The sequence below is a fragment of the Solanum verrucosum genome, unplaced genomic scaffold, assembly GCF_900185275.1.
Source record: "Solanum verrucosum unplaced genomic scaffold, falcon-dt-bn FXZP01000163.1, whole genome shotgun sequence".
Lineage (NCBI taxonomy): Eukaryota > Viridiplantae > Streptophyta > Magnoliopsida > Solanales > Solanaceae > Solanum > Solanum verrucosum.
In genome coordinates, this window is record NW_026020379.1 from 3,199,829 (window position 1) to 3,271,917 (window position 72,089).

The 72,089-nt window shown below is 33.8% G+C and overlaps 3 protein-coding genes across 5 annotated transcripts; 2 read left to right on the plus strand and 1 right to left on the minus strand.

The window, feature by feature from the left end:
• Nucleotides 1-15,401: 15,401 nt before the first annotated feature.
• On the plus strand, nucleotides 15,402-20,140 carry LOC125839085 (two-component response regulator ARR2-like). The gene is made up of 5 exons (XM_049518068.1): nucleotides 15,402-15,513; nucleotides 17,099-17,248; nucleotides 17,599-18,045; nucleotides 18,246-18,322; nucleotides 19,247-20,140. Exons 1-5 carry the CDS (start codon nucleotides 15,402-15,404, stop codon nucleotides 20,138-20,140), a joined length of 1,680 nt encoding a protein of 559 aa, XP_049374025.1.
• A 12,816-nt stretch (nucleotides 20,141-32,956) lies between these two features.
• On the plus strand, nucleotides 32,957-45,523 carry LOC125838987 (protein disulfide-isomerase SCO2-like). Of its 2 annotated transcripts, none has more exons than XM_049517990.1 (3): nucleotides 32,957-33,377; nucleotides 34,370-34,496; nucleotides 45,419-45,523. In XM_049517990.1, the coding sequence occupies exons 1-3, from the start codon at nucleotides 32,982-32,984 to the stop codon at nucleotides 45,457-45,459; spliced, it is 564 nt and encodes a 187-aa protein (XP_049373947.1). In that variant the 5' UTR covers nucleotides 32,957-32,981; the 3' UTR covers nucleotides 45,460-45,523. The 2 variants fall into 2 exon arrangements, with proteins under 2 accessions (XP_049373947.1, XP_049373946.1); XM_049517989.1 differs by having other exon boundaries at nucleotides 45,301-45,430.
• Nucleotides 45,524-46,659: 1,136 nt separating this feature from the next.
• Nucleotides 46,660-59,344, minus strand: LOC125838969 (putative fucosyltransferase-like protein). Of its 2 annotated transcripts, none has more exons than XM_049517973.1 (7): nucleotides 58,862-59,344; nucleotides 57,429-57,589; nucleotides 56,038-56,279; nucleotides 49,889-49,993; nucleotides 49,267-49,423; nucleotides 48,615-48,842; nucleotides 46,660-47,166 (listed from the first exon to the last, which is right to left on the minus strand). In XM_049517973.1, exons 1-7 carry the CDS (start codon nucleotides 59,261-59,263, stop codon nucleotides 46,911-46,913), a joined length of 1,551 nt encoding a protein of 516 aa, XP_049373930.1. In that variant the 5' UTR covers nucleotides 59,264-59,344; the 3' UTR covers nucleotides 46,660-46,910. The 2 variants fall into 2 exon arrangements, with proteins under 2 accessions (XP_049373930.1, XP_049373931.1); XM_049517974.1 differs by having other exon boundaries at nucleotides 57,425-57,589; nucleotides 58,862-59,251.
• Nucleotides 59,345-72,089: the final 12,745 nt, after the last annotated feature.

The following is a 72,089-nucleotide window of genomic DNA, read 5'->3' on the forward strand; positions in this document are numbered from 1 at the left end:
GATTGCTAGTGAAATTGCAAATTTTTTGACATCTAGGTTCATGGTTGTGATTTTGTATATAGCTTATTTTATTTTGTAGTTTGTTATGATCCTGTCTCTCTTAGAAGTGGAATTGATCCATCTTAATTTGATACTTGTGTCATGTGTGGTGAGATTTTGTTTATTCCATGTTTTGCATCTTAGTCTAGAACTTGCCCTACATGTTATTGAAGCGAAATAAAAAGTGATGCTTTGTTTAGGAGATGATAATAGGCTTTCTTTGATTTGTCTGGTAAATTTTAGTCTTTTCAGATATTTTATCACTAGTTAGCCCTTTTGAGCCTGTAGCCTTTTGTTGGTAACAATATTTTGCCCTTGACTATTTTGTTGAATCCCTAGTTTTTGCACCTTGCTTCCTTGAGCATTATAGCATAGACTTATTCTAATTATCAATTCTGAGAAAAAGGGATGGTTGAGTGAAAAGGTAATCAATGATAGCTACAAAGTGCTTAAAAGACCTCTTTGAAAGAATGTGAAAAAAAAAGAATGTGACATAAAAAAAAAGTTACCTTGATGATGGCCCTGGTCCTTCCAAGGACATTGTGCACCTTAACGCATGTAAAATACGTAAGTTGAGGGTGGCTATTATGAATGAAAACTTAAAAGAAAAAAAATGATTGAAACATTCTTGAGATGATGAGAATTACTTGTGAAATAATTGTTGAAGAGAGGGCTGAAAATAAAGGGAAGAAAATACTGGGTGATGAAGTCTAAAATTGCAAAGTGCTTAAGGAAGTATAAGTCACTATTATATAGTTTTCCTACCCGTCCCGTAGCCTACATTACAACCCGCTAAAGTCCTATTCAAGCATGCTTAATTAGTGGAGATGTACATAATGGGCAAGCATATGGTATTTTGTGCATACATGTGAATTTTCTTTGTGAGTGTGAGAGTGTGAGAGTGTTCTTTGATGCTAAGTCCTTAATTTATATTCAATCTTTTGATTTGACTGTGTGGACTATTTCTTCTTGTGAGGGCACTTGTTTCATGAAAGATAGGTGATTTTATTAACTTTCTTTGATGAGAGTAGGTGAGCAAGCTTAAATTTGATGAGTTCAAAGTCATTCCTTGAGGTTAGGAGGTTAGAAGTTTGTTGTTTATTTGGATGTCTTGCATAATGATTGAGAAGTCTACTTGATGTTTTGAAATTGGTGTATGGCCTAATTGTTTATATTAACCAAAGTGATGACATAGCTAGAATGATTTTTTTGGGATGAGTTTTAATGTTTGCTCGAGGACGAATAAAGGTTTGTAGCCAAAAACACTTTGTAGCCTCCCTCTCATTAGATGTGGTGCGTACTACACACCCATGAAAAGAACTCTACCTACTGCGGCTTTACAGACATCCTAGGACACATAAACCTAGTGCTCTGATACCAAGTTTGTCACGCCTCGAGTTACCCCCGAGATGCGGACACAAGACCTAGGATCACAAGTGACCCCAAGCTAACCCTGCTGCCATGGCATGAACATACTAAGAATAATAATAACTGATGTGGAAGCTAATCATAAGTAAATCTGAAATGATGGAGAATACCCATATACTAAAACTGAATATATGAAATCTGAGAGTTTAATACAAGCGAAATATCAAACCCAAATACTAAGTTGAATCTAACTATGTCTGAAATAAGCATCTAAACTGACTAGAAGTACTGGGACATGCCCCAGCTATATCTAGCAAAAATTGAAAACTAAAGACTAAAATAGAGAAATAGCATGTCAACCGTCCTCGAAAAATGAGGACTCACCACTAATGTTGCTGAACTGAAGATCGGAAACCGATCTATGCGTGATCTGACTCTAAGGACCTGAACCTACATCGTGAGAAGATGTAGCGTAGAGTATGTGTCAGTACTTGAAAGGTACTGAGCATGTAGGATAGAGTAAAGCTGAAATAACATATAACTGAACAAAGCAATAAAGCAATGAAATAACCTAACCATGATAAGGATACTGAAAGTACTGTACACGACTAAACTGGATGCAATGACCAAGTTTATAATATGCTGAAACAGAAATCTGAACTAAAACTGATAACGTGGTCAATGCAATGGAGTTTGACTTAACTGTAGAAGCTACTAATAACCGACAATAAAACCACATGAACTAGATGTGGAGTCCGATGTATACACCTCATCGAGAGGACCCAATATACCCTACCAAAGGTATAGAGGGATTCTGGCGTGATCACTAAAATGATGCCCACAGAGGGGACTTACAACCTACGTGGCTCGTAGTTCTGGGACTATATGGGTGACTGACCCTAGTCCAACTCGGTATTAGGCTACTCCCAATAGATTAAATGATGAACACATTATGACTGAATTTCTATAATATACTGGATAGCTCAAACTGATATGCAAACTGAAAATGTGCAATAATATACTGATAATGAAACATTCAAAAATTGAGGCATATATATCTAAACTAATTGAAATATCTGGCCTAGCATGTGTAATTTAAGAACTAAAGAAATACATACCTAGGGTTATGAAATTCATGCAAGAAACGAAGTAATAACATGATAATCTGATTTGGAACATGTAAATAGCTAATTCATGATAATCTATTATAATTTTAAAAACCTGATGTCTAGTTATGATAAGGGAATCAAGAATCTGACTGAAATCTAGGGACCTAATGGGCGAAAGGAACCCACTAGTGAAACCCCACATTCCTAGTGATGAATTCCACAGAGAAATCTTTTTATTTCAGGGCTGGAACTGATGGAATCTTGTTGCGTTCTTGAACTAGGGTTCTTGACCTTTTTTCTCCTCTTACGCTCTAATTGTTTCTAAGTTTGATTAATGATTTGACTTAGGTAAGTTCTAGTTATGTTTCTAGGCAAAAACTTACTAAAACCTCATAATTTTGGGTCTAAACGACGTAGTAGTTTAGATGTCAAACGAATAAGGAAAAGACCAAAAGACCCCCGACTTAACTGCTGTTAGAGTGACTGATGGACGGGACTAACGGATTGTCGATTGACTGACGGTCTGTGCTGGTCAACCGTCGTTCGCGATTGAAGCTGGGATTTTTGGGGCAGCGATCCACGGACACGAACCACGGTCCGTGACCTGACCTATGGACCGTAGGTCCGACCGTGGCTCAACACTTGGCTGAAATTTTGGGCCGAGTTCTGGGGCAGGTTGCTGACACGAACCACGGACCTGCATGACGGACTGTGGGTCCTCCTACGATCCGTGGATGGTGTCCGTGGGTGCTACCTGCAACACCAAAAATCTGCAATCTGGTATTTTTTTCAGATACGGGGTGTTACATAATCTCAAAGTTGAGGATGAGGAAATGTTTTTAAACATATGAGCTGAGTTATATTTTTGGGAGGATTATTGAACACCGATATGGGGACGAGTTCAAACAACTCAAAGTCCTCATAAACCATATTGTAGCCAACATGGGTAGAAAGGGTCATACTTTTTAGATGATTCCTTATTGCTTTTTAAGCATAACTTAGTGGATCCACTTAGTTGGGGATGTATTATACCCCGAGAAGGTATAGGATAATTCTGGCAGCGTGGGAGAGACGTTGTATCATCACATAGCTCATAGTGATGGTTGTAGGTTAGGGAATTTCCCAAATAAGAGTTATTATTGTATTTTCAAATACATTGAGTTATTATCTACTATTCTAAATGTTTTATATAAACTGCATCTTTACTATTTTTTTTATATTGTATTGAGTTGAGTATTCATGAGTTGAGTAGAGTTGAGGTGAGTATGTTTCCTTTTTCCAAGTTCAAGCTTTTATGTTATGTTCAGTGTTCCCCTTACATGTTTGTACATTCAATGTACTGATGTTATTTGGCCTGCATCGTCTCATGATGCGGATACATGACATCAGGGTCATCAACAGGCGCTTCATTGAAACCACTTGCAGTTCGAGTTAGCTTTGGTGAGCCTCCTTGCTTCCGGAGGATTTCATTTTTGTTAGGATATCGTGGGTCTTTTCCCGACTTCCATCTTTTTTCATTTAGAGACTTCATAGATAGACAATAGTAGTTGAGAAGGCTGTTTCATTTTCAGTTGTTAATGTTCTAGACTTGACTTGCCTCTTTTGGACAGTTGAATGTTTCTTTAAAATATTCTGAGTTTATCTATTTGAGATATTGAGTTAAAGCTTTATGTCGAGTAAGTCTTCCGCTGAGAGTTGAGCCAGACCATGGGTTCACTTGGGGCCAGCAATGGTTTCGAGTGTCGGCAACGTCCAGGGTGTAGGCTCAAGGCGTGACAATAGATAGCTTAGGATAGGATCAGACCATTTGTGGTGTGACTCCTCACTGCCTCTAAAAAGTCCTATTCGATGGATTCATAGTTACTGTAGCATCCTATACCCTGGCAAGGTGTAGGATGACCCTTGCAACGTGGGTGAAATATTGTATCATTGCTAGGCTCATAGTATGGTGGTTGGTTAGAGAAACTCCTCTCAGAGTAAAGTTTTCTATTCTCATATTGTTTTTATTGCCTATCTGGTTGTAAAGTACAAATGGTTTACACTACTTGTTCATATATTGTTTCGCCATTAGTTTAGTTATTATTTTATTCAACCATATTACATACTCGTACATTTCATGTACTGATGTCATTCGATCTGCATCGTTTTATTATGTAGATACAGATGTTCAGGATCATCAAATGCATTTTGTTGAGATCACTTGCACTCGTAGACAGCCTTTGGCGAGGCCTCCTAGCTTTCAGAGGGTTGCAATCTTTAGTTTACCTTTAGTAGTTGTTTTAGGTTGTCGTGGGTCTTGTCCCGACGCCTTTATTAAAACACTAGAGGCTTCATAGATAGATTGTATTGAGAGTCTTTCAGAATTTCTATTAAGTTGTTTTGGTAAAACTATTACTGCTTTCATTTAGTATTTCCAGACCATTTAATTGAGTATTTTGACTTAATAATGTAATTCAGTTTTCAAGTCTATATCAATTTGAGTCAGTCTTCCGCTAAGTAATCAGTCAGACCAAAGGTTCACTTGGGGACCAACAATGGTTCTCGAGTGTTGTCCACGTCTAGGGGATAGGCTCAGGGAGTGACAATCCTGCCAGTACACTGTTGACTTTGTGTACTGATATTACACTTGATCTTTTTAGTGAGTATATGGCATATTCCAGCAGTTGCTATGCGAGATCAGTTGTGAGTCCCATGTTTTGCGAATCTAAAGGTGATGTGCTTCTTCCAGGCTGCCATGGATTCATCTGTTTTCTCTAGTCCATTATTCACACTTAGATTTCTTTTATTTTGGAGTTGTATTCCCGTAATCTAGACTATGTTAGAGGATTTGGTACACAACTTTTAGATTCTAGGGATTATTTTCGCATGTAATCTGTTAATAATATGGATATTTACTTTAATTAATAAGAGTGTTACCTTTAATGGCTTAGTTGATTTTTTTTGGGGTTAGCAATTAGTTCTCCCACAGGGGGTTTAGTGCGGGTGCTTCTCACGGTGGTTTAGGTTGTGACCAAAATTGAACTAGTTAAAATAGTTAATAATTCTCTTTAAAATCCTAATTTTCAATAGTAACTAGCAATTAGAATTTCATTAACAAGTTATAAAGATTTCTAACAATCGACCGCTGAAATCCTATTTAAGATTATGATTTGGGCGATATTTAACTATTTATACAAATACAATTTTAGTTTTTTTTTAGTGCTAATTTTTTTTTGAAAAGACAAAATTCAATAAGAGGTCTTTATCTCATAGTATTTAGAAAAAAAAATTAACAAGTTAACTAATTTATATAAATTAAATAGTATCTCTAAAAGGGAAAAGACAACAATAATTTCCAAGTTTTGGTTGTAGAGTGATCACAATTTAACATTATATAAATATATGTTTAACTATTTATCCAAAAATGTTTTTAGTATTTTAGTGCCAATTTTCTTTTTTGAAAAACAAAAATTCAAAGAGGAAAAGCATTTATCTCACCGTAAATAGAAAAACATTTAACAAGTTAACAATATATATAAATTGGATCGTATCTCTAAAAGGGAAAAAAAATCAATGACTTTAAAGTTTTGGTTGCAGAATTGTCCCAGTAAAATATTTTATAATCATATGTTTAAATATTTATCCCAAAATGATTTTAGGTTTTTAGTGCTAATTTTCTTTTTAAAAAATCAAAATTCAAAAGACGAAACACATTTATGTCACCGTTTTAGTAAAAAAAAATTAACAAGTTAACTAATTTATATTAATTGGATAGTATTTCTAAAACGGGAATAATATCAATAATTTTTATCTTTTGATTACAGAGTTGTCACTTTAATAAACATATAATTATAAAAGATGTGAAATCTACAAGTTTGAAGATGGACAGTGTACTAGCCTATAAATTCTTCATGCGGTTTCTATAGTTCAAATGCACAATCCAGTCTCATCTATTTATTCAGAACAAATTATATAGGTCAAGTTGACTTCTTTTTACATAAATAATTTACTTTGCTTGACCTCAAATATTAATATTTTTGACATTATATCCTTTTATATTTTGTTCTTAAGAATGTCAACTCATATGAAGGTACTCCATTGTCATTTTTGAGACAAAATTATGTGTGGTTATCAAGAACTATTGAATCGTGTTCAATCTCATCAAGTATACCAACCAAAGGAGATGTACACTATAGAAGGTTCAAACATACTTAGGACCCGTTTGACCATAGATTTCCCAAGTAAAATTTGAGGGAAAATTTGGCAATAATGTTTATCTATATAATTTGCCATTATTTGGCAAATAACCTAAATTCCCAAATACTAGAAAAAACTAGTATTTGGGCCAAATCTCATTATTTGGGAACTTTTAAAAATTCAAATTCTACACCAAACTTTTATCTTTTCCAAAAATACCCTTTATAGTATTTGTTTGTGTTGTATTACATAATTTTTTACGTGAACACCAAAGCAGTGGTGAACTATTTAGTGAATATGAAAGTGATGATATGGTTGTTGATGAAAATAACGAACAATCGTCTTAGGGTAATAAAGTCATGTGCTTCGTCTAATTCACGATGTATGAAATGATGCTTGTTGCACTCACTCCAAACTACCACATTGCTCCAATGTCATGGACTACTTGTTATTTGTTGCAACGAAGATCCAATTGACTTGTTGTGGAAGTCATGAATCTTGTTACGTCGACGTTTCTATCTTGCTATGTAATACAAATTATGGTTAATATTGACATTTTAAAAACGTATGGGTATATCATATTTCATGAAAAAGTAAAATACATTTCCCAAATATTATGGCCAAACACATGGTGAAATCACCAAAATTCACACCCAAATAATATTTGTCAAAAATATTTGGAAATCTATGGCCAAACGGTAGCTTAGTGTACCTTTATCAAAACCTTCAGAATCGGTCCAGCATGTAAGAACCATGAGAAACAAAAGAGTTGATTCACAATGAACACCACAATTTTTTCATCGTAGTTGAGTTAAAGATAATGATAGTGATACAAATTTGCATATATACCAACTTCCACCTTTGTCACTACCGTCACCACCATCCTCATCAAATAGGTGACGTTGTCCTCTTTTTAGATAAAATTTTATATTGTTTGAACTCAAATATTAACATTTTTCATGTTACTTCCTTTTTCATATTTTGTCAGCATGTCAGCTCATCTATCGTTGGTCCATTGTCCTTTATGTGACAAAAATGTCTTCAGCTATCAAGAATCCATAAACCATGTTCTATATCATCCAATCGACTATTAAATGGAGATAGACGTAGTAGAAGGTTCAAACAACCTAAGTGAACCGTTACCAAAACCTTCAGAATCGGTCAAATGTATAAAAACCATGAGAAACAAAAGATCTAATTCACAATCACCACCATCACCACCTTAGTTCATCCCCATTGGGTCATTGATAATGGTAGCATTGGAAATTTCTTTTACTTGCTTAAAACATCACCTTGAAGTCGTTCACATTAGTTATTTTATTTATTGCATAAGTTGTAGTAGTAATCAACAGCATTCAAGAGCTCTTTTAAAATTTACTTTTGTCGAATTGTGGAATTAAGTTATTGAATAAAAGTTGATCATAAGTCACTTGAGAACGAAAACTCATTTCTAAAGAAACTATATTACTTGCGCGACTGCGTACACTTGCGTGTGCAATTGGGAGAAACACAAGGTCAAGAATGGAGCAGAAGTCAATCATGCCTTCAACTCCTGAAAGCTCTTCTCATAGACTTGAAATTAAACCATTGGAACTTGCATTCTTCTGTGTCAATATGGTCAATGGGACAACAATAGATGAGAACCCCTCCACAAACCTTCTATAATTATTGGATAATACCAAAAAGCTCCTAATGTCATTCAGAGAAGTGGGCTTAGGCCAATTCTTCACTGCCTCAATCTTCTGAGAGTCAACCAGAATACCCTCATTGGGAACAATATGCCCAAGAAATGCAACTAGGTTAAACCAAAAGTCGCACTTAGAGAATTCAATGAACAATTGATTATCCTTGAGGATTTGAAGATTAATTCTAAGGTGACCAACATGCTCTTCCTTACTACGCGTGTAAATCAAGATATCATCAATGAAACGATAACAAACATGTCACGGTACTGTTTGAACACTATATTCATGAGTTCCATAAAAGCTGTATGAGCATTAGTTAGTCCAATTGACATTACGATAAATTCATAATGACCATATTGAGTTCAAAAAGTTGTCTTTCGAATGTCACACTCTCTGACCTTCAATATATGGTATTCGGATCTAAGACCAATCTTGGAGAAACATGTGGCACCCTAAAGTTGGTCTAACATGTCATCAATTCTAGGAAGAGAATACTTATTCCTAATTGTGACCTTGTTCAACTGGCGATAACTCAAACATACTATGCAAGAACCATCTTTCTTATGCACGAAAAGAACTAGAGCACCCAAGGTGAGACACCATGTCTGATAAAACCCTTTTCACAGAGATCTCTTAACTGCTCTTTTAATTCTTATAACTCTACTAAAGTCATTTTATATGGAAGAATTAGAGATGTGTTGAGTGTTTTGAAGAACATCAATTCGGAAGTTTGTTTCCCTATCAAGAGGAACTCTGGGGAGATCTTTAAGAAAGACCTTGTAGAAACTCATTATCAACAGAAACTTACTCAATGGATGGACATCAACATTGGAATCTTGACTCAGACTAGATGATATATGCAACCTTTGAAAACTATTGTTCTGGCTTTAAGGTACGAAATAAACTTACCTTAGACACTACTACACCCTATTTCCCATTCCAAGACTAGCTCAGTTGGAAATTGAAACTTTACAATTTTAGTTCGATAGGCAACTATAGCTTTACATGAATATAACTATTCCATACCCATAATGACATCAATCAATCATCTCCAACTCAACCAAATTGATCATGGTACCTCTATGACATACAGAGACTATGCAATTGCTATAGACTCGTCTAGCTTTAACAAACTCACCGACAAGAGTAGAAATAGTAAAGGGTTCATTAAGTTGTTTGAGACTTATTCTGAAAATCTCAGCAACATCAATCAATGATTAATATGCATAATATTCCACTTACAAGATGAATAGTAGAAACCTAAAATCTTGAATTATAACTCAAAATCAATAGCCAAGAATTAAAGTTATGTTTTCTCTCAAAGTTCAAGAATAAATCAAATGACTTCTTTTCTTTAAGTATTAACCAGAAAACAATAAAAAAAATGTAATAGAAAACCTAGGAAAAGTATGTACAGTCATTAAAAAGCTATCCTAAACAAACTATGAAAACACTCTTCGGCAACTTCCAAGGACACCATCTATGGATAGTAATTGTTTCATGGGTCATGGACTCCTCTCGTAGAAATAAGTAAAATCTTCAAGGGTGGGACTTTTATTCACAGACAAGATCTATGATCTATGGAAGCTTCTATGGATCGTGGTCCTCACTCGTAGATCAAGTCTCTTTTGCGCACCTATTGTATCTTACCTATGAGTTCCACTTGTAAATATCATGACTTTTTTGCATACTTTATGATTCTCATCTATAATCTCTATTGATTAAGTAACGTTTCAAAGACACTTCATCCAATTCTAAGCGTCAACGATTGTAAATCGGTATGAAACCCAACTAAATGAGTTGGGGTCGAATCCAACAGGGAGCGATACGTGTTTCAAATTCAATGGGAAGTATAAATGCGGTCAAATCACTCATAGGAATAAAAATTATCGAATAAAGACATCATTCAAATCAAGGGGTTACACGAATGTCAAATGGGGTTTTGGTTTTGATTAACAACTACAAACAATCACAAACAATGTGAAATAACAATAATGAGACGGGTTCTTGGGATGTGATCGATTATAGGCTAATAGAGACATATGGGTAATTGCAACTATTAGTAAATAGCTAGATATTAGTGGGTAGGCTAGACTATAAGGGAGGTAATTTTCTCTCGAACAATTACCCCAAATCAAGTGATTTCTCTTGAACATCAACAAACATGAAAATTAAGAGCAGCCCACACCTTAATCCATTCTCTCTCGAACTGAATGTGTGGGATTGGGTTTAGGATTCACTCTCTCGAGCTGAACCCAGGTCAACCCAATACCCACGAACCATCAATCAAAAACCTTAGTTCTAAAACCTCTCTCTCGAGCAAGCCAAGAACACAAACATAGAACTGCATTTGCAACAACAATTCTTAAGTTAAACAATAATTAATGATTGAAATCACTTTTAAATAGCATTTAAAGTAACAATTAGCAATATCCATAAGCTAAATCAACCCATAATGACATAATCACACCTCAAGAATTGGGGTTTTAGCTAGACATCATAAAAAGGTAAAAACAATTACCAAATTGATTATCCATCAGCTGGGTAAGAGTAATTTCGTCTTTACAAATATGCTCCAATTTGATGAATCTCAAAGACCCACTTCCAATTACTCAAATTTGAATTTCTTCAATCCCTCAAAGCTAAGGAAAACTAGAGAAAACTGTCTCCCGATGTTCAAAACTTAATAATAATTTGTTCTAAAGATTATTTGCTATTAAACTAAATGTTCAAAAATGTATTTATAGTCGCTGAAATTAAGCTAGGAAAGCTCCTTCGGCGAAGTAAGTCGGGCTCGCTGATCCACTTGGCGAGCCGCCCTTTGGTCTTTTCCACTGCCCTTTCACCTTGGCATTCAACATCCTCAAGGTTTGTAATTTTGGGCAATCTCTCTTGGCATCGCGGATTCACTTGATGATCCACCTACTGCTCATTTTCATCGCTGACTTGGTTCTTTCCTTCAGAGCTTGGCACACTGGAACTTTAGGCGGTCATCTGAGCCATTCGACGACACGCCAAGTGCTCTTGGCGATCCTCAGGCTCGCCCTGCTTCACTTGTTCAACTTGTTTTGTTCCTTTTTGCTTGTTAGTGTCCTTTCTTTGTTCTTCAATCCATATTCCTGAAAATCAAGGATTTAACATCAGTTATTGGCACAAAATAAACATTTGAGGATACTAAATCTATACAAACAAAGCCTTAAATGAGTCCAAATCCAGGACTCGTCATCTATCTACATATTTATAGTCATTAAAAATAAGCTACGAAAGCTCCTTCGGTGAAGTAAGTCGGGCTCGCCGATCCACTCGACAAGCCGCCCTTTGGTCTCTTCCACCGCACTTCCACCTTGGCTTTCAGCATCCTCAAGGTCTGTAATTTTGGGCAATCTCTCTTGGCATCGCGAATTCACTTGACGATCCATTGACTGCTCCTTTTCGTCACCGGCTTGGTTCTTTCCTTCAGAGCTTGGCACACTTGAACTTTAGGCGGTCATCTGAGCCACTCGGCGACACGCCGAGTGCTCTTGGCGATCCTCAGGCTCACGCTGCTTCACTTGTTCAGCCTGTTTTGTTCCTTTTTGCCTATTAATGTCCTTGCTTTGTTTGTCAATCCATATTCCTGAAAATCAAGGATTTAACATCAGTTATTGGCACAAAATAAGCATTTAAGGACACTAAATCTATACAAACGAATCCCTAAATGAGTCCAAATCCAGGACTCGTCATCTATCTATGACGCGTGAAAGTGTTTACGATTCTTAACTTCCACTCATGAGAATCATATTTTTTAATAGTCTATAATTCTCATCTATGAGGTCATCTACAACTCGTGGTTCAAACCATAACTCGTGGAATGTCTTCGTGAATTCCAAAAACTGACTAACATCATCTTATTTTTCGTACAAAGCTTTTGAATCCTATTTCCATGCAAAATATCTACAAACCACATCAAATCTACTAAAAACACAAAAGAACTTACACCAATTCTAAGCTTTAAGCATCAAAAGTGTCGTAAAATCGCAATACATCACTTCTATATCAAAATCTCCCATCTAAGTACCTGAGTTCATTCCAATTGATTTCCAATCATTCTAAAGGACAAATGACTTAATTTTTAAGCTCAAAAGGACATGTAAAACTACATAAATATGAAACAAATTTGGGAGGTGTTACAGAATGTTGGGATTGAGACTTTAATTTTTTTTATTATTTAATCACGTCTGTATATTATTTTGATTTTTATATTTGGGTGGATGGTTGGCTTCCCTATCGGTGGATTAGGATGTGTGTGATCAAAGACGTTTGGGATTTTGGGTCATACAAAAGTTATTTTTCCTTGTAACCGAAAATGTTTCCTTGGAAACTATGCTTAAGAATCTAAAACTAAAGATATTTTGTTTCAAGAAAACATCGCCCTTCATACTAAACTCATGAACGAAATAAACGACAAAAGTATACATTGTCTTGATTTAATAAAGAAAAAAAGTAATTAATAGGTCAAATAAAAAATTTAAGTAGGAAAAATAAATATATCTCGGTCCTTGAGTTATACATATATTCTAGTTTTTACCCCTATAAAGTTATGACTAGACATTATTAGCCTTCAATTAAATAAACGTGCAATTTTAATCTCTCAAACTAATAAAAGTCAAAATGTTGACGGAATTAAGAATAAATAAATAAAAAAGAGAAAAAATAAAATATGATCGAAGGATAAATTCTCAAAGAGATTTGTCTCAAAGTTCTTTCGATTTTCAACATAAAAATGACAAGTCATTTACCAATGTCCATCGTTATCTTTTTACTTCGAAGTCTTGATTTAATGTTTTCAATTATTTTTGTAACTGTAATATTTGCAATTCTTTTGGTTGAACTAATTCCTCTTGTGAGTTCTTAAATCTCTACATAATTAATAGAAAATTTAAAATTAAATATTGATAAAAATGATAAGAATACAACAAATCTTTTAACTGTTGATGATCATTAATCATGACATTTTTAAAAACTCCTCCTGATAAAAGCTTTTAACTAAATTGAAGCATAGATGAGTAAAAGTGTTAAGGGTTAAGTGTTTCTTAAGGTATTTTAGGGTTTAGGGCTTAGAGTTTTTGAGTGTGTTTTAGGTTTAGGGATTACGGAATTTTAGGATTTAGGGTTTAGAGCATAGGATTTTGTAGGGGTTTCTATGGTTTTTAGTGTTTTATTTTTGGGTTTATAGGATTTAGGGTTACTTAAGGTTTAGGGTTTAGGGTCTCTTACGATTTTAGGTACAGGATTTAGGGTTTTAGGTTAGGATTTAGGGTTTTAGGTTAGGTATTAGGGTTTAGGGCTTATGGTTTTTTTTCGATTTAGAGTTTTATCTAGGTTTTTAGGGTTTAGGGCTTTGTATTTTTTAGGTTAAGGTTTTTTAGGGTTTTATAGGTTTAGGGTTTAGGGTTTAGGGCTTAGAGTTTTTTTTTGTGTGTTTTTTAGGGTTTAGGGTTTAGGGCTTAGAGTTTTTTTTTGTGTTTTTTAGGGTTTAGCATATACGATTTAGGGCTTTATAGGGTTTAGAGCTTAGAGATTTTTAGATTTAGTGGTTTTTGGGTTTTTTTAGTGTTTTTAAGGGTTAAGTGTTTATCAGGGTCTTTTAGGGTTTAGGGCATATGATTTTTTTTGTGTTTTTTAGGTTTAGGGTTTACAGATTTTTAGGATTTTGGGTTTAGAGCTTGGGGTTTTGTAGGGGTTTTAAATGGTTTTAGGGTTTATTTTAGGGTTCATAGGTTATGGTTTCTTAAGGTTTAGGGTTTAGGGGGTTTTAGGTTTAGGATTTAGGGTATTAGTTTAGGGTTTAGGGTTTATGGCTTATGATTTTTTTTAGGTTAAGGGTTTTATCTAGGTTTTTAGGGTTAGGGCTTTGGGTATTTTGGGTTAAGGGTTTTTAGAGTTTTATAGGTTTAGGGTTTAGGGCTTAGGGTTTTTTTTTGTCTTTTTTTTGGTTTAGCATATACGATTTGGGGCTTTATTCGATTTACAGCTTAGTGTTTTTTGGGCTTAGAGGTTTTTGGATTTTTTAGGATTTTTAAGGGTTCAGTGCTTCTTAGGGTTTTTTTAAAAAAAAAGGTTTTTTAGGGTTAAGAGATGAGGGCTTAGGGTTTTTTGTATTTTTAGGTTTAGAGTTTACGGATTTTTAGGATTTAGGGTTTTTTTAATGGTTTTGTAGGGTTTTTTTAATGGTTTTATGGTTTATTTTAGGGTTTATAGGATATAGAGTTTTTTAAGGTTTAGGGTTTCTTAGGGTTTTAGGTTTAGGGTTTCTTAGGGTTTTATGTTATGGTTTATGGTTTAGGGCTTAGGGGTTTTTTAGGTTTAGGGTTTTAGGTTAAGGGTTTTATCTATGTTTTTAGGGTTTAGGGATTTGGATTTTTTAGATTAAAGTTTCTTAAGGTTTTATAGGTTTAAGGTTTAGGGCTTAGAGTTTTTATTTTTATTTTTAGGATTTAGCATATACAATTTAGGGCTTTATAGGGTTTAGAGCTTCAGGGGTTTTTGGGTTTCTTAGGGTTTTTAAGGGTTAGTGTTTCTTAGGCTTTTTAGGGTGTACGGTTTAGGGCTTAGGGTTTTTTGTGTTTTTTAGGTTTAGGATTTACGGATTTTTAAGGTTTAGAGCCTTGTGTTATTTAGGGTTTAGCATATATGATTTAGGGCTTTATAGTGTTTAGAGCTTAAAGTTTTTTAGAGCAAGAAGACAAGGTGTAAAAATATATGACTCCGTTAAATATTCAACTTTCATTAGTATGAGGACCAAAATCTAATGATTAAATTAATTAAAGATAAATTATGAAAAATAAATTATAGCAGAAATAAAGTGGACTAAACCTATAATATAAGGACTAAACAACTATTTAAACATACTCACTAACCATTGTAATTACTATATAATACCCCCAAAAAGGTTTAATGTGTCTCCAACAAATTCAAGCTTCAATATAAAAAATTAGTTTTTTTGTATCTCCTCTTCTTAAACTACTGAAGGAATAGAAATTCAATGGCTACTGGTTATTATGGTATTATAGATGAAGTTCGGGTGGTGCTAGTTGATCCCGAAACAGAGAATGTCACTGAAATGGTGGATTTGCTGAAGTCTTATGACTACAAAGGTGACATCTCTTAAAAATATATATTCAACTCAAAACCTTTGGTTCTTTGATATAAATAAATTTGGTTTGATTACCTTTTCAAAAGAGATTTAATTGATATGATGTTTGTTGTGATTGTAACATCAATTTCTTTTTAGATTTTATTTTTTGTCTAGTAAATCTTGAATTCATCTTTTCTTTATGTCATAACACCATTTCTATATTTGTTTATGTTGTTTTATTATTTAATAAATATTTTTATGTGTTTATAGAAGAACCAAATTAGATTGTTTAGTCTTGTTCTTGTTATAGGCATGTTATACACTCAATAAAAATGTATATGATTTTTCAAAGGGAGGGAGGGGGGGGGGGGGGGGGAGGGGGGAGTTGATAATCTTATGTTAATATTTGTCTCGCTCTAATATCATTAGATGTTCCGGAAGTGCCACAATTGTATGTTAAGTTTAATTATTTAATCAACTTATATATATGTTTTTTACACTTGATTTTTTTTGTAGAATAAGGGGAAATTTGTTCTTTTATAATTGGTCGTGTGGCATAAAATCGGAGAAGAAGATTAATTAAATTCATCAAAAATATTTTTTTGAAGATGTAGATATTTGAATTATATAAATCTATCTATCACTTTAAATTATATTATTTGTGTGGAGGAGGCGAAAAAAAAATTAGAGAAAAAAAGAGGGAAGAGAAAGAGCAAGATAAGAAGGGTTGGGGTGGATTTTAAATGGGACGGGCTAATGGGTATTAAATTGCGTGATTTTCCATGGTGGATATTGATGTGAACTGGTGACGTGACAAAAAAAAATTCACTTGGTGGCATTAGTTAAAGTTAGGGGTATTAATTGTGAGCCAACAAAAAAAAAAACAAATGGGTATTTTTGAGCCAAAACACAAACGAATAATATGTTTGTTCCATTTCAGCTAGTTAAGAGGTACTTTTGACCTTTTTCATTTTTAATTAAAAGTTTCCCTTTTAATTTAAAGGAGTGTTTTTTGTTCCTTCTAAGAAAGTTCTTCAATATACCCCTATTATTTTATGCTTTTGATAGCGCACCAATCTTAAATTTAAAAATATTTTTATTTTCCCCCTTAATTTCAAAGGAATAAATTTGAATCTACTTTAATGAATACTAGTCAAATATTATGCTTATTTTGGGTCAACTATAATGATCAATCAATTTATTCCTCTATTTAAATTCGTTTAGACAATGGGAAATTTTCATAATATTTTTAACAAAAACATATAAATGTTACAAATTAAGTGTCAAACTTGAAAGATAATGATGATAGCACCATTATTTTTCTTCGCCTACTCTACATAGATAGATTCAATTATTTATCAAAAATAATATTGTAAATAGTTCTTTTTAGGTAAACCTGTCTAAGATTGAGATCTAGTACAATATAAGTTGATTAATATGTGCAACTGCATAACTTAAAGAGTGCAATATAACTTGACAATTATGATGGAATTTGTATATGAGAAATGAACAAATCATCATGGTAATATATATATATATATATATATATATATATATATATATATATAATCTTCTTTTTTGACTTTTAAGATGCATTGATGCAGTTATTACGGTTTGTACATCTTCAGAAGCAATGGAAATGCTCTCCAAAGGAGAGAAAAAAGTTGATGTGATTATAATCAGTGTTCATTCACCGAATTTGGATTCTTTTAAACTTTTGGCTCAAGTTGTGACCTTGGATATAATTTCACTATGTAAGTATTTATTCTATTCTTTCACTTATATATGACATCTACTGTGAGAAAAGGCAGCTACGTTTATAAATACACTATAAAAAACCGGCTACAAAATTTGCTATTAATATGTAATTAAACTCTTTAGAGCTAAAAGAATTTGGTACAATTCACTGTTAAATATGAGTAGCAATGAATATTTTGTTGTTTAGTGATATTAGTTATTTGTTATTAATGCCTATTATATTTAGTAAATGATAAGTTATTATTTTGTAACATAACTTTTATAGTGAATATTCTTGAAATTAAATATTCACATAGTGTTTAATACAATTAAATTTTAATTGTCAACTCTTGAAATAATTATGCAGTTGTATGTGATGAATACAATGAACTCTTGGCAAAAAAGGCTTTGAAAGAAGGAGCATGCCTTTTTGTACAAAGGCCACTAAATGAGGAAATTATGAAATACTTGTGGCAATTTGTATTGAGGAGAAAAATAGAAAGAGAGAAAGCAAAAAAAGGATCAGAAGATAGAGACAAGATGATTGTTAAAGATGTTGATACAAATAATATGGATGGAGATAATGAAGTATTATCTAAAGAAACAAATGATGTGTCTAATACTGAGGAACATAGAAATAATATTGATGAAGTTGAAGACAATATCACATCAAATGGAAAATACAAGAGGAGGAGGAAGAACAATAGAAAAGATAGAAAAAAGGATAAGGTTATTAAGAAAAAGAACTGTGTAAAGTGGAATGCGGATCTTCATACAAAATTCATGGAAAGTTTGGAACAACTAGGTGAAGGAAGTAAGTTTACTTTACAATTTATCAAAATTTCTTCTCAATTTATTTATACATAGAGATATGAACAATGAGAATTCATACTTACAACTAACATCATCTTGTTTGAAGTAAAGGTGTAATGATTGTTGTATTTACATTACCATGTATTGATTTAGAAAAATTATAGTTATTAAACTAAATTTATTTTCTTATGATACATGTAGGATGTTACCCAACGGATATAGTGGAGGTTATGGATGTGTCTGGTCTTACAAGGATGCAGGTAGCGAGTCATTTACAGGTACCTACATCCTTAAAAAAATTAAGTGGTTAATCATGTACCTTTTGTGTGTGTTTGTCAAGTGAAAAGGCACTTGACAAAACAAAATATTTTTATAGTTATTTTCTCCTGCATGGTTAGTAAAAAATATTTTGTTTGTAAAGATTTTTAATCAAACTCTTGTGTGAGAAGTTATTTATTCGACAACTATATTAATAATAATTCTATATTAGAAAAACATAAAATAATTAGTTTTATATTTTTCCCAATAGGAACTATTCAAACACTATTATTAATCTTAAGAACTGAATATTTTTTTATGGGAAAATGCATAAGTACCCCCCAATCTATGCCGAAATCTCAGAGACACTTATACTATATTAAGGTCCTATTACCTCCCCCCCACTTCCCCCTCCTCCCCGAACTTATTTTATAAATAATTTTCTATCCCTTTTCGGCCTACGTGGCACTATCTTCAAGGCCCAGCGCATGTTGACCATTTTTTCAAATTATCTGATTGATAGTGTCACGTAGGCCGAAAAGGGGTAGAAAATTATTTATAAAATAAGTTTGGGGGGATAATAGGACCTTAGTATAGTATAAGTGTGTCTCTGGAATTTCGGGCATAGGTTGAGGGGGTACTTGTGCATTTTCCCTTTTTTTTTATCAAAATACTCACCAATTAAAGAAAATTAGCGATAGACCTTAATTACTTTTTTTAGTGATAATATTAATTATTGATTTCAAATTAAATTGTTTTTTAGTGACCATTCAATGAAAGAATGATATTATCAATCATTAATTCGTTATTATAAAATACTTTTATCGCTCACAATTACAAAACGCCAAAAACATTTCTCATTAAAATGACTTTCGTCATCATGAAAATTGAATATATTCATGGTCTAACTCTCCTTTCATTTTTTTTCTTCTAACACCACTCAGAAATGTCGTTTCAACAATTGGAAATCCCCAGAAGAGCACAAAAGTAACCGTCGTCTATCAGGCCAAGAATCTTTAAGTGAATCTCGACAAAAAAGTAGCAATAGAAAATATGGGACAATGCCCCGTCTTCAAAATAATATTCCTAATCAGATCCAAAGGGGACCAGAGTTTCCATTTTCAACTCTCAATACCAGCAACATTTTTGCCAGAGAGGTGAGTTCAATTCAAGAGAAACTCTATCCTCCACAATTTCAGGTTCAACCTCACTACCCCAACATTGACAATTCATTAAATAATCCATTTTTGTCTGTGCAAAATAATGTTGGCGGTGTGCTTCAACAACATCAGCATAGACCATTATTGGAAATGTTTGGTTCACTAAGGCTACAAGACCCAATTATAGGAAACATTACTCATAGGCCTGGCGCGGCATTTAATACTTGGAATCGTCATACTCAAAGTGAGTACAACTTGGACCTCAATGTAGCTCTTAAAACAACACATTCAGGTAGTAAAATAATGCATGATATAGGTGTTGAAAATATGACTATTAATGACTACAACTTGAATGTGAATGCAGGAAATACAAACACAGATTCAGGTAGCACAATGATGTTTGATACTGATGCTGAAAATGCGACTAGTGACGAACTTGGAACAATAAATGCTAATTTTCAGCAACATATTGCTGAACCAAATATGTCTTATCCGAGTAATATCGCAACAACATATAAGAGTGATATGGAAGGAAGTGATTCAAATGAGAAGGAAGATTGTGATGCATATTCTAATTTCAATAATATGAGTTATTTCTTCCAAAATCTTGGACCTCCAGGTGCTAACCTACCCAATTCATATGACAATGAGTTTGATCAAGTTTATTCTGATGATTAGGTTAGTGCTTCAATCTAGTTATTTGATGTTATATATATTTTTTGTTTGATTGTTGGTATTAACTAAAATCAATATAAATTTAAAGCAATTTTTTAGATTTGATATCCATATAGAATGTGGGATTAAATTCCATTTTATTGGTGTTTCATTGGGATTACAATCTCTTATATCTTTTTCTTTTTTTTAGTTAAATGACTCATTGGCAAATTGAATATGTTTTGAAGAAAAATTTTTCAATACTATGAAGTTAAGATTTGTGAAACAAATCAACTTTGACCTAAAAGTGAAGAAATCATTTTCTGCTTTTTAAAAAAAAAAACATTTTCCCTAAAATTATATTTTGATCATTTGACACCGAATTATTTTTTAAGAAATAGTTTTTGTCAAATATGTAATATCTTACGGTTTACCTTAAATCTACTTATGCAGGTATGTTTCCAAGAACAACAAATTGTTTTGATGATTTGTCAATATGATGATCCAATGTTATCGAGACTATAAGTGACAATTCTTATAAGGGCTCTTTGCTATTACAATTTCTTAAGTGAAAATTGCATTTTTTTATGGAGACTATTTTATTTCAAATTACTTGGGTTGTTGCAACTAATGGTATTTTATTTTTGTCTTTCCATTTGAAACTAATGATCATTATTAGATTACATGCTTTCGTTATTTTCTTATTTGGGATTATACTTTTGTTTAGTATCAAATTCACTTATTGTGGCCTTCCATAACCTTTTGGTTGATTAATTAAATGTTATATGTGAGATCAATTATTCATGGGATTAATCTGATCTCAATTTAGCATAATATTTGTGTACATTAACACTAATGAAATACATTTTTTATTGCACTTAATTGGATTTGAGATAATCTCTATGGAGATTTTCTTCAAATTTTAACTGATCAATCATTTACATCACTATGATCACATCACAAATTAAGTAATACATTGAACATTTTTCTGTACTAATGATTGCTCACAACTTAAATTTTATTATTTCAATATGAAGATCAACTTTGGCCTTGCAAATCTCTACATTCAATATTCGGAAAAGGATCAAAATTGCCCCTGAACTATGCGAAATAGACCCTTCATTACATTTTGGGACCAAAAATGCCCCTGTCGTTATCCTAAGAGACCACAAATACCCTCAAGAGTTAACACCCCAAATTTTTAGTGACATGGCAGGCCACGTGGGACTAACCCTTCCACCTAAGCGTTGCCAACTAGGATTCACTAGAAAAGAACCAAACCTTTAGCGGCGACAACAGCCGCCACAAAATCCCAAAATATTACTACTACAGGTTACGAGTGATTTTTAATGGCGACTAAGGCTGCAACAACCATTTGCTAGTAAAATCTATTTTTTAAACAAAATAATATGATAATTAATTTTCGGTTGCAACCTAATTTTCTAAAATAAATAACTTGGACTATTAACATTAAAAACATCCAATATTATTACGAAAATCATCAAAATTAATGGAGTACTACATAATGCATCATTGTACATTTTATACATTTACATATGATATAAAAATAAAACATATAGTGTCTTCAAACTCCTCCTTAATCGATATCATTTTTGGTTTTTCTTAAAATAATTAAAAAAAACACAAAATCAGAATTTAATGTTAAAAAACCTTTAGTGACGAATTTCTGGGTTTTTTGTGGCGACTATTGTCGCCGCTAAAGGTCTAATTCTTTTGTAGTGAATCCTAGTTAGCAACGCTTAGGTGGAAGGATTAGTCCCACGTGGCTTTCCATGTCACTAAAAATTTGGGGTGTTAACTCTTGAGGGTATTTGTGGTCCCTTAGGATAACGACAGAGGCATTTTTTATCCCAAAATATAACGAAGGGTATAAGTGGTCTATTTCGCATAATTCAGAGGCAATTTTGACCCTTTTCCGTTCAATATTTTATTTCACCCACACTCTAGCAATCTTGTTTAGGGCTCCCACATTTCTCACCTGATGATCAATTTTGTTTGCTTAATTGAGCATTCATTCTTCACTTGAGCATTTCTTATTTGAGCACAACAACAACTCAAATTAACTGCCTATATTTATAGGTGATGAGGGAAATATCTAGTCGGAGTATTATTAATCTCTTCTAAAGTATAACTAACTTCATTTTTTTAGAATTAAACCTCTAGTTATTTTTGGAGTTGTTCTTTTTATTCTTCTCACTCTAGAACTTTTATTCTTAACTCTTCTTTAAACTTACTAGAATTTCTTGCATATTATAGAATCTTTATTCTCGTGAAGATTAACTCGATGATGACATTTAAAATAAAAATATTGTCAATGTAATTAGATGTAACATTATCTAGTCAGTTTCACTTGTTGTAGCAAGTAATTGTAATGATCCTCGAGGTTATTTCCTTATTAATGCCTTCTTTTAATCATTTAGAGAATTCGTATAATGACCCCAAGTCATTTATAACTTGTTGTGACTGACAGTTTAGTCACCTAGTCATTTGTTTGGATTTTGTGCAAGTGTTTGTATCTTGGGAGCTTCTGAAACTTGAACAGTTGACTTCGGTCAAAGGTTTAGGAAGACGACCTCAGAATACAATTCTAATGGTTTCTCAGCTCTGGAATATCGAGTTTGGTCTAGAAGGATCTTTGATGTAGATCCCGAGGCTCTCGGGCTCATCCCGAGCCCTATAGTGGAATTTGCCTTAAATAAGAGTTAGGGTGTGGGACCTACTTTTAATCGAGACAACCTCAATTGGAAGTTTTGAAATCTTGATTGAGTCCTAAATGCTAAATTTTGTGGGGTAGCGTATCTTGTTTGTGTGCACAGGGTTTCGAATAAATTTAAGCACCTCGTCGAGAATTTCCAAGTTGGGCTAATCCAACTTATATGCATCAGTTGGTGTAGTCAACTTTAAGTGATCACATTCAGAGTCAGTAAGCCATGTTCGCAGAGTCCAAGAGAGTTGGTTTCCAGGTTTGTGAGGCCTGGGCCGCGTTCGCAAAGGATAGGCGAGTCGTCTTGTGTGATTGCAGGTAGGGCTATGCATTCAGGAAGGCCTAGGCTGCTAAGCCTCTGTATTTATATGACTTCCTCCACTTGTTGAAGATCAGGTTGGTTACCTTCCGCATTCGCGACACCCTTCTCCGTGATTTCGGAGATTAATTGCCTGGTGTTTTAGTAGAACGTGTTGTTCATTTTGTATTCCTAAGATACTTAGAAAAAAACTTTGAAGAACTTGGTAAGAAACAACAAAGTTTAAAGAGTATTTTCAAACTAGAAAATTAAAACTAGTAGAGAAAATAGAATCAGAAACAGATTAGAAACAATATAAAAATATTTTTCTCAGAGAAAGATAATCGAGTCCACTGAATGCACAATGTCCCCTTAAGGAAATTATTCCCCTCAAGTTCCCGAGGTTAATAGAATATATTTTCCCAGGATAGAACGACCCTACTCACCGGTGTATCGATACCTAAAATCACGGTGTCAGCGAACCACTTAGCGGCAGTAAAGTACACTTAGAATACTAGATTTAGTAGTAGTAGAAGAAGTCCAGAGTTATCCGTTTAACTAAAATTAGAGGAAATCCCTCAATTTATAGAAAACAAAGGGTAGTGTGAAAAGGTTATTATTGTCCCTTACCGGAAAGGTCACAAACCTTTGGAAAAGTCACAATCTTTCGGAAAGGTCACAACATTTCATAAAAGTCACAACTTTTTATAAAAGTCACAACTTTTCATAAAAGTCGCAACTCTTCATAAAAGTCGCAACTCTTCATAAAATTCACAACTCTTCATAAAAGTCGCAACTTTTCAAAAAAGTCACAACTTTTCATAAAAGTCGCAACTCTTCATTTTCCATTCACACCTTTAAAACCCAACAATCTCTCGCATGAATGGGGAATGACTCCAAGACAAAGAAACTTGGGATTTCTCGGTAGAGGGATGGGGCGGCGCGCCACCCAAAGCACAAGATTATTGCACAATAGTTTTGGGCATGAGCCCCATGCCAACAGTGTGCCATGGGTCACCTGGCCTATTTTCTTCCGTGTTTCATTCTGGACGTGTTTCTTTGAGTCGTGACTACGTATTCTTCTTTGTATTAGCTACTATAAACTTCATTCATCCTTCAGAGTTCCTACATGTTCAAATCATATGTCTTAATTTACAATCAGAAACTAAAGTGAGTCAAAGAGAAAAGTTCAAGAGCTTTTATTGAGTTGAGTCGTTCATGTCACTATTTTTCCGCATGAACCCTAGTATTTGAGTATTCATTGAGCTATTATTGAGAATCTTTTAAATCGGACAATTTTCTTAAATTGATTTTCTGAGAAAGTAAGGAGGAGTTTTGAGGATAGTTTAAAGAGATATTTTGAGTAAGGTTTAAGAGAACTATTGATTCCCAAATGTATTACTTTTACATTGAGAAAGAGGAACTTTGATTTCTAAATGAGTTTATGAAATCGAAGATACATCAGAGCATTACCTCTTTTAAGAGGTTATTTTGAGTAATTACCTCAACACAGAGAAAGAGTATGTTTTATGCATTTGAGCATGAGTATATTATTGGGAGTAGTATTGAGCATCGATATGAGGATGAGATCATATTCCTCAAAATCCTCATAAACCATGTATGCCAATTTGGGTAAAAGGCTCATACTTTTCAAATGAATACTTAGTACCTTCGGGAAAAGCTTAGTGGATCCACTTAGTTGGGGTATTCTATACCCCGGCAAGGTATAAGACAGTTTTGGCAGGGTGGACGAGATGTTATATCATCACGTAGCTCATAGTGATGGTTGTCGGTTAGAGAATCTCCCAAATAGAGTTAAACATGCATTTTTATTATATCACTTATTATATTGAGTTTCAGAGATGGGTAAGTGTTTCTGTAAAGTTTTAAATGATTTCATTTCTTTAATCCTTTACATTTAGTTGAGTTATGTTTTACCTATTGCAGTTTTATCAGTTAGTTATTCAATTATATTACAACTCACGTAGTCAATGTACTGATGTATTTCGACTTGCATATTTTATTGATGTATATACAGGTTCGTAAGATCCTCAATAAGAGTCCTTTGAGATCACTCCATCTGTTTGTCAGCTTTTAAGCAAGACCTCCTTGCTTCTGAAGGGACTCCAGTTTTATGAGTTGTTAGTAGTAGATCCCTTCGGGAGTCGTGGGTTTTGTCCCGACACTCATCTTTGTATAGTAGAGGCTTCATAGATAGACAATTTGGAGAGTCTTTGAGTTTTAGATGTTTTATTTAAAACTTATGTTTCATACTCAGTATATTCAGCATAGCTTTTGATATTTAGTAAATTGTTTTTTAAATGTTGCTTTCAGTTTGATGATTATGTATGCTTGAGTTAGTCTTTCGCTTGTAGTCAGCCAAGATGAAGGTTTGTTTAGGACTAACAATGGTTCACGAGTGTCAGCCACGTCCAGTGTGTAGGCTCGGGCCGTGACAAAGATAATCAGAAAAGATAAAATCTAGAAACAAACATAAGCCAAAGTGGATATAAAGGAAGGCACCCAAGTATACCGAAAGTAAATTTAAGTACATCTAAACCCAAACCTAACTGGACCTCATAAGACCAGCAGGTACACTTGTGTGCAAGTTACATAAAACCCCAATGGACCCCATAACCCCGACACATACACAGAATAACTAAGTTTATAAGACAGAAAAGTAATCAAATCCAAGAACCAGTCAACTCTCAGCCTAGCTACCAATAGTGACAATAAGCTCAACCAGTCAACTCCCACCCCAGCTAGCAAGAGTGACAATCAAACCAAATCGCCCAACCATTCACTCCCAGGAGAGTTAGCCGCCCAACTAGCAAGAGTTCTTCGGGGGCGTGTCAACTCCGTAGAGGATCTCACATATCTAAGTCACCCAGCCAGCTAGCCACTTCCGAAGGCGTTAGCCGCCCAACTAGCAAAAGTGCCCGAGGGCATATCCACTCTGAAAAGGATCTCAACTAGGGTCCAAGCCACCATGGATCAATGTCCCCTCCGACGATATCACAAAAAGGCTCAAAGCCAGGAGCACTCCAATACCAAGAAAGCACATAATCTCCGGCAGCGCATCGGAGCCGCAAAAATAAGGAGAGGAGATAGAAAGTCTAAAGAGCAGCACAAATGCCTAATATAAGGCTCATACTATCAGATCCTAGTCTAATATTCCGGTCTACAAGGACCTAGTCCATCCAAACGACGTTGTCACAAGGTGCAGGGGTCTAAGGCAACACTACTCTATCCTAGACTAAGGCCAAATCATTCTCCAAAACAAGTAATCAAATAAGTAAACCACATAGCATGCTATAGCACCCATACAACCCCTATCATCACGGTACTACCCGCGGAATAGTAGTAATTAACCCTAAACCATGGTCTCTAGAAAGAAAGGAAGGAATAACTAGGTACTCGTCCTCAATTCACACTCATAATCATGAATTTACACATTCATGCTCATTCTAATTAGAAAGAAAGCGATAGCCTACCTGTAGGTCGATCGTGCGCGCTCCAAATCACAAGGCTGGATATTTTACCTTGTGAACAACATTTGAATGCTACCATACTATCAAAAATAGGATCACAACGTCAATACGTCGGCTTAAACACCAAAAATCACCCAAAATAGAGACAAACCAATTTTTAGAGTCAAACGGAAATCATGGGATCCATGCCAGAAATTCCGAAATTGACTCCGTCAAAAGGTCCTAATCTATGCCTTGAACTTATGTCCCAAAATAGAACACAATTCAAGGCTCAAAAATCAGCTAACACTCAACACAACGAAAACTCAAATTAACAAGAAAGGGTAGCAACTAAAAACGAAAGTTCACCTCAAACAAAGGTCCATCAACGCAATCTGATCACTCTACCACGAAGTTTTAACGTTCACGGACCTAACAAGAAACGTCGCGAAAAGAAGGGACACGATCGTGACTCATTAAGAGTCTGAACATCACGATCGCAGAGACCATGCCTCACGATCGCGATGACGAGGGAAGGCCAACCCCTTATCGCGATTGCGGAAATGGGCCACACGGTCACAAAACACTTAGGCATAGACCTTCACAAATGCGACCAAGGGGCACACAATTGCGAAGAGCAACCTGGTCTGCACCAGCTGATGTATACAACTGGTTTGGCCAAGTTCCAAAACTCATCTGGGTGCTCCGAATTCATTCAGAACCCTATGCACGTAAATGAGATATGCACCTCTACCAAAATTGATATTCCGGACTAAATGGAACCATCAAAATTCCCATCCAAGGTCATTTCGATAAAAATTGGGTATCACAATCAATTTCTATTTTAAGCCCAATTCGACAAAATGCCTTAGAATTAGCTCGGAAGCCTCGGGACCTAAATGAAGGGTCGCTCTAGACCGAAATCAACATTCTAAAGCTAATCGAGCTGATAGAATTCTCATTCGAGTTCGTTTACTCAGAATGTTGACTAAAGTCAAACTTAGGCTTCAATATGAAAGTTAAAACACCTAATCGCACAGACTCGTCCCGAAAGCATCGAGAGTCATGTCAAGTATGCTACTAGCCTTAAATGACCCTTTTGGAGTTGATGGAATCATCATAATTAGATTCTTAGGTCATCTTCCTGAACTTGTTATAAAAATGACTATTCAAGGTTCAAAAGCTCTCAAACACTAAAACTCGCATAAAAACCAAACGAACGACCAAGTGACCAAACTGTCAATCCCAGCAAGTCATAAAAGACTTAGGGTCACTACAAGAAAGCTCTAAATGAAAAATAAGAGGCATAAACACGAAAATGACTTGAATGTCATTACGAAGAATTACGGGCGCAATTCATGTAATACGTCTGAACATAAAGCACTTACAAAGTTTAAGAATCTGATTCATCTGACAAGGTTCACAAAAATGAATGATATAGATTTGAAAACGAGTCATACTCATTATGGAGATATTTGACATGAAACATATATATCTTGGTCATAAAATACTAATAGGACTACTATGCATTAAGTGATACAACTGATGGATTTCAAGCTTCCCAATTGCCACTATGCTCTTTAGAAATACTACTCATCATCACTATCACTATCACAACTGAAAAATGATCATTGAATGAGCTTAGGGAGAAAGATCATAAGCACGATTCATTTAAGAAATCTGATATAAGGATATGCATGACATAACATTATTTCGTTAGCCATTGAGTGTAAACCATGAATTCGTGAGACTGAGCATATTATGAGACATGAGTGCTTATATAAATAGATTCATACCATAAGACTGATATTCATAATTTTATAGAGTAAGGTTGAGATCAATGGGCTAAAGTCTCGACCTCTTATTCTGAGAATTGAACATAGATGTGAATCTTTCTAAAGTGTATGATTATAGGTCATGGACATAATGTTGATGTGCAAGACATTAACAGGGTGTTATAATGACTAATATTTGAGGAATACGCTAGAGTACGAGTGGATTGACATATCACTTTAATTCTAATAGAACACATCACTTTCTGATTCTTTAACACTTGACTTGGTTCCTCATCTTATCATCTACCCTTTAGGTCTGAAACTGACACTTTAAGGCTATGGACCTATTTTGTTATCTCTAAACTAGTCTATATTCACTTTACTCTAATACCCGGGAAATGCTAATCGCATGGCTACTAAACTCTCCATGTATAGTAACTAAGATTCCTTCTTAGTCTTTTTTGTGAGATGCTTCTCTTAACCTCTTCCCGCTTCTATATAAGTCTTGCTATAATATTGTTACCCACATTGACCTATAAAGCCGCTTAATCTAACTATTAATAGTCTGACTTCTCTTTCATAGCCCACTAACACTGTCCTTCTAAGTTCATATCTACCTAACAGGAGGAAACTTGAACATTATTTAAGTGGCTTATCATTGGCTATATATGATCCCTTCGACCAGACTCTTAAGGGTAATAAATAATGCTTAAATCAGTCTACTCCACATTGACAAATCAAATATACTATCGAGACAAACATGAAAAATCATTAACTTAATTAGCATTTTGTCTGACTACATAAAATCTTGGGTACACCTCTTAATGCTCTCGTTAGTCTAATAACTAAGTCACACTTCATTACTCTCATATAAGGGTCATAATACCACGCTTGTACCACTCACATTTATTGCAAAGTAACACCTTAATTCCTTACCTATTTTATGTCAACCCTACTAGACCATATCTCAAAACTAACATTTTCACCCTCATGTTACCATCTTTTTTATCAGGACACTCATCTCAAATTCAAGCTTGGTGTCTAGTACTAAACACATATATCATTATAATGGCTCACATATTATACTAACTTACAATTACTAGGTGAAATTAAGAAAAAACCTCATGATAAGTAGTCAATATTTATCTCTCAGTCTACCTAGTTACATATTTTCATCACATTCCTTTTCAAAACCTAAGTACTATTTACTCATTCACTATACATCATTGCCTAATTAGTTCTATATCACTATTAATATCATAGGGCTCTCCTTTAGAAGTTATAAGTCTGGCTTAGATATATCACCTCATGACTACTTTGTCCTTCTATTAAACAATACTTGATTTTCACTAACACAATGACACATCAACATAAACTCATTTCTAGTTAAAGTATACTCTAACTCATCCTAACCAGTAACTATTCCTTTAACTTCTATCATGAAATCCATATAAAATTATTATTCCTTAGTCTATACATAAAGGGAAAACTCCACATTAATGACTTACTAAGTATGTGACAACGACTCCACACTTTACTCAATAACTATCTCCATTTCTTAGGCTATTACACTTCTAAATATATATATTTCTAACTTTAGACACTAATACTATTACTGGTTCATAATATCGCAAATCACATTATCTTTCAAGCAACAACACTATCCAAGTGCTTTAAAACACACTTCCCTCTTAAAGGGATTCACCTGAAACAAGGTTTAGAGAAGAGAATTTAGGAGCATATCTTTGTTTTTAGCTCGCACGCACGATTTATATGAATAAGTGTGCATTTTTTCGAATAAATACACTTAAGCATACTGATGGGCTTCTCTCAAGCCTAGTTGCAGTCTCTTGACTTTCTAATGACTTTATCTGAGAGTAATCATCGATAATGATTTGGGCTTTGATATTTCAACCAACTTGAGTATGAAGGATAGTCGAATGGATTTGAGAAATGCACGAGTCTGAATAACTTTCTTATGACACAATTCTATTGCACAATCTAGAGTATGAATGAATGATAAACATCTCTTAAATGCGATGTAGCCTTCTGATAATAAGTGTAGTGCTCAACATATCCATAAGCAAAATTATACTAGACACATCTTCATAGACACCCTAAGACACTTGAACTCTCTACTCTAATAACAAGTTTGTCACGCCCCGTGCTTATACCCGGACATGGCCGACACTCAAAACCATTGCTCGTCCCAAGTGAACTCTTGGCATGACTGACTACAGAGAGGAAAACTATACATACATGCGAAAGCCTTATAATGTAGATAATATCACTAATGGGTTGGGCCGTTACAAAATGGTATCAAAATCACTGCTCTATTAGCCTTGTCGATATGGACCAGAGTTCAATTAAGTTTAGGAAAATCTCGATAAGACAGGTTAAATCTCAGTGCTGAGTCTAGGCGAATCCCATACGGTGGGGCAAACCTCAACGAGGACGCTGAGTCTATAGAGGGGGGTGTATGTGACAACCCAGGTTAAGATTAGAATTCTCACATCAACAAAACATAGGAGAGATGTTAGGTATATATGTAAGCAGACATTACCAACTAGTGATGCGTTTTTAAGTCGTGTGGGCATAGGCCCAAAATGGACAATATCACTAGTGGGTTGGGCCATTACATTTGGTTGGTCATGTAATTATTTGGTCAGCATGTAATTAGGTGTAATTAGCATGGGGTAATTACACTCTCCAATTCTCAGTGAGGGACTATGAAGTGTTGTTATTATTTTTATTTTTTGATTTAATTCAATCTTAAATTCTACTTATTTTAAATTCTTTTTTATTTTTATCATTCTAAAAATGTCTTTTTTATTTTATACTATTTATATTTTATTTCCTTCTCATTCTTAGCATTTACTTCTTGTGATTCCATGTGATTTCTCCTATTATCTATTTTATTTATTTATTTATTTATTTTATTAGCATAATTTTGTTTGTATTCTAATTTTTAAATTGAAGGAAAATTCTTGTTAAATAAGGTTATATATTTACGTTTTTATATTCTTTTAAATCACATTTATTTACGTTATGTGGAAATTTGACATAAGAATATTACATTAAATTTCTTTTCGAATTTAGAACTTATGTTATATTTTCAATTATTGACTTGATATTTCATATTGCAAATCATTTATTTTTTAGTTAGACTTGATAGTTATCTTTTTATCAAATATTTTCATAATTTATGACATTAAATTTATAATATTAATCTTTTATAAACATATTTTATATAACATTCATAGAAATCTGATACTTTATTTTATTATTAATTTAAGGGAAAAGGGTCAAAATTACCCCTCAACTTTGTTTTATTGGTTGACTTTACTCTTACCGTTAAAAGCAAGTTATTTTTACTCATGCCGTCTATAAACTTAACAAATATACCCCTCCTTGGACGGAAACCCCCAAATCAATTGAAATTACCCGATTTTAATTGAAATTATCCAATTTCTTTTTTAACCCGAACTAAAACCCAACCCACTAAACTAAACTAACTAACTCATTTCCAATCTTCTTCATCTCAGTGTTCTTGGCAAAGTACCCTAAGAACACTCGCAATCTTTATCATAGCTAACACATAAATTCTACATTATCTAACAAAATCAATCGAAAAGACCTGATATTTATCTCCGAATTGTTTGTTGAAGGTTGCCTAGGCTAAACACTGCAGTCGTTCAATCACAGGATTTGCTACATACAAGAAATCAGTAATCATCAAATATCTGGTACTCATCAAATATGATGATATATTGGAAACATTTTGAACAAATAAAAAGATAGAGAAAAGAAAAACCTCCCCTCCATTGTAGCTTAAGCTTACGTGCACATACAAGAATCATGGAGGGCCACTGAATTGATTTACGAGCCAGGTAAAGAAGAATTAGATGTACTATTGGGCACACATTTAGGGGCAGCCTACTGACAACAAATCAAAAAGTAATTTGGTTGGTACCCAGAAATGGTTTTCTTCATTGGATTGAATGATGACGTGTAAATTGAAACTTCTCCATTTACTTGCTCTGTGGCTTGTTCTTCACTGAACCCCACAACAGAGAGAGGCGGGATGCCGTTCAGCAAAAATAATATACTTGTTATACATTCAACCAACAAACTTTTTCAATTGATTTTGTTAGACAATGTAGGATTTATGTGTTAGCTATGATAAAGATTGTGAGTGTTCTTAGGATACTTAGCCAAGAACACTGAGATGAAGAAGATTGAAAATGGGTTAATTTGTTTAGTTTAGTGGGTTGGGTTCTGGTTCGGGTTAAAAAAGAAATTGGATAATTTCAATTAAAATCGGGTAATTTCAATTGATTTGTGGGTTTCCGTCCAAGGAGGGTATATTTTTTGTTAAGTTTATTGACGGCAGAGGTAAAAATAACTTGTTTTTAACGGTAAGGGTAAAGTTAACCAATAAAATAAAGTTGAGGGATAATTTTGACACTTTTTCCTTAATTTAATTAATATATACTAATTTAAATTACACCATTTCCAATTAGAGCATGAGCAATACAAACCTTTAGATGTTTGTTCCTCTTTTCTTTTTCAGTAGCAATATCTTGTTTTCCTTGGAATGCTGCCAATTAACCCTACTTCCATTGTCACCCCTCTCAAGTTCTCCATTGTCACATTCTCATTTCCTCATTCGAACACCATCTCTATTCGTTGCAACGCCGCCTCTGATCCATCCTCCTCCTCCTCCTCTTTCAACTTCGTCGGTGCTGCTGATGCCGCTTCCGCCGGCAGAATTTCCAAAAAATCTCTAGGCACTTCTCCGGTGGAGAAGCGAACGGCGAGTAACACCAAAAATACGAAAATTAATGCCTGGGAAAAGCCTTGGTCGCGCAACCGAGAAAGCTACTTGGCCGATGATAGTGAACCTCTTCCTCTTCCCATGACTTATCCTGACACTTCTCCTGTTTCGCCCGACGAAATTGACCGTCGCCTTCACTGTGATCCCCAAATACAGGTCTTCATTTTGCTTTGTACTTTATATTTATTTGCCTTATTTTAGTCTAATGAGAAGCAATCACCCGGTTTTTTTTCCCTTTTTTTAATGCTGAGATTAATTTGAACCTGGTCTTCCATGATCCATTCAAGTTAGCAGGCTGCGCCTTTGGGTGAAACTAAAAATAGTGAACTATGATAAATATTAGACCCAAACTAGTTTGACATTGCAGCGTATTGATTAGTTGTCAATTTGAGTGAAGTGCACAGTTAGATTACCCAATAACAGTATGGGTTATCTCGTTGTTCTAGTTCAGACTATTGAGTTCTGAACTAACTTTCGGTTTTGTAATTTAAGTTCTTTTATGTATAAAATGGACTTTTTGGAACATTAATGCTAGTGTAAGGGACTAAAGGAAAACATTTTCTGTAGAACAAAAGAACTACCTTTTGAGGCTTATATTGCAGTGCAGTTCAACATTTTGTCTCAACCCCAGTCCCCAAGGCTTTTGGTCGAGTGGTAAGAGCGTAGCATGTGATGTGTGGGTTAGGCACACGTCATAAACATAGACAAAAGCTTGGTATTTAAGTGGACAATGATAAAGGGGCGGGCCAATCATCAAGTTTCAAACCGTGTGCCAATGACCCTCGGGGATTTCTTGGTTACCAAAACAAGAAAAAGAAAAAGATCTGCACTTTGTCTGGTATCTTGTGGCACAAAGTTATTTATAGAGTTCTGTTACCTTTGTCAAAAAAAAAAGTTATTTATAGAGTTACTGACCATGATTGGTCAGTATACTGTCTAATCTGTTTCAAATTTTATCCACCACTAGACTACTAATAATATTGACAGGAATGAGTATGCTATTTGTTATCACAGGGTAATATCTTTGTCTACGTAAAGAAGATGTTTACAAGAGAACGCTAAAGATATTCACTGGTCTAGGTTTTTCATTTTTCTTTGGTCATTCTTATTTTTTGATGAAAGCCCTTTGGTCATTATTGCTACTTTAGGATTGCAAGGAAGTCGTCTATGAGTGGACTGGGAAATGTCGGAGTTGCCAAGGAACGGGATTTGTAAGTTACTACAACAAACGAGGGAAGGAGACCATCTGTAAATGCATACCTTGCCTTGGAATCGGTACAAGCACCTTACTCTTATTTCCTGTGTGCATTATATTTTCATGATCATTATTTGCCTTCTCTGTTTTTCTTTACTTTGAAAAGCGTGGAATGCATACTCATTCATTCAAGGCTTCTTTGTATACAGTAGTATGCAGGAAGCTTTATATTCTTATGTAGTATAAATTGTGAAAAGTACCTAAATATTAATTTCACGTCTATAAAAGCAGATGCATTAAAATGATGTTAACTTACCGTGTCTGAATACAATAACAACCACGTCTCAATTCCAAGCAAGTTGGGGGTGACTACAATGGTGTAGCCAGAAATTTCTTCAAGAGTCTTCAAATTTTAAAGAAGCCAATAAAAAATATTGATGAATGGGTGCCCAAAATTTCTTAGTCAAACTACACAATATTTAGCTAAACCATAAAAATAGTGTAATAAACCTACAATTTTGTAACTAAAACTAACATGAGAGGTCAAACAAAAAATTCTACAATAGACATTCAATTGAAATTTATCATCACAATTGTATTTGATAAAATTTCATCTTTTTGAGTGTATTTATAATTATATACTCACTATAAATTAGTGTTCAGGGAAGCGTGAAGCGGAAAAAAGCGACAATGCACTGCTTTGGTTAAAGCGTGAAACACAATTTCTAAAGAAAAACAACCAAATTAAATAGAGACAATATATATAAGTAGAAGTTCTTATTAAAAGCTAGAAGATAGATATCGAAAAATCCTCCATAGATCATTGGACAAACAAATCAAATTTAATAATCTTTCAACATCTATTTCTTGTTCTTCTGAACTCTACTCTACTTTTACAAGATTGACAAAATCTTATATTTCTCTTTTATCATTGTATTGTTCATCATCTTCAACTTCATCAACACGGCTTGAAGTAGCTATCACTTTTCCCCTCTTATGTAAACTTGAAGTATTTTCTCTCAAACCATAACAGTTCTCCTCAACTCTTGCCCCAACAACAATACTCCGAGTGAAATTAGAATCTTTCTCAAAATTGCTTCATCTTCAAGACTTCAACATTCTCAACTCTAGTTAGCCATTCAATGACATCATTAGTATTGTCCAAGCTAATTGGACCAATTTCATTGCAAGCGTTGTCCCCGATGCTCTAGTTCTATTATATTTTATGAACACCATGTCATGTGGAGCTTTAGTGTTAGTCGATTCCTCTTCTTGGTATGAATCTAGAAACAAATATAGCAAGTAATTAGTAGGATTTTATTTTTTTTGAGACAAAGTAATTAGTAGGAATTAAGACAATTGTGATATAATATTGTTACCTCAATATACTAAATTTTGCTCATAGTTCTTACATACTTAAATATGCTCCAATTTCTCACGCCCAGATAAGATACAAGTTAGACATAATTTAATGGCGATCTTTTGTAACTCTGGAGTTTCTAAACCACAAAGCCTCCACCATTCAATTGTTAAAGTAGAACAACTGACACTAACTTCATGATAAGAGGGAGGCTTCATTTTTGGACCACATTGGCCTATGAACTCAATGAATTCTCTAAAATTGTTGGAATAATTGGCATAATTGAGTGGGAGCCCTACTTCGTACATCCATTGTAAAAAGGTCGCAACTATACGTTCCGTCAAAACTCTCTTGGCCATATCTTGCAAATTCTTTTTACCAAGAAGTGACCATCTATAGGACCTTTTCTACTAATGATTCATAACTTAAAGAGACTATTGCATTTGTAATTGTTTTTGTGATTTTGAAGGAAATGACAATAAACAACCTCATCTTTCATTTCTTCATCTTTATCACGATTAGTCACATTCAGTTTAAATATAGCCTTGACGTTTTAGCTCTTTTTTTTCATGAACATATTTTTTAATTTCTCCCCTCACAATTTCTGGACATTTTGTACACTTTGCGACATTCCTAAAAGACTCAATTAGATGTTGTTTGTGACGAAAGATTCAACCTTGAGTTATCTTGTCACAAGACAAACATATAAATTGTGACCCTATTGGTCTCACTTAATATTTTCTCATAGTTCCTAGTCGGTTACCCATTTTAATCGTTGGTAAGATTTAAGAAAAATCAAGTGAAACCAATGAGACCACAATTATATGTTTGTTTTTGTGATAAAGTAACTCAGACACACTCTTTCATCACAAACACCATCTTATTGGGTCTTCTAAGGATGCCTCAAAGTGTGAAATTTTCGTAGATTGTGAGGGATAAATTAAAAAATATGTCAATGAAAAAAGGACCTAAAACGCCATGCTTTATTGCAACCGAATGTGGCTAATCTTGGTGATGATGAAGAGATGGAAGGAAGATGAAATAGTTGATTTGTCACTTCTTTCAATATCACAAAAACAATCATTAAATGCAACAATCTTTTCAAGTTATGGATCAATCGCTAGAAATGAACATTGAGGATGACGAAATAGAAGGTTTATTACCTGCTTCAACATTTTCACCTGCATTATTGGTAACAACATTTTGTGCTCCAATCATCTTAATAGTGTTCTGAACCCATAAAATATTTTGATAGAATCAGTAAACGAGTTGCTCACATCAATGGATTCAACAAATAGTTTCTTTTTGGAGAATTCACCAACACGTCAATGATCATTTTTACATTTCTTGTAGTCCATTTATCCAACATAATGGAACATATGAACTTGTTCCATTTTCCCATTGATCCTCCATAACTTTTTTGTCTCTTCCACTTCTTTGTTTAGATAATTGACAATAATTTCATGAAAAACAGGAGGCTTCATTCTTGGACCACATTGGCCGACAACTCTATGAATGCTCTAGAAATGTCGATATAATTGGCACAACCGAGGGGGAGCCCTACTTCGTAGATACATTGTAAAAAGGTTGCAACTATATGTCAAAACTCTCTTGGCCATATCTTGCAGATTCCTTTTACCAAGAATTGACAATCTATAGGTCCTTTTCTACTAATGATCCATAGCTAAAAGAGACCGTTGCATTTGTAATTGTTTTTGTGATTTTGAAGGAAATGACAAATAAACAACCTCATCTTTCATTGCTTCATCTTCATCAAGATTAGTCACATTCAGTTTAAATATAGCCTTGACGTTTTATCTCTTTTTTTCATCAACATAATTTTAGTTTCTTCCCTCACAATTTCCGGATATTTTGTACACTTTGCGACATTCCTAAAAGACCCAATCAAATGTTGTTTGTGACGAAAGATTCAGCCTCGAGTTATCTTGTCACAAGACAAACATATAATTGCGACCCTATTGGTCTCACTTAATATTTTCTCATAGTTCCTAGTCGGTCACTCATTTTAATTGTTGGTAAGATTTAAGAAAACTCAAGTGAAACCAATGGGACCACAATTATATGTTTGTTTTGTGATAAAATAACTCAGACACTCTTTCGTCACAAACACCATCTTATTGGTCTTCTAAGGAGTCTCAAAGTGTGAAATTTTCGTAGATTATGAGGGAGAAATTAAAAATATGTTAATGAAAAAATGACGTAAAGCGTCATGCTTTATTTCAACCGAATGTGGCTAATCTTGGTGATGATGAAGAAATGGAAGGAAGGTGAAACAGTTGATTTGTCACTTCTTTCAATAGCACACAAAAACAATCATTAAATGCAACAATCTTTTGATCAATCGCTAGAAATGAACATTGAGGATAACGAAATAGAAGGTTTATTACCTGTTTTAACATTTTCAACTGCATTATTGGTAACAACATTCTGTGCTCCAATCATCTTAATAGTGTTCCGAACCCATAAACTATTTTGATAGAATCAGTAGCTGAGTCGCTCGCATCAATCAATTCAACAAATAGTTTCCTTTTGGAGAATTCACCAACACGTCAATGATCATTTTTTCAATTCTTGTCATCCATTTGTCCAACATAATGGAACATATGAACTTGTTCCATCGATCCTTCATAACTTTTTTTTGTCTCTTCCACTTCTTTGTTTAGATAATTGACAATAATTTCATGACAAAAGGGAGGCTTCATTCTTTGACCACATTGGCCAACAACCTCTATGAATGCTCTAGAAATGTCGATTTAATTGGCACAATCGAGGGGGTGCCCTGCTTCGTATATCCATTGTAAAAAGGTTGCAACTATATGTCAAAACTCTCTTGGCCATATCTTGCAAATTCCTTTTACCAAGAATTGACAATCTATAGGCCCTTTTCTACTAATGATCCATAGCTAACAGAGATCGTTGCATTTGTAATTTTTTTTGTGATTTTGAAGGAAATGACAAATAAACAACCTCATCTTTCATTGCTTCATCTTCATCAAGATTAGTCACATTCAGTTTAAATATAGCCTTGACGTTTTAGCTCTTTTTTTTCATCAACATATTTTTTAATTTCTTCCCTCACAATTTCCAGACATTTTGTACACTTTGCGATATTACTAAAAGACCCAATCAAATGTTGTTTGTGACGAAAGATTCAGCCTGGAGTTATCTTGTACAAGACAAACATATAAATTGCGACCCTATTGGTCTCACCTAATATTTTCCCATAGTTCCTAGTGGGTCACCCATTTTAATTGTTGGTAAGATTTAAGAAAAATCAAGTGAAACCAGTGGGACCACAATTATATGTTTGTCTTGTGATAAAATAACTTAGACACTCTTTCGTCACAAACACCATCTTATTGGGTCTTCCAAGGATGTCTCAAAGTGTGAAATTTTCGTAGATTATGAGGGAGAAATTAAAAATATGTCAATGAAAAAATGACGTAAAGCGTCATGCTTTATTTCAACCGAATGTGGCTAATCTTGGTGATGATGAAGAAATGGAAGGAAGGTGAAACGGTTGATTTGTCACTTCTTTCAATATCACACAAAAACAATCATTAAATGCAACAATCTTTTGATCAATTGCTAGAAATGAACATTGAGGATGACGAAATAGAAGGTTTATTACCTGCTTTAACATTTTCACCTGCATTATTGGTAACAACATTTTTTGCTCCAATCATCTTAATAGTGTTCCAAACCCAAAGAATATTTTGATAGAATCAGTAGACGAGTCGCTCACGTCAATGGATTCAACAAATAGTTTCCTTTTGGAGAATTCACCGACACGTCAGTGATCATTTTTACATTTCTTGTCGTCCATTTATCCAACATAATGGAAAATATGAACTTGTTTCATTTACCCGTTGATCCTCCATAACTTTTTTTGTCTCTTCCACTTCTTTGTTTAGTTAATTGACACTAATTTCATGACAAGCGGGAGGCTTCATTCCTGGACCACATTGGCTGACAACCTCTATGAATGCTCTAGAAATGTTGATATAATTGGCACAACTGAGGGGAAGCCTTGCTTCGTACATCCATTGTAAAAAGGTTGCAACTATATGTTCCGTCAAAACTCTTTTGGCCATATCTTGCAAATTCCTCTTACCAAGAATTGACAATCTATAGGTACTTTTCTACTAATGATCATAACTTAAAAGAGACTGTTGCATTTGTAATTGTTTTTGTGATTTTGAAGGAAATGACAAATAAACTACCTCATCTTTCATTTCATCATCTTCATCAAGATTAGTCACATTCAGTTTAAATATAGTCTTGATGTTTTATCTCTTTATTTTCATCATCATATGTTTTTATTTCTTCCCTCACAATTATCCGGACATTTTGTACACTTTGCGATATTCCAAAAAGACCCAATCAAATGTTGTTTGTGACGAAAGATTCAGCCTCGAGTTATCTTGTCACAAGACAAACATATAAATTGCGACCCTATTGGTCTCACCTAATATTTTCCCATAGATCCTAATGGGTCACCCATTTTAATTGTTGTTAAGATTTAAGAAAAATCAAGTGAAACCAATGGGACCACAATTATATATTTGTTTTGTGATAAAATAACTCAGACACACTCTTTCGTCACAAACACCATCTTATTGGGTCTTCTAAGGATGTCCCAAAGTGTATGAAAATTTTTAAGATTGTGAGGAAGAAATTAAAAGAATATGTCAATGAAAATAGGACCTAAAACATCATGCTTTATTTCAACCAAATGTGGCTAATCTTGGTGATGATGAAGAAACGGAAGGATGGTGAAACGGTTGATTTGTCACTTCTTTCAATATCACAAAAACAATCATTAAATGGAACAATCTTTTCAAGTTATGGATCAATTGCTAGAAATGAACATTTAGGATGACGAAAAAGAAGGTTTATTACCTCTTTTAACATTTTCACTTGCATTATTTGTAACATCATTCTGTGCTCCAATCATTTTAATAGTGTTTCGAACCCATAGAATATTTTGATAGAATCAGTAGACGAGTCGCTCGCATCAATGAATTCAACAAATTAGTTTCCTTTTGGAGAATTCATCAACATGTTAATGATCATTTTTTCGGTTCTTGTCATCCATTTATCCAACATAATGGAAAATATGAACTTGTTCCATTTACCCAATGATCCTCCATTACTTTTTTTGTCTCTTCCGGTTCTTTATTTAGATAACTGACACTAATTTCATGCCAAGTGGGAGGTTTCATTCCTGGACCACATTGGCTGACAAGCTCTATGAATGCTCTAGAAATGTCGGTACAATTGGCACAATTGAAGGGGAGGCCTGCTTCGTACATCCACCGTAAAAGGCCGCAACTATACGTTCCCTCAAAATTCTCTTGGTCATATGTCGCAAATTCTTTTTAACATTTTTCCCAACATCCTCTCATGGCTTCTACTGGAAGTGACAATCTAAAGGTCATTCTCTACCGTTGATCCGTAACTTGAAGAGACTGTTGCATTTTGTTATTGTTTTTGTGATTTTAAAGCAATATACAAATCAACAACTTTATCTTTCTTTTCTTCTTCATCATCAAGATTAGTCACATTCGATTGAAATATAGCATGTCGTTTTCACTCCTTTTTTCCATCTACATATTTTTTAATTTCTTCTCTCACAATCTCCGGACATTTTGTACACTTTGAGACAATTTTAGAAGACCCAATTAGATGTTGTTTGTGACGAAATATTCTGCCTTGAGTTTTCTTGTCACAAAACTAATATATAACTGCGGTCCAATTGGTCTCACTTAATATTTTTCCATAGTTCCTATTGTTGTTAAGATTTAACAAAAATTAAGAGAGAAGAAAAGAGGAAAAAATGTTAGATTTGAAGAAAAGAGTAAAAAATGTCAATGAGACACCTTAGCCTTTTTAGTTTGAAGAAGACAAGGGTAGGGACGGATGAAAAACACAGACTCGAACCCGAACCCGTGAAACACTCCCCATCTTGAACACCCTTTATCGCTTGGCCGTATCTCAAATGTGTCGAGCTGTTCTAAACTAAAATATCTATTCGTTCAAAATGACATTTGAGCTACATACACTTTATAATTTTTCGGCGAAGAGTGTTCACTTGACCTCTTGACACACTGTAGCTCCACCACTGGTTGAGTATATGAGTATGTCCCTTCCAGAGGTTGGTTTCTGGAATGATTTTTAAGTCATTTAAATGTCACTTTGTTTGACTCCACCCTGGACCATTGAGGGAAAGGCCCTTTTCCAATTATATGGATCTTCTCCAGATTCCTTACCGGATTTTCTTTGGGAAGAACACAATTGGTGTCCATTTTTTTGGGAGTGAAGATAGTTGTTTTAAATTTCAGTAACTTGAAAAGCAATAAGAAAATGACAACAGGAGACAGAAATCGGGAGTAGGATGAGATAGATGTTTGGTGAATTTTTTGAGGTAGGAATAGCATGGTGAGGGAAAAAGTAGGAAGTTCTTAAAGGAGCTTACAGACCAAGTGATCATGAAGGAGTAAGAAGGCCTTTGATGGCAACAAAATCATTCCATATTCCTCCTTCATACTAATACTATTCTGGTTTCATATTGAATATGTTATACTCATAATGTTTAGTTGAGTTGTTGTACATATGCTGACAGCTGAGAAATGTGTTGTGATTTTGGCTCATCTTTTTTACTCTCTCCATATCAATATGTTTGTCCGGGTTTGACTCGGCACGAAGTTTGAAAAAGTAAAGAAGACTTTTGAATCTTATGATCTTATACTAAAGAAAGATATGTAGAATATACCAAAATACCCTTTAATCTTGTGGTCTTAAACATACCATGTTGGAAGTTAGAATTAAAGAGTTGCCAAAAAGGAAAGAGGCATATTTTTTGAAACGGACTAAAAAGAAAAGTAGGACAAACAAATTAAAACTGCGGGAGTTGTACTTTTAAGGTAGATTTTGAGAAGGAAAATAAGAACAGGAGCATTACACTCTATTTGGATCATTGTTACCCATTGTATTGTATTGTATTGTTAAATTTTGTTGTTACGTAACAATGAAAACCCCCATTCTATGGAACAACCAATTTGGTGTGTTCCCATTGTTACTTAATTTCTTTTTCCAATTATATCCTTACATAATATTTCATAATACTATTTTACCATTTACCCTATATTATTTAATTCTAGTCAAACCTCCTACCCTAGAATAATTAAGGATATTTTAGTAAATTTATAAATTTCAATACAATACGATACAGTCAAACCAAACAATAAAAATGTTATTAAACAACAACAAACAATACAGTCTAATTAAACATTGTATCTACCATACAGTACAATACAATAGAGTACAATACAATACAATACATTATGAAACAATGAGTAACAATGATCCAAACAGAGTGTTAAGGGGGTGTGCATTTAAGGTACAAAAATAAACAGAGCAAAGATGCACTATTAAGGAAAACTAAAAATATGTCAGCAAATTAGTCAAGGTATTGCAATAATTGCACTTCCTTCACCCATGCGGTTAGATGGGATTTTCACATTAAATTTTCTGGTGGAATAAGAGTATAAGTTTAGCATTCCTTAAAATAAATTAGTATTGTTATGAAATTGCATGACTAATTAAGCTAATTTCTTGTGTATTAAATTTTTAAGGTAAAATGTAGTTTCTCACTTTCTCTAGATATCACACTTACTGTAACCTCACTAGAAGGATTCATGACAAACAACAAGCTAATATAAGTCTAACCAAAAGAATGACCAAAGCTTCATGTGATTTTAGGTTTATTTTGCCCCTGCTTAGTACCTTCAATCATTATAGTGCTGCATGCACCTATACATCGGTGCACATGGAGATTTATGTAGGGCAAGACCAATACTTGTCTCTTTGTACACAAATTTTGTCAAGATCAAGTGCATTTTCTTCAACACCACTAGAAAAATTAAATAAAGAATTTTTACCTTCTTTTTTCCTTTATTTGCTTCTTCTGCTTTAGTACCAGCTTAAACGAGAAAGTAAAGAATGGATACAATTAGCTGACTGAAAAGAAGACAATTGACACTTCTGTATTTTCTTGAAGACTGGAACTCATATCCCTTTGATGAAAGTGAAGACGAAAGGTTCATTACAATTTCTCTCTCATGGTTTTTGTGAGTTTTAACTCTGTAAAAGGATGGATGTCAGTTATAAAATACCCCACAAGGTACGAGCCTCAGTTCTCTTGAGATCTTCAGATGTTCTCTTTATGGACTAAAACAGAGTACATGACAGAAAGAAAATAATTGAGAAAGAGCAACGCTGAAGTGGCCAGTGACTTCTATAATTTGCAATCAGAGTGACAGGGAAACTACAGATTCTCATAGTGAGAACTCTTTCGAGTTTTTGACCAAAAACATCCCTATTGTATATGCACTACTTGGATTACATCCTTGAAATATACTTATGAACAAAAAGCATCCTTGTATTCTAAGGTGAGCTGTTTTCATCCCTCTGTTACTTTACCGCTACAAAACTAACGGACCCCCACAAAATCTCGTAAATGACACGTGACATTTTCTTAAAACATCAGCCTGCTTCACCATTGTTGATTGGAAAGAAAAATTATGGGGACACAGTCAATTAGGAGAAAAGAGTTGCTATTTTCATAACAAAGAAAATATTGCTGATTTGGAGTATATGGTATGAAGAACTATTTAGGGTTAATTTCTTATCGACTTAGGTCTCTACATACTCCAAAAGTATTTTTGTGGTTTTTGTATTTTCTGGCATGTTTTACCACTTTCTGCATTTCTGGAGTTTCAGATAATTTTCTTAAAAAATAGAATGTGGCTGAATAAGTTGTTACAGAACTTCTAAATTTGTTGGTGTGACTGAATCTTTTTTGGTGAATAATACTGGTGAAATGGATTTTAATATGGTCATGGTTATTTTTTAATCACTGTGTTAATGTTGCATTTCTGCAACATGTCCTAATTGTTCAACTTGGCCAGTAGCCTGTAGCTGTGAAATGGATGAGTTGGCCGGACTTTTTAATCAACAGTAACATTCTAGTACAATTTGAAAGATCATTCTATTGAAGCCTCATCTTCATCATGCTCAATTACAACTCAATAGTTATAAGGATCAGTTGAAAGCATGGTCGAAGTGGTTTAGCAGTGTTAGTTCCAACTTCAAGCATCTCCGAAGTCTTCTGTTTGTAGTTAAGGATCAGTGTGTATCTGGAATGGAGTTGCAAAGCTTGTAATTTTATTTTCGAATGTCACCTGCCCTGTCTGTGTCTTTTTAGGGTTCTGTTAGGTTTATTACCATGGGTAATAGCAGAACGAAACATGCTCATTTCCAAAAATGTGAAGGATGTTCTTTGTTTACAGTGATCCTTTAAAGATGTAGTCTCAGTAAGTGGTATACATTAGGGGTGTATTTGGCCAAAAACTCACTTTATATCAGTAAAGAAGTTTCAGCTTGTCCTCGAGATCGTGGAGCAATCTGTTTTTTTTAACACAAAATCTTTGTCACTACAGGTTATGTGCAGAAGATTACAGCACGCAAGGATATCGATGTTATGGAGGACTTAGATAATGGAAAACCACCTTGACAGAAGTTAAATATCTAATGCACTTTTTTGTCTTACATTAGCAGACATTGATGATAGCTTTGAAGAGGCTTTTTTTCACTACTGAATCCTAGTATTCTTTAAGGTGCAAAGAGGTTGCAATACTGACAATTTTTGGAGTCAGCTAAAAGAGATATGCCTCCATACTACATTCATAGTGCAAGCAACAAGTTCTTGAAGATCAAGGGCGGAGTTCTGGGAAGAATGATGATTATTTTTTATAAGTAAATGCTATTATTTCATTTATTCCCCTGATTATTTCATATACTTTTTATACATTGACGCTGGACTCGTGGTTGTTAATAAATCATTGATGTATGAAATCTGGTCTCCCTCTTGAAGCACCAGAATGTGTTCCCCGTTTATGGCCTCCTGACCATTCTGTTGTGTAGCATTTGTCTTGCCTGTTCATCATTTTAATATCAACGATATGTGTGTTACTGAAAAAGGCTCAGTAATTTAAGGGCACTAATTTTTATAGATTATTGTTGTTTTCTTGACCAAATAATTATTAAAGAGGGTAAATATTACTGCAAACAAAATAAGTATAAAGAGGAATAGCAGTGTGAATTCTCATAATATTTTCTTTTGGTTTCCCCAATTAATAGGGCAATCTCCCTTGTGGCATGACATTAATAATGGCTACAAAGAGGCTCCGTCCTCGTATACGGCATGATCTCTGCAGATGAGCTTTTCTGTAAAGGTAAATTGTTGCCCTCCAGGGAAAATTAAAAACTACAACTACTGTTAAAGATGAACACCTTGATGAAGATGACATTTTTCCAAAAATGGGAAAGAGGATGATGAGAAGCTGGACACAACGTTTGGGGTTGAATAGATCTCATATTTTGCAACACAAAGCTGATAAAAGTGATAGAACAGATGAAATAAAGACACCACTAATTTTTTTTGAATTTTGTTGTTTAGCTACAAAATTTGTCTGCATGACACTAATTCCTTAGAAAAATTAACTTTAAGGTTTCTTAAATTTTGTGTCAAGTCAAACAACAAAACATAAAAAAATGAGACGGAAGGAGTATATAATATGATCCAATAGGTTAGAGGCTTTTTTTTTTTTACCCTTTTTCCATTAAAAAAAAGGAAGAGGTTTACTCCCACCACCATCCATCCACCCCACACACACAGAAAGAAGTTTTTGCATTTGTCATTACATGTAACCTCTGAACTACACTACAATTGAGCAGCTAGAACCATCCTGCTAGGGAAAATTCCCAAACTACACTACTTTGGGAGGTAAAGCATGTCTATTCAAGGTTTAATGTTTGTAGCTTTCTCCCTTTCTTTTTCCTTGAAAATGTAAAAAGTGAGAATTTTCCACCAAAAATTAGACTGCCTCCTTGTAATAATCAAATCCTTACTCAACAGGATAACATTTTACACTGCAAAAATTCGTAACCAGAATGACGTAGACAATGGGGTAGGTTGTAAGGATAATGAGCATTACGCTATTAGCTTACAACAAGCTGCTGTCGAGATTCGCTGTTTTTTCACATGATCTTAAACAAATATGGCTTCAAACTTTGCACATGGGAGGCTTTCGATGTGATCCCTAAAATCAGTGTCTCCCTTGAATGTGAAGTTGTACAATGCTTGTCGTTGTGTCATGCCAAGAGGATGTAATCTGTAGAGTTTTAGTTCATCTCCTCCACGTAGTATATGAGGTCTTTCTTCTTTCCAAATAGGAACATGCTTTAGAGATTCGAACTTTGACACTACTGCAGATTCAAAAGCCTCCAACGACAAATTAGATGACCTGCAAAGGTTCCAGTAATGACGTTGATTGAAATATTACATCAATAGTTAGGTAAGCTGTAAGAAAGAGACATGAAAACAGTTGTACATTCTCAGCTGGACAAAGGAAAAGTGCAAGAGAGAATTCACATAATGACAACGGTTTCCAAATTTCTTTTTCAAGGTCCAATCCCCCAAACTTTAACATGCTAACGATCCAGCTAGTGGCATAATTAGCGGGAACCAAACACCATTTACCAAATATTTTCTGGAACTTCACTGCTTCATTCTATATATCAACTCAATCAAGAAATAAATAAGACTAGTCATACGTTGATACTATGATACATACTAGACATATCTAAGAGCAGCTTTGCAGTAGCTTTACTCTCATTAGTGGAGAAATGAGAAGTTATTGGTCTCACAAGTGTTAGTACATATCGAAACCTGCCACGCCACTACACAAGTGTTAGTACTCCAAAACATGGCGCCCACAATACTTACCAGTTGGGCTTTATTGGATAGTCTGAATAATTAAAAAGGTAAGGGGCCATATATACCCTTAATTCATATTCGATATAGAGTAAGGTTACCCTTCGTTTCAAGAGTGTCTTGTTTGTAACCCTGCCGTTTGCCAAATGCCTCAAATTTGCCATTATTGGCTAACAGAAACCGTTTTCCCTATTAAAAGTTACTCCCTCCATCTCACTTTATGTGGCACTCTTTCCTTTTTAGTCCATCCCAAAAAGAGTGTCCCCTAACTATAATTAGAAACAATTTAACTTTAAGATTCCCTTTTACTCTTAATGAAATAATCTACAACCATACATATATCTAAGCATTGCTTTAGACCACAAGTTTCAAAAGTTCCTTTTTTTCTTAAACACCGTGTCAAGTCAAATGATGTCACATTTTTGTGACGGAGGGAGCACAATTTATGCTTTTAAAACAAAAGAAATGCCACCTATTAAACCAAACCCCACCCTTCACCATTTTAAAGCACCATGTATAATATATAGCTAATTTTGAACTACCACGTATATAAGGGCAAATATTAAACTCCCACATTTAATATTAGGGTAAATACGACTCAACTTTCACAACACTCCTATTTCATTCCCAACAACACTTTTTGGCACTTAAATGGTACATACTAACCATCTATACGGGACCAATTTCATTTCACCTACAATATGTCTTTATATCACATAAGATTGAGTAAGAAGCAAACTACCCCAAAAAACATACACGTCAATTTTACCAACAGAATATCATTTTGGAATGCCATATATTACATAACATAGACTAGAAAGTTGAAATCATCACTCATGCTACAATGGTTAGACAAAACAATGCAACCCATTAATGACTTAGTGAAAAAACACTCACATTTTGAAACATTTACTCAAAGAATCAGAGAGGACATTGATGAAAATGCACTTATATATATATATTCATGGCAGAAAATACCTTAGGAAAATGGACTCCATCTCAAACCTCCCTCTTTCACGTACATATACATGATATACAGTTTCTGAATCTCTGGTACATTTGCAGGGACGTTTCTTAAATTTTGGATTCTGCTCTTCTCTCTCCCGAATACTTGTTGCTAAGAAGATACACAAACGACACGAAGAGTGAACTGCTGCCATGTCAACCAGGGCTTTGAAAGAATCAGATGGGCCCTCAACTTTCCACCTATATAATCAAAACAAGCCATTTGTTAGCCAGAACCAGGAAATTTAAGAAACCTTTAATAAATTTTGTATGGAGAGGGTCAATCACAACTCCCAGCAAGCCTAAGGGGAGCGGCAAACCGAGACTCAATTCATCCCTATTCAGAAGTTCTAATTAGTCCAAAATAATATATCACTATGTCGAAAACTAGGATAAGGTAGTAAAAGTTATGTAACTATAGAGACAAGCCTTTGTTACTTCCTTAGTGAAAAGATATTGAAAAAGTATAGAAAGATGTTGGAAAAAAGTTTTTCTTTGAGAGCGGATAAATCTTCAAGATAACCAAAAAAGAGTTAATTTAGGACAAAAAGAAAGACTTATAATCAAGAGGAACGCCGATCAAATAAGAATTTGATGCAAGAAAAGTACCACTTTTTGAGCATACCTTAACAACTCATTATATGCACTAGGATTTGCTGCAAGGTACTTCATAGTATTGGCAACGGTTTCAGCATCTTTCAGCTCTTTAATGTGTAAAAGTGAATTATTAGAAGGAGCAAACTCTTGGATGTTTGGAGCACCAATCACCACAGGGATTGATCCTGCAAGTTTATACGAACTTGCTTTGATCAGCACGATAGAGTTGAGAACCATAAATCTTAATTCCGAAGTAGTAATTTGTGAAAAATCATAAACACAGGAAGACAAAAGAAAATGATTAAACCAAGATAATTCATGTAAAATCATTTCAACAAAATTTCTAAAGCTTCTCAAAATGAGCAAGAGCTGAGCATCTGTGCGCTGTACCAGAATATGCAAATCGAGATACAAAACATATTTGAAGTACCAAAAGGTACTCATAAGTTTGCTCTTTTTTGCAATATTTGTTCTTCATGGCACACTTTAAAGCTAATATCTTCAAGGTCTTTTGTGACAAATATTGCATTGCAGAAAAACAAATAAAAAATGCATCAATATAGAGGGATGGGAGCTTTCAAGACAATAATCGATACATTGGAAACTAAGTGAACAAATCAAAATAAAAGTTAACAGTCAAGAGTAAATACCAGCAACCAGAGACTGGAAGAATTTTTCAGTGACATAATCCTCCTCATTAGAATTCTCAAAAGCGAAGCTAAATTTAAAGCGCTTGAGAGTTTCCACTTTGTCAACTGCCACAAAATTGAGAACAAAGAGGATAAGTGAGAGTTAACAGGCTACAATGTAAAATTAAGCTTACATGCATGCATGAAGATGTTCTGCATCAAAAATATTAGATTTATCCAAACTACCTTTTCTCTTTCCAACAAATCAGGGTATAGTTTCCCATTATGAAATTACAAGAAAAGGTTTGTTTTTCAACTCTTTTCTTATAACTGAAAAACCCCCGATGGTCAATAGCGCAAGATTTGAAACTAGTAGATAACGAGCCGGACCCTCTACTCTTCTCCACTTAAATACCAGGCTTTTATCAATAGGAAGGCCCAAACTGTGATGTGCATCTAACCCAAGCATCATGCACTGCACTCTTACCACTAGACTAAAGCTTTGGGGCCATCTTCTTTTCAAGTCTATTCGAATGAGTTGCAAAGAAGAATTCTTTTTATGCACGCACTTAGTTTAATTTACCAGAGATGTCTGCTTTTCAACTCTATTCTAATGAATTACTTCTTCCGTTTCAAAAAAGAATGACCTACATTCCTTTCTAGTCTGTTTCAAAAAGTATGATCCCTTTCTTTTATTTGGCATGTTCAAGGCCACAAGATTAAAGGGTATTTTGGTACATTTGACATAACTTTAATTTAGGACCACAAAATTGAAAAATTTACTTTATTTTCTTAAACTTCATGCCAAGTCAAATTAGACCATTCTTTGAAATGAAGGGAGTACATACTAATGTGCAGTTAATCCACATGCATGTGTAATCATATTTGACATTCAAATATAAAAAGCTTATCCCAGCTACCTTTTTCCTTAAATGTTTCTTTTCTAAAGAATCAAGGTCTAGCTTCTTAGCAATGCATTTACAAAAAGATGTCTATGTGCAACTCTATGCTACTGGGTTGCAAGATAATAAGTGTTCAAAAGGTAACATAATAACATAAAATAATCTATCCACAAAATGATATCTTTAAGACTGGCAAAACATGTTTGGAAAGTCGCCTTGTAACTGGATTTGGGTGTAATTACACAATTTTAGTATGTTTTCTGACCAAGTAATCACTTGATCAGCATGTAACTAGGTGTACTTGAATTGGGGGAGTAATTACACTCCTCAATTCTCAAGGGCGTTGAAAATTGTTGGTAATTACATGTAAGGGGCGGAGCTATAGCCAACCCAGGGGTGTCGAAAAATTACGTAGTATATATATGTCAAATTTTGCATTTAAAGGATATATATTTAAAGTTGGACAGTCTTAACAAAAGTTACACCATTGGCACAGTGGTAATGGGTGTCCATTTGAATCAAGAAGTTTCGGGTCCGAATCCTTAAATAGCATAATGTTTTTTTTTTTTGTTCTTTTTTACAGTCACACACCATTATTCTTGGACACCTTTGATAAAATTTTTGGCTCCGCTACTTATTACATGGTGTAGTTATTAGGTTATTTTAAAAAAAAATTCCTTGTTTATTTTTAAAAAAATTTCTCTTCTTAATTTATTTTATTTCTATTATTTTTACCTTACAATTTATTTTTTATTATTAATTTTTAATTTTTTTATTTTATTTTTTTCAAATATATTATTCTCTTTAGATTAATTATCTTTCAGTTCTTTACTTCTCATTTCTCAACCTCTCCTTGTTGTGCTACCATGTAATTTCTCTTCTTCTTTTTTTGTTGAGAAGGTAATGTTAATTTCTCATATTTTGTTTCTTTATTTTTCTCATTTTGTTTAGCTATGTTATTATTCTAATTTTTGAAACTATACCTCCTAATCTTAAAAAGAATCAGTCATTTACAAACTTGTGTTATAATGAGTGAAGACATTAAAGTTGAATTTCATTATTGAATGAGGTTATAGACAAACTTGACTTATATAGAATGATGTCGATGTCAGCACTGATAAATTACTTTTTATCAAATATTTGAACATTACAAAATTATGGTTCCAAATAGTTATTTTTTGTCAAACATGCAATCCATGATATTCTTCCAAAATGTATGCTTCTTTAGAATTTTTATTATTTAAATTAAAATATTATTTATTTGAAGTTTATAGATCAGTTCTTTTTTATAATATTTTTTTTTTGAGAAAGGTAAAATCAGTTCTTTTTTATAATATTAGTTATCAATTATAATTATTTAATACTGAATTGGAAGATGTTGCAGATATTAAGAAGGAGATCAGACTGTTCTACAAGGACTTATGGGAAGTTCTGCCAGCTCTCTACCTGCAGTGAATAAGCAAATCATGAAAAGGTGACCACGACTTACTCATGCACAACAACTTCTATTATGTAAGGAAGTCACAGCACAAGAAATTGAGGAAGGACTTCAAGCAATTGGTTCAGATAAGGCTCCTGGAGTGGATGGATACAATACTGGATTTTTCAAAAAAGCTTGGCCCATAATCAAGCAGGATATTGTGGCTGCGGTACAAGAATTTTTCACAACAAGTATTATGCATAGACCAATCAATTGTACTGGTATCACTTTGGTTCCAAAAATTGCACAACCAGTCACTGTGAAGGAGTATCGACTAATAGCATGTTGTACTGTATTGTACAAGATTATTTCCAAGGTCTCAGCTACTAGACTACAACAAGTCATTTCAGATGTTATAAGTGAATCACAAGCTGGTTTCATAACTGGGAGGAAAATTGCAGACAACATTATCTTAGCACATGAATTAGTACAAACATATGGGACGAAACATACATCACCAAGGTGCATGCTCAAGATAGATCTTCAAAAGGCTTGTGATAGCATAGAATGGGTGTATCTTCAACAGGTTATGGAAGAGTTGGGGTTTCCTATGAAGTTTATGGCTTGGATCATGGAATGTGTCAAAACAGTTAACTACTCGATTGTGGTTAATGGAGAGTTTACAGAACGATTTGATGCTGCGAAAGGATTGAGGCAAGGGGATCCCATTTCCCCTTTCTTATTTGCTATAGCCATGGAATATATTAGTAGAAGTCTATGTGCATTGAAATTGAATAAGAAATTCAATTTTCACCCCAAGTGTGCTAAACTGAATATTACACGCCTGTGTTTTGCTGATGATCTACTGCTATTTGCAAGGGGTGATTTAGAATCTATCTCAACAATGGATGACTGTTTTCAACAGTTCTCCATTGCCTCAAGACTCAAAGCTAATTTGGATAAAAGTTGTGCCTATTTTGGTGGAGTGCCTCAGAGAGATAAAGATGTTATAATACAGAAGTTGGGATACAGCACAGGAGAATTGCCATTCAAATACGTAGGAGTGCCCTTATCAACTAGGAAGTTGACTCGCTCCAGTGGCAACCACTTATTGAAAAAATTGTGAAGAGAATTGCTTCTTGGACAGCAAAGAAATTATCTTATGCAGGCAGAATCCAGTTGGTCCAGACAGTGATATTTGGTATACAATCTTATTGGGCTCAACTGTTCTTGCTCCCCACAAAGGTAGTAAAGACCATTGAGGCCTATTGCAGGAGCTATATTTGGTCTGGAGCAAGTACTATCACCAAAAAAGCTCTAGTAGCTTGGGATAAGATATGTTTGCCTAAATCTGCAGGAGGGTTGAATATCATCAATCTACATTTATGGAACAAAGCTGCTCAAGCCAAAGTTTTTTGGGATCTTACACATAAAGAAGATAAGTTGTGGATCAAGTGGATACACACTTACTATTAAAGGAGCAACAAGTGCAAGTTATGCCCATTCCATCTCAAGCATGTTGGATTACAAGGAAAATATTGGAAGCTAGGACTCAATGGAATCAAGTACAACATTTGGTGAAAAAGCAACATGGTATTATAAAGCAAATTTATCTTGGATTGATTGGGGAAAGGACCAGAGTCTCATGGAAATGCTTGATGTTTGCCAATATGTTCTCTTGTTTCCTTTTCCTGCTGGCAGAATATACACAAAGGCTCGACATTAATACCCCATTTAACAAGCCTATCTTTTGTGAGAAGTTTAGCCTGCACTAGTAGCCACATAGTGAATATAGCTTTAGGCCTAGCAGAATTGGCAAACATTTTTTTTTTTTGAGATGAATAAAAAAAATAATAATAATAAAATAAAATAAAAAATTAGATTGGATGCAAAGACAAGAGAACATTGGAGGAGATTGGGATCACTATTATCAGTGGATACTCAAGAATGCCCGAGGGAAGACTGAAAAAGCCCAAATTTTTAAATTGGTATTTGCTGAAACTGTGCATGCCTTATGTATAGAAAGGAATGTCAGGATTTTTGAACAACAGGCTGTGGATGAGAGTAGATTGACTAGAAATATTGCTGATGCTTGTAATATTAGAGCACCATTGGGGGTAAAGGTGTAGTACAATCATGGCTTGTAAAGTCTTAGTTTTCTGTAGAGATTGGTGAGGAGTCTGGTAGATAGCAATTGGTTAGGATGGCACTATAAATTAGACTAAGCTGGCTGTGGTAGCTAGCTTGATTTGCAATTTTGTTTCGGGTGATTAATGGAAAAATTAGTTACCTAAAAAGAAAAAAAAAATACTCCCTCTGTGTTGCTGTAAATCATATCATTAAAGGTAAAATAAACATTTTATAGTTAAATTGTAACTTAATATAGAAATGTGTTATTCTTTTTGGGACTGACTACAAAATAAAGTAAGTCACATAAATTGGGACAGAGGGAGTAATATGTATCTATACTTATTATAGATAAATTTAGTAATATTTCTTATATAGACATATATTTGTCAAAAATAATGGATGTTTAATTTTGATAATAATTAATTTTTATTTTTAAAATTTAAAGGATCGAACTATGTAATTATACTTGTATAACAAAATATTGTGTTTGTAATTACACTATATGGCTTATGACAACCAGCAAGTGTTTGTTTGTTTACAAGGTAGCTTTCCTAAAAGACCTTTAGAGAACTTAGGGGACGTTTGGATTAACAACGCAGGGAGGGATTAATAGTGCAGGGATTAGTAATGCAAGGTTAAATTTTATCAAGTGTTTGGTTCATTGTTTCTGACCTCATCTTGTGTTTGGATTAAAACTCTATAAAAAAAAAACTTCTTTCCAATTATACCCTTAAATTATCATGTAATTGGGTCAAGGTAGATAGTTGCCGAACAATATTATTTTTTTATGGCCTTCTAACTAGCTAGGAGAAGAAAAAATTTTGTTGTCATGTTTGCTATTTTTTCACTTGAATTATTTGAGGATAAATAATTGTCATCTTTATAAATTGATCACTAACAAAATGTCAATTTTTAATTTAAACAAGGATAAATCATCTACTTTTAAAACCAAAAAAAGGGTAAACAATAGTAAAATTGAATAAACCATCTACATTTACACATAAAAATTGCAAGTTGTAGTTTTAATATGTAAGCAATTTTAGAAATTGTTCAAAATACAAATAATTAAAAAACCACACAAATATATATACATTCAATTAAGATCACAAACGTCATGTGTTGTGATATATTTGCCTTTTTAGTTAGTAAATGTTAAACGACTCACATTTCAAGTATTGTATTGGATTTATTTAGTAACAAACAACTCTCTCTAAATAATTTGTAAGCTAATTTATTTAAATAAATTTACTAGTACAAATATAAAACATAAAATAAACAAAATAAACAAAATAATTAAAATGATTTGAGGGATAACTTTGTCTTTACATAGACTTATCCCATGCTATTAAATCCTATGTATTACTAATACCTCCAAATGGAAATATCATGTAGGGTGTATAACTAATCCATGGAGATTAGTTATACATAGGCCCAAATTCCTACCAAACATAGTACTAAATAATACCATACATAATACATGGACTATTTCTCCTAATACTGCCTACCAAACGACCCCTAATGTGCTTATGTGCACATTTAGCAAGGAAACAAATATAAGGTTTCTACTTCCGGTTGGCTTTCAAGGAATGTATGACAATTGAGGAAGAGGGACAAACCCATTATATTGAAACATTTTTTAGACAATAAGCTCCTTAATGGTAACTACTTCGAAAAAGACACCATCAATATATCATCATATATAATGGAAACACACTGACCATTTCCATCCCGGTTATGATGACAACTGCCAAAAGAATCAATCTTGATCTTTTCTCTTTCAAGCACTTCAAGAGCTTGCAACCGGAAGTTGCGAGCACCGCAATTAGAAATAAAAGCAGCTGCTAACGCATTCTCGGTTTTAGGTTGCACTGGAGCCATTATATCATACTCGGCCCAAGAGAAGTACCCAACAGGAACATCTGAAGAGAGGCTTGTTGTCATTATAATATCATATCCCCTTCTGAAACATGAGAAACAAAAATGAAGTTGTTTAATGATTTCTCCAGACAGATATAAAGATTCAGAAAATATATGAAAGAGTTACAATTTATATTATAACCACGATATGGTCCTAAAATTATTGTGTGCATGTGGTCTCCCTGCACCAATTTATGATCAAAGCATTTGTAGACAACCTGTCCGGCCTCTGTTGTAGAAAGTGGCATGGCTTTAAGTATATGCTGGTATTAAGCGTTTTTCTTCCAATAAGTTGAGCATTATTCTAAATAAGTCACTTGACGCATTCAGACTTCACCTTCAAACAAATTAATGTCTCAGAAATCCATGGAACATGGCAGTTACATCCGATTTTGCCTAAACCTTAAAATATGTGATCTAGCATGGTTATCGAATTGCTATATGCATAGCGAAAGAAAATGTCATTGAATACTACAAAAGAAAATTGCCAAGTAAAATCAAGGCTCCTTTCAAAGTAGTTTGTTTTGTGTGGTTGGTGGCCAGGCAAGCTGCTTAACCTAGGATAATTTAAAGAGGAGGAATTCAGATAAGCTCGAGGTATTATTAATGCTATGCAAAATCAGAGAATAACAGTCATTTGTTCTTTGCATTGTGGATGTTGAAGTGTAGAACCATCTCATCTAAAAGCTAAAATTGTTTGTGAGACCACATTTTTTATTACTTAATTATGTCTTCAACACCCCGCCACTCCAATCTGCGAGTCTGGTTCTTTTTCATGAGTTAAGCACATGGATATTCTTTGTTGGTAATGGTACGGTGAGACGAATGCAGAACCTTTGCTTGTTGTGATATCATGTTTAAGTGTGTGAGCATCTCATCTGAAAGCTTAAGTTGTCAAAGAGAGCACATTTTTATTTACTTAATTATGTCTTCAATAAAGGTGTTACTAGTCAGCTGTGGCAATTATCTCCCAGCATGATAGGCTTAAGGGACTAAGCATAAGTTCACACTTTTATTTGCATTTTGCTCTGCTTAGAGCAAAATGTAACTGCTTTTCGCATTCACAATGTTATAAGCTCTTGCCAGAAACTAACAGCGAGAAAAAAAATGATCTCTGGCCAAGGCTATTATCCTTCAGGAGCCTCTGTGTAGGTAGGAATGTTTAAGTCTTTTTCAAGATGTGCTTACCCACCGTCGTGCCATAACAACATCGTTTTCAGGATAGTATTGAGCTGACTCCATTGACCGAAGCACGCCAGCTGTGCCAGCCTGTTGTGTTGTTCCAAATGCTGCATCAGGCTTCTTATCAGAATCCCCTCCAAACTTGCATCCCACAGCACAGGACTTCCAATCCTATATTATGATAGAATGGCCATCAGATCTCTAATATGGTAAAAACAAAAAACATTCAAGAAGAAAGACGGTAACCCGATAACTGTTACCTGCTCTCACCTACATGCCAGTACTTGATGTAATGAAGGAATAAGGTAAAAGAAAAGAAGATACACAAGGTTCCTCCACATATTTTATCCCCCACTTGTCTATAAAATCCATTAGTATCTTTACCCATATGGAATAGGTTTTGGAAAAGTCAGTACTTTGTAAGATATCTTACTGTAACCATGATAAAAGAACAAAAAACCAGATCACCGCCATGGATGCATTAGCTTAGCCTACTGATTGATATATATAATTGGTAGGTTATTTAGTACTCCCTCCGTTTCACAAAGAATGACCTCCTTTCCTTTTTTGTCAGTTTCAAAAAGAATGACCTCTTTCCTTTTTTGGTAACATTTTACTTTTTGCTTTCCACGTGGCATGTTTAAGACCACAAGATTAAGGGCAATTTTGTACATTTGACATAACTTTAATTTAGGACCACAAGATTCAAAAGTCTTCTTTATTTACTTAAACTCCGTGCCAAGTCAAACCAGGTCATTCTTTATGAAACGGAGGGAGTATTTGGTTTAGAGATGTACACATTTCAAAAGAAACATATAACCAGAACCCATCAATTTGGCAGTATATTGTACATACAAACTTCAAAATGCCAAAACATAATTTAAAACTACAAATTTATGTTCTTCCATTTATCAAAGCCTCAAGTCTAGAACAGACAAAGACATATAGGCAGACAGTTTATAATGCATTTTAGATGAAGTAAATACCAAAACATAAATGCCAACAAAAATCCATATTAGGTGCAGACATCGTCTAAAGAAATGCTCCAAAAAACAAAAACAAAAAAATCAACCATGTCTCCCATACAATTGGGGTCTAACTATATGACTCCTCTATATTCATTCTGCCCTACTCGGGCTCATTTCATTCAAATCCTGATTAGAAAAAAGTTCAATAGTCCCAAAAATTAGCTCACACGATGAGGATTGTCCAACACCATATAAGGAGACCCATCCAATATCCAATGTGGGACACTAAACACCCTGCCCACACGCCCAAATCTCTTTAACTAAAGTGTGGACAATATAATAGGGGGCCCAACATCGGAAATGAAAATTGAGATGAATGTAGCTCCACACATGGGGCCTAGCTCAACCTCAAAAGCTAATTCGATCTCTTAGCAAATAGAAAGTATACTTATTAATACATGAAAAACAATATAACCTTATCTCCACCATGAACAAAAATTGGATCTTTGTCAAAATCTCTAGAATATTCCATGGAATCCTCCCTTTGCAGCCATTCCTCACAGCTCCCAGGTACCAAATCTTGATCAACCTCATCACTCAAGTCAACCAACCCAGTAGGGTCATCATCACCATTACTACTAATACTACTCACTTTAGCAGTTGATGTCGTAAACTTGTAAAATGAATCAGCCCACGAGTTAACCAGATTAGCTTTTTCAGCCATATCTAGTCGACCCAGAAAAGCAATTTCCACTAAAACCACAAGACCAACCAACAAAGGCAACCAATTAGACAATTTCTTTTGAGGAACAACTGAAGTAGTAGTGGGTAAACCTTCATTTCTTTGTACCCTTTGAACTGGAACAGCAGCAGCCATTAATGGTAGTATCAAGAATATGTTCTTTTTGGTGAAAGGAAGCTAAAGATGTGATCTTTTTTACTTTTACTTTAGAGGGTTTTGAGAATTGAGATTCTTGATTATACACAGTGGTGAGGTGATTCTGGAAAAGGGGTATAGGAGTGAAAGTCAAGCAAAGACAACTATGAAGAGAAGTTTATTGGTCAAATCTTGAATAGTCTTCTTCTTCTTTCTTTTTTTCTCTCTCTCTTGTACGTTGGTGTCTCAGTGGACATTTGTCGGATTCCGTTTGTTTTTTCAAGTGTTATGCAATGCCAAGTCGTTTGGTAGAGTATATTAACAAAAATAATGTACATACTAATTTTGTGTATCAAAAATTTGTTTGGTGCATTTTTTTCATGTTAGGAATAACTAATACATTTTATTGTGTGTTAAGAAGTGTATTACTAATTCTATGAATTTCTAAATATTAGTAATGTAAATGGATTTAATACATGCATTAACATGGTTAAAGATATAATTACCTCTGAAAGGCCCTCTTACATCTTTTCCACTATAATTGTGAAAGATATTTTTACAAATAAATATTTTATATAATGCATGCTATTTTTAATATTATAAACCACATAATGCATAAAAAATAATCTATGTATAATTTTAATATAGCAAACTACATAATGCATAAGAAATAAGGTATGTATAACTAATGCAAGCATAACTATCACTTCCTCTATTCCTATTTATATGTCATTCTTACTAAAATAGATGGTCTTTAATACTCAGGGTCCACTTTTAATTGTCATGATTTTATTTTATTTTTAGAGTCAAATTATAAGAACTTTAACTAATATTTTACAATGTATTTTTAATTATATTGATACGATAAAAAATTTGCAATTTATAGTATTTTTCGTATATTTTTTGGATATCTAAATTTTTTGTTTAAAATATTAAATTAATATAATCTAATTTAATTTTGAAAATTAGTCAAATTGATTTTCGAAAGCGCAACATGACTATTAAAAGTGGATGGAGGGAGTATTTGTCATTTCACAAAATCAATGCGTAAATGACACTATTCTCATTTTATTATTGAGAGTTATAGTCTTGAAAGTATGAATTTGACCAACATAGGAACATTAAATGATTAATTCATGTTCAGTGGTAAATTTAAGTAATAAAAAATCAATTTATATCATTTATTGAAAATTGACTTTTCAAGAGAATACTAAATAATGGTACAATGGTAAATTTACATAGTTTCTTAAGAGACGTAAAATCTAAAATGGTGACATATAAATAGGAACGGAAGGAGTACAAGTTTTACTAATGCAAGCATTACTAATACATTTATTGATCATTATTTCTATACACTCTATCAAACGACTCCAATGAATTATTGTGATATGCCACGTCACTTAAGAAAAAAATTAAGGACATAAGTTAAGGATTATTTTTCATTAATATCCTTTTAATTATTTTAAAATTATTGTATTAGAAAATGTAAAGCAGTCAACAACTTCATTAAATCAATATGTACATCTATATTTTATTATATAATATAAAGGAGAAACATAGACAATGTGATGTGACACCTCTCTTTTACCTTCATTCATATTTATCTTTTTTCTCCCTTTTTGAGATTTTTTTCTTACTTATTTTCATTAAATATTTTCTTATTTAAATAAAAAATTCAATCATATTTACTATTCTAATTATATCTAATAAGTTACAAAAAAAAATATCTATCTATTCATATTCTCTACTTAAATAACATGCCTCCTCAACTCCTTTGTAAGTATTCTTATGAATTATCACATCTATAAATAACAATTATCCGTGAAGATGTTGAATATTCATTTTTCATTTTCTCATTTCTCCTTCTTTCTTTCTATTAGTGTAGTTTTTTTTTCTTTACTTTTTAAAAAAAAAATTGTTATTGTTCATCTTTTTCATAAGAAATCATAAAAAAAAATAGTGTGATATGTCCTACACTTTGATGAAGATCAAAGATCCATACAAAGAGATGTTCACATTAGCTTAGTACAAGTTCATCAAAATGAAGAAAAAAGCTTAATTATGCTGAAAGATTCATCAAGCTTAATTAGTATAAAGTTTGAATGTTTTCAATATTTTAAAGATTCATTAATGTATTGTTTTGATTTTAATATTCTAAAATTTTGCCATGGTTGAAAGGTATATTATCTACATTTCTCATAGCTATTAGACATTGTTGTGCTTAAAAATCTATATATATAATATAAGCTAGATGTTAGAAAAGTGAAGTTGCACCTCTCTTTGGCCAAGGGTTCTATTTATCTTTTTCCTCAAATTTTTAATAATTTTTCATATTTTTCTACTAACTTATGATTGTACTAAATATATATTACTACTCCGCTATTTGGTATACTTAAATGTCTCAAAAAACATTTACACTCATTATTATTCTTTATTACAAAAAGTTAAAAGTTTCAATATTTACTACTTCAATATTTCAAGATATTTATCTCTTTTTTTATTAATTTTTTTCCTCTTCCAATTTTGTTAAATACAATGGAGTAATACAAAAAAGAAGAAGTTGATTTACTTGTTTTCCTAATAAAACATAAACATCCAACAAACGTTGAATAGTTCATGAATATCTTTTTGTCTTCATTATTTTATTTTTTCCTTCTTTTATTTATTTTAATTTTTTTGCCTCCATAACTTAAGCCTATTGAACTTCTACTTTAATTCATATTACTAACCCATTTTCTTTAAAATATTATATTCATAACCACAACTATTTAATTTCAAATTTCAAGATACCTTATGATATTCCTTCAATATTGTCTATATAATTTCATATTTTTTTATTTCATAAGATTCCTACTCAAGATTATTGTTTTTATTCCATATTTGAAATAGTGATATTCTATATTATTGTCGTAGTATTAGATTTATACTTTAGTTGACTCTGTGAAAAGGCTTATAAGGGGGGCGAATAAAAGCTCAAAAATATGTGCATTGATTATATAAAAAAAATTCATATTTGTTTTTGTGATTAATGACTTAACAAAAATGTGTTGTTATTTTTCTCTTTTTGCTTACTTTTTCATATGTTCTCTCTATATTATTTTTTTAAAATTTAGGTTCTTATAAATTTTTAATTGTGGTAAATTACATTTTTATTTAGGCTCAAATTAATTATTTGCAACTTTGTCAGCACACAACTAATTACACCAACAGACGTTCAAATTTTACTACTCATGGGTCAAAACAAATGCATATTAAATATCGAAATACGCAGTTCTTAGGTATTTCTTATGGTGAAAAATCATTTACATTTTCTTTAAATTTATCCATTTCTTCTACTTTTAAAGAATTACCAAAAGAATAATATAAGACATACACAAAAAATAGCAATAGACAGGTTTATTTAGATGATGATGAAAAATAAGAGAAAAATATTTATTTAGACGATGATGAAAAACAAGAGAAAAACAAGGAAAATGAAAGAATTAAGTCTCAAAGAAGAAATGAAATAGAAATACGTATCTCTTTTTCCTCCTACTTTTACTTTCATCACTTTGTTTTTCGAATAAAACAAAGATTCATCAGACATAAATTTATCATTTAATAAAAACAAGAGAAAAATCAAGTTCTTAAATATGTTTATTTGAATTATATGTATAACATCATAATATATTTTCTTAAGAAAATTAGCCTTTTAATTTTGAAAAATACTTGATAATAAAAATGTAATTCACTTAAGCTCTAAATCTACAAAAATATTTGTATTGTGATTTCATTATTTCCTTATTTCTATAGTTGATTCTTATTTCTTCTATCATAATTAATTTTAAAAATAAATTTACATATATTTTTTATAATTACGCGAAGTGCGGCTAAATTTCCTAGTAAAAGATAAATATGAAAAAATGTCCTAATTTTTTTTTAATTTTGAATAACTCACTTAATATAAACTAGAAAGAGTACTATACATAAAATATAATAAAGTGATTATAAATAAATCTCTCTCCAAATTTTATTTGTTTGTGAATGTAAAGTAGTCAACAACTTTATTAAATGAAAGATAAATATGAAAAAATGTCCTAACAAGTTCTTGAATTTTGAATAGTTCACTTAATATGAACTAGAAAGAGTACTATACATAAAATATATAAATTGATTATAAATAAATCTCCCTCCAAATTTTATTTGTTCATGAATGTAAATGATTTGGTACGTATGAAATTTATTAAAAGAGATATTTTTAGATCTATTATCTTAAATAAGGAATGACATTTGTGGATATTATTCCTTTTTATTTAATATAAAGAATAAATAACTTCTTATAATTCTTTGTAATTAATTTATGTGAACATTCCTAAGTCGTAAGTATATGTGAAATAGGAGAGTTACTTCCTCATAATAATTCACAATTATTCAAGTGACATTTTCTTAACATGGTAAGAAAATATAAGAACTATTGAGAAGATTCAAAGTTACTTTGCATTATGACAAATTTGTCTTTAAAGCAAGAGTAATATTTCATTTCATTAATTTTACATTAGCTTCTTATGTTCTTCTGATGGATGAAAATGTAAATGATATGCCTATTAACAGAGTATTATTTGTGGGCTAAATATACAAAAGAGAAACAAAAAGTTTTTCTTTCATTTACTCTCTTTCACCAATTCCCTTATTGTCTCAAATAATCATTCTTTCTATTGTAAATTTCTGGGCAATTATTTTTGTGCAACTCCAAACTTTCAATCACGAGTGCACGTGTTTTGAAGAGTTGTGGAACCTTGAGAAGTGACTGGCCTTAGTGTTAGTTGTTATTTATTGATTGTTCAAGTTTAATGTTTACTGTGATTTTTATGCTCTCGTGTGTTCTTTTTTGAATGCAAAGAACAAAAAAGAGGCAACATCTGTAACGACTGATCCCGCCGTTATTTAAAGGGAATTTCATGCGAAATTTTGATTTTTTTTAATTATGTTTTCAAATTAAATTGAGGTGACACGACGAAAATTTTGAAATTTAAATTTGATCTGGGCTGATGTCAACCTGCCATAGCGGGAATTTTACCGCTATAGCGGGGCTGATTGGATCAGAACCTAGAAACCATGGTTTCTTTTGATTTTCCTCCTATGTTTCATTCGTAAAATAGACGATGGCTACTCCAAAAACCTCCTTAAGCTGCTCCAAGCTTCAAAGCAATGGAGGGGAGGAATTTAAGCGCAAGGAAATGTTAAACCCCTTGATATTTCGATCTATGTCTATCAGGATTTACCCCCATAGAACCAGAAATTTGTGTTCAAAGTTCTTCAACAGTTGTGGATCCATGTAATTGTCACAGCCCGAGTCTACACCCTGAACGCGATTGACACTTGAGAACCATTGTTGGCCCCAAGTGAAACCTTGGTCTGGCTTAACTCTTAGCGGAAGACTTGCTCATAAATGAGATGAACTCAAATGAATCTTTAACTCAAAAAGTCTCAAATTAGACAACTTAGAATAGTTTAGAAATAAACATTCACTAGCCAAAGAGGCAACTCAAGTCTAGAACATAACAACTGAAATGAACAAGACTTATGAACTACTATCTATCTATCTATGAAGCCTCTACTAACTGAGATAGATGTCAGGGCAAGACCTACGATATCCTAATAACAAAATGAAATGACTGAAAGTAAACAAGGGATCCTTCGGAAGCAAGGAGACTTACCAACAACTTTGAAGCTCAACTGAATCAATGAAGCGCTGGATGTTGATCCTGGTTACCTGTATCTGCATTATAAAAGATGCAGTCCAAATGGCGTCAAAACATGGAATGTATAAGCACGTGAGGGGAATTCTAAACATGACATAAGCTTGAACTGGAACTGAAGAAAAATCTTACCTCGTGTCAACTCAACTCAACCTCAACTCATTTCAGTATAAAAGCAATAATAGTAATGCAAGTATAAAGAAAAACTTTTTAAATAGTAGATAGAAACTCAATGTATTGAAAAATACAATATAACTCTATTTGTATATAAAAATACAAAATAACTCTGTGGTATATAAGAATACAAAATAACTATGTGGTATACAAGAATACAAAATAACTTTGTTGTATATAAGAATACAAAACAAATTTGTGGTATTTAAGAATACAAAATAACTATGTGGGAGATTCTCTAACCGACAATCATCATTATGAGTTAAGTGATGATACAACGTCTAGCCCACGTTGCCATAATTGTCCTATATTTTTCCGGGGTATAGGACCTACTAACTAAGTAGATCCACTAGTCTATGCAACTAAGTAGACCCACTAGTCTATGCTAAAAAGCAATAAAGGAATCATCTAAAAAGTATGACCCTATCTATCCATGTTGGTTACATGGTTTATGGGGGCTGTGAGTTGTATGAACTCTCACCCATATCAGTGCTCAATACTATTCCCAAAAATATAACTAGCTCATATGTTTTTAAATAAAAACATTTCCTCTTCCTTAACTTTGAGATTATTACTCAAAAGATTTTCCCTTAAAAGAGATGGTGATAAAAACTTCTCATGAACTCTTTTGGAAATCGGTGTTTCTTCTCTGCTGAAATGTTAAAACATTTACTCTTGTTGTATCAATATGGATTGTACTCCTTCATTACAGTATGTAATCTACAGAAAATCATGTCATAGTATGAAATCTACAGAAAATCATGCCACACAACCATTACCGGCAGAATATTAACACGGCAGGGTCAAAGTAGAAATTTAGATCTTACTAGCAGAGTAATTAGATCGCTAGACCCTTTTTAAATGTATGCTTCATTACCTTTTCTTCTCCAAATTACAACCCCAAATTAATGACGTAACATACATTTTTGTAGCACATATTAACAAGTGGAGGCCTACACAATAGTCGACAACAACCAAATAGAGTATGCCTGCACAATAATAAAAACTCGGCGTATCGCACGCCCCTCCTCTCCAACCACAAAATAACTACAACCAAATCCAAAACCATGAGTCTTCAAACCATTGAAGCCAGAAAAATATATGTAATACAGTCCTATAATTTTTCAATATAACCATAATAACTCAAACTTTTGGCTTCCAATCACCATCCTGTGAGTTCGTCCAATAATTACGTTTGGAATCACATCTTTATCTTCATAAGCAATACGAGAATAAAAAGGCAAAACCTTAACTTAAAATTGATGGAGCTTATAGTATTTAGCATGTCTCCTCAATTACAAAGAGTCTCCTCAAACACAGGACGTTGAACCTAGAGGAAGTCATTGAAAATTGCATTGCGATAATAGAACCAACGTTACACTTATTTCTCTTATAATTAATTACACATCTATACTTCCTCTTCTCTTCCAAACTCATATCAACAACAACCACACACAACCAAATCATTTCCAAAAATTCCAGCAACAACAGCATTAGAAAATACTTCAAAAATAGCCCAACATCACATAACTATCAAAATACAATTTTTCTGCCGTCTATTCGTGTTCTTGCTTATATAGCATAGCTATAACTTGGAATCACTCTATAAAAGGAAAGGTGAGAATTATTACCCCTAAACAACAACACCACCTAAAAAGGAGACTCCTTCACCACGAAGAATCCTTCAAATCACAACCAACGAGGAGGAAAGAAGTAACACAATCTCTATGAACGTTCCAATGGTGAAACCACGTTGAAATCTTGTAAATCTTTTATTGGATGATAGGGGAACCGTTAGAGAGGATTTAGGACGTTAGAATGAAGGGAACCAAATCTTATAGAGCTAAACCGACATAGGGGCGAGGGACTCACCTTCACGTGCCTGCTTGTGCAGTCTCACTAAAATCTGAATATCTCTCAATTCTGAAGTCGCATGGACAAATGGTTTAATGCGTTGGAAAGTAGACTCGTAGACCTTCGATTTAATATATTGAGGTTCTTCTAAAGCTTTATATATTGAGATAAAAGCTTCGAGACATTTAACCCAAATTTCAGAAGGTTTATTAAAGAAACTTACTCTAACCTTTGTCAACTTTTATTTCCCAATTTGCTTGACTTCAAAACTTAACTCATAATTATTGGGCGACTATATCACCTTATAAAACATCCTTATTAGCATATAAGACACTCTTTGTCTTACCCTAAAAGTACTGGTTAACTTAAACCTTCCGAACAGGCGGGGTGTTAGAAGAGACATTCTTTAACATGAACTTGTTTAAGGGAATCCTTGACCCATAACGTTAGTTTAATTCTTTCATTTTTAACCACCCCTATGTAAACTTATTCTTCTAACATGATACACCAAGTCATATAAACCTCATACACTCATGCAATGATACACATACTATGCGAAAGGACCACAGGGTCTCACATTTTTCCCTCCTTAAGAACATTTGTCCGCTAATGGATTTGAACAATCTCTTAGTTGTATTCCTTGTTGCTATTGTGCTGTTTGCAAGGCTATATTTGTTACGTCCACAAATCTTGAATCCAGTTCTGAAAATCCACTTATAAGGCGAAATATATCTAGCTCGTGACAAGCCATATAAACTACATTTTTGGTATTTAAAATCCAATTAAGTTTGCGTACACGAATAATTTTCAATTATTGAAAAACAACTCAGTTTAAGTCGTCAATAGTTGGTGGTAATTCTTCCCTATTTCCTCCTCGGCTTCTCAAGTTACTTCCTCAACGTTGTTATTCCACCATAAGACTTTCATAGAAACCACTTCTTCAGTCCAAATCTTTCTTACCTGCCAAACCAAAATAGCCACTAACACCTTAGCATAAAACAAGTCTGTAGAGACAAGAATATCCTCAACGGGAATAATTCAAAGCATTTTCGATGCACTTCTATAAACTAGATACATGGAACACCGAATGAACTGTTTTAAATTCTGAAGGGAAATCAATCTCGTAAGCCACCCTACCAATCCTCTGAATAATATTATATAGCCCTACATTCCTTGGACTCAGCTTTCCTTTCTTGACTAATCACATGAAACCCTTCATAGGCCATACTTTGAAGAAAAACCAATCTTCTACATCAAACTCTAAGCCTCGTAGTCAAACATCTGCATAAGACTTCTGACTACTCTATGATATCTACAACCGATCTATACTAAGCTTTACCTTTTCCATAACTTGTTAGATTAAATACAACCAGAACTCATACTTTGAGAATTTAGCTTACAACCTCTAACCTTGGGGTAATTGAAGCACTACTTAGTGATGATCTCTATGATTTGCCTCTGAATGAGAATGTACCAGAATATCATTAACTAATACAATCACGAACAAGTATAGAATGACATGGATATACTACTCATTACAAGAAACTCAAAATGGCCATATCTAATCCTGAAAGTTGTCTTTGAAACATTATTCTCTCGAACAAGTACCTAGTGGTACCCTAAATGTAAATCAATCTTTAGGAAGCATCCGACATCATATAGTTGGTCGAAAAAAACCCATCAATCCTTTGTAGTGGATATTTGTTCTTTATAGTCACCTTATTCAGTTTTTTTGTAGTCTATACATTTCTACAATGATTCATCTTTCTTCCGAACAAATAACATTGGTACACCGCTTGGTGATGCACTAGTCCTATTAAAGCTCTTATTTAATATATCCTTCAATTTTGCTGGTGCAATTCTAAATGGGGAAATTGATATCGGCAGAGCATCTCGTAATGTATCAGTAGAAAATTTTATCGCTTGTTCCAGGGAAATAGCAAGAAGCTCACCTGGAAATACACCTAGAAACTCATTGCCCGCTATAAAAACTGAAGACTCGAGGTCTCAACATCAATATCTTAAACTCGCTCTGAAAATATGATAAGTACAACCATTGGCAAACATTTCAATGCCTAAAGATTGCAAATAAACTTGCCTTTTGAAATTGCACCATTAGGCTTCCATTCTTATACTACTTCCCCTGGGAACTGAAATCTAACAGTCTTCTCTTGGTAGTCGACATCGACATAATAAGGTTTCCACCAATCCATGCCCATATCAATAACAAAGTCGAGCATCTCGATAAATCCTCTTAAGCGTATGTGAAACACAAAGCACGATTCAGATTTCATACGTACTTATAACTCAGCTCTATAGCACAATCTATAAATTGAAAGAAATGTAACCAGTCGTAAATGCGTTATAGCCTCTTGATTATAAGTGTGGTGCACAACACACCCATAAACAAGAATCTACAAGACATGGCTTGCGGGCTCCCTGGGATACGACCTGCTTTGATACCAAATTTGTCACGCCCCAAACTAGAGAAGGCGTAACTGGCACTCGACACCTTATGCAATTGAGTTAGCCACATAAACATACCAACTGACTCAACTGAGGGCCTAGAAGGTCGGGAAACATAACATCTAAAATACTATGACTGGACCCTTAAGGTCATAACCTGAATATCAGTAAGTCATATAGACGAAGGTAGACAAGCCAAAGATAATAAGGTACTAGCTAGCCAACAAGGCTACAATAAATATATACACACATACATACATATCTATACATGTCAAGCCTATGTGGCTGGAAACTGGAAGCTGCAGAAAGAAACCATAGTTTCTCTTTGGAATTGATAACTCAAGGTTTGAATCTTGCTCACTTGTTACTTAAACAACAATCGGTTATTTGATTCCAACCCCCCTTTTATTTACTTGTCTCGGAAATAAGTTGACTAAATGGATATAATCGTAAGTTAAGTTTAAGTCTGAACCATATTCCCCATGGGATCGACCCTAACCTACAAGTTGGGTTCTTTATTTGACAACGATCGCTTATACTCTTTAATAAGGGTGTAATTTGATTGTATCACTTCCTCAACAAACTGGTTCATCCATAAGACCTTGACTGATACAACCTTTTTGGTTCTCAACTTGCAAACCTAACGATCCATAATCTAAACGGGAATTTCCTCGTAAGATAGGTTGTCCTTAATTCCAATATATTCAGTCGATATAATAAGTGAAGGGTCATGCATACACTTTTTCAACATTGAAATGTGAAACACCGAATAGACTGCTGTTAATTCTTGCGGTAGCTCCAACTCATAAGCTACATTGTCGATCCTCTTGGATATTTTATAAGGACCAATATATCGGGGATTAAGCTTACCCTTCTTGACAAACCTCAAAACACCCTTCATGGGTGAAACTTTCAAATAAACCCAATCATCCACCTCAAACTCTAAGTCTCTTCTCCTAACATCGGTATAGGATTTCTGATGACTCTGCGTTGTTTTCAACCTCTTTTGAATGATCTTCACTTTCTCCATAGCTTGATGAACCAAGTCTGGTCCTATCAACTCATCTTCACCCACCTCAAACCATCCAATAGGAGATCTGCATCTTCTCCCAATAATAGCTTCATAAGGAGCCATTTGGATGCTAGAGTGATAACTATTGTTGTAAGCAAACTCTATGAGAGGTAAGTGGTCATCCCAATTTTCTTTGAAATCAATCACACACATCCTCAACATATCCTCTAAAGTCTGAATCATATGCTCTGCTTGACTATCAGTCTGGGGATGAAAAACAGTACTAAGGTTTACCTTGGAACCTAAACTTTTTTGGAAGACTTCCAAAATTATGTGGTGAATTGCGCACCTCTATCTGAACTGATGGATACTGGAATTCCATAAAGTCTGACTACCTCTTGGATATCTAGCTTAGCATAATCTTCTGCTGAAAAAGTAGTCTTTACCGGTAAGAAATGGGCTGATTTAGTCATCTGATCTATAATCACCCCAATCGAATCATGTTGTCTGCGAGATCGTGGTAAACCAGTGATGAAATCCATATTGATCATCTCCCACTTCCATTCTGGAAGTTCTATGTTCTGAGCCATACCATCGGGCCTCTGGTGCTCTACCTTGACTTGTTGGCAATTCAGGCACTTAATAACGAACTCTGCAATGCCCCTCTTCACACAACTCCACCAATAGACTTCTCTCAAGTCACGATACATCTTTGTGGAACCCGGATGGATAAAATATCTAGAGCTATGAGCTTTCTCCATGATCCTCTATTGGAGCTCATCCACTATTGGTACACACAACCTACCTTGATACCTCAATACACTATCTCCCCCTTGTTCAAAAGTCATCACTTTTTGCTTATGAGCATTTGCCTTCAATTCAAGCGAAACAATATCTTGGTCTTGTTTCTCTTTTACTTCTGACACTAATGATGATTCAGCCTCATTCATCACCACTACTCCACCTTCATTGGAATCCATTAACGGGACTCCTGATCATGCAAGTTTGTGCACATATCTGGCTAACTATTTCTTGTCTTCCTCAACATGAGCGGTACTACCTATAGACAATCTTCTCAATGCATCAACAATAACATTAGCCTTACCTGGGTGATAGAGAATACTCATGTCATAATCCTTGAGTAACTCCAACCACCTCTTCTGTCTAAGATTAAGCTCTTTCTGATTGAATATATACTGAAGACTCTTGTGATCGGTGAACACATCTACATGAACACCATAATGATAGTGGCGCCATATTTTCAAAGCAAACACTACAACAACCAACTCTAGATCATGGGTTGGGTAATTCTTCTTGTGAATTTTAAGTTGTATGGAGGAATAAGTTATAACTTTGCCATTTTGCATTAATACACAACCCATTCCAACTCTGGATGATTCACAATATACCATGAAACCGTGCGTACCTTCTGGTAAGGTCAACACTGGGGCAGTAGTCAACCTAGTTTTCAATTCCTGAACGCTCTTCTCACAAGCTTCAAACTATTGAAACTTAATTATTTTCTGAGTCAACTTAGTCAACGGGGATGAAATAGATGAAAATCTCTCGACGAACCTTCTAT

Coding starts and splice junctions, on each gene's coding strand:
- LOC125838987 (XM_049517989.1), top strand. CDS start 32,982: ATGCTGCCAATTAACCCTACTTCCATTGTCACCCCTCTCAAGTTCTCC. Junction 33,378..34,369: donor ACTGTGATCCCCAAATACAG/GTCTTCATTTTG, acceptor TTGCTACTTTAG/GATTGCAAGGAAGTCGTCTA. Junction 34,497..45,300: donor CATACCTTGCCTTGGAATCG/GTACAAGCACCT, acceptor TTGTCACTACAG/GTTATGTGCAGAAGATTACA.
- LOC125838969 (XM_049517973.1), bottom strand. CDS start 59,263: ATGGCTGCTGCTGTTCCAGTTCAAAGGGTACAAAGAAATGAAGGTTTA. Junction 57,590..58,861: donor TTGTTCATGGTGGAGATAAG/GTTATATTGTTT, acceptor ATCATAATATAG/GATTGGAAGTCCTGTGCTGT. Junction 49,424..49,888: donor CTTCCAGTCTCTGGTTGCTG/GTATTTACTCTT, acceptor ATAAACTTGCAG/GATCAATCCCTGTGGTGATT.
- LOC125839085 (XM_049518068.1), top strand. CDS start 15,402: ATGGCTACTGGTTATTATGGTATTATAGATGAAGTTCGGGTGGTGCTA. Junction 18,046..18,245: donor GGAACAACTAGGTGAAGGAA/GTAAGTTTACTT, acceptor TGATACATGTAG/GATGTTACCCAACGGATATA. Junction 18,323..19,246: donor AGGTAGCGAGTCATTTACAG/GTACCTACATCC, acceptor AACACCACTCAG/AAATGTCGTTTCAACAATTG.